The 70,068-nt window shown below is 34.3% G+C and overlaps 1 protein-coding gene and 1 pseudogene across 1 annotated transcript; one reads left to right on the top strand and one right to left on the bottom strand.

Moving 5' to 3' along the window:
• Positions 1-18,331: 18,331 nt before the first annotated feature.
• On the bottom strand, positions 18,332-18,442 carry LOC133681231 (small nucleolar RNA R71; annotated as a pseudogene).
• Positions 18,443-42,290: 23,848 nt separating this feature from the next.
• On the top strand, positions 42,291-49,631 carry LOC133677963 (homeobox-leucine zipper protein ATHB-14-like). The gene is made up of 18 exons (XM_062100111.1): positions 42,291-43,433; positions 44,928-45,087; positions 45,271-45,386; positions 45,474-45,564; positions 45,666-45,761; positions 45,845-45,958; positions 46,061-46,144; positions 46,238-46,393; positions 46,494-46,568; positions 46,653-46,759; positions 46,994-47,183; positions 47,343-47,531; positions 47,632-47,712; positions 47,830-47,964; positions 48,075-48,400; positions 48,839-48,950; positions 49,057-49,206; positions 49,326-49,631. The coding sequence occupies exons 1-18, from the start codon at positions 43,228-43,230 to the stop codon at positions 49,470-49,472; spliced, it is 2,535 nt and encodes an 844-aa protein (XP_061956095.1). The 5' UTR covers positions 42,291-43,227; the 3' UTR covers positions 49,473-49,631.
• Positions 49,632-70,068: the final 20,437 nt, after the last annotated feature.

The raw sequence follows: 70,068 nt of genomic DNA, 5'->3' as shown, positions 1-70,068 counted from the left end.
ATAGGTAATCCTAGTCTTTGTCTATCATTTTTCTAGTGCCCTATAGATGTGGCTATGCACGAAGGTCCTAAAATAATGGTCTTACCCTCAGCTAAGTTCATATCTATTTTCGGGTAAACCCTGGTTAGCATTTTAAACCTGAAACAAATTAAATACCTACACACCTAATAAAAAAGGTAGGATACATGCTCTCTTTATGTGAGATGATTTATTTTCTTCTTCTTTTCCTTTATAATAGTTTCCTATAATCTATAATTCCCACTAATAGGTCATTAAATTAGTTAGTTTGAACTTGTAAAGAAGTACAAAGTTCATCATTAGCAAGATACAAACCTTTTATTAAAGACAAATTATAAAGTGTAATAGTTTATATCTCGTACCTAAATAAAAAGATGGTATTGGCTTTTGATAAAAAAAAAAAAGAGACAAAGCTGCTATAAGTTTCTTGTTTGGTTTTGTAGGGACTTGAAATAGTTGGATTCCATTGAAAATATTTTAATGTTTCTCTATTTTTTCAACCTCCTATCAAGGCCATATTATAAAGTGTAATAGTTTATATCATGTATCTACATAAAAAAATTACTAGATTTTTACCAAAAATAGGATTGGGTTGCTATAAGTTTCTTCATTTAGTTTGGTAAAAACTTGAGATGGTTAAATGTGTTTAAAATATTTTAGCATTTTTATTCTTCACTAAGGTGTTTCTCCATTCTATCCAACCAACTAATATGTTTAGCGATGGTAAGGCTTTGCACTTTCATATGTTGAGGTTGACAAGATCATCTTAAAGTGTAAGCCACTCTTCTTTAATGTTAAAAGGAAAAAGATTATTTTCTTTATGAGTGACTTTGTTTTGGTATGGTCTCAGGTACTCCCCTGACATATCTTACACCACTTATTATTCTCGAATTAATATTAGGAATGCAATCTATGTAATTTTAAAAACAAAGTAAAAATATTGATTTTAGTTGGGATGGATTACTAAAAGAGGTCATTGACGAAATATGAGGTATTATTCTTGAAATTTTTGAGTTTTTACAGAAAAAAGATGGAGGAATTCGAAAAGGCTTTAATTTTTTTAAAACAAAATTAGATGATTTTTTATAATAAATTGGTGAATTAATTAAAAAATAATGTTGCAGTTCTAACTTAAGCATCACAATTAACATAGCCAGATCAAACTTGTTTGAAATGATTGATTGGTTGACATGTCCAACAGAAACTAGGAACATGATCAACACTTTTAGGTAAACAAAGGTTATTATCAACATTATAAATGGTTAGTTTGTTTGATCGATGCAAGCATTATATGATGGGGAATATTTCTTTATTTAGTTTAGAAATATATGAATATGAGGGGGTAATTTTATATAAAAAATATGCATCCACATATCGATTATGTAAGAACAATGATTGTTCATCACCAAATAAGAAAATTAAGGCTAAAATTGATTATTAGCAGTAAAATCAACCAATTACAAGAAGAGTCCAAATCAACCAAGCAAGTTAGAAAGCAATCGATTATAGTAACAAAAATTCATATAATTGACTAGAAAATTCAGTTATATTCAAAGCAAAAGTCATCAATGGAATACAATGATATATGTAGAATAAATTAGGATTCATGTAGTTACTAGAAAAAGGAGATGTGTAATAATTTAGAACTTAATTTGTATTAGAATTCATCATGTACTCTCTTTATCTGACATGAACAATCTGTATATGATTAGATCTAGATTCGTAAGTGAAACTCTAATATTGTAGAAATAAAAATAGGTCATCTAATTATTGGGAAAGATGACTAGCCCCACATATATAATTTATTTAAAGCTTTCTTGCAACATATCTTTCATTATCATTTTTTTTCTTTACTGTTTTATTTACAAGCTTTCCTTTACATACTAATTTATTTACTTTTCTTTTTTTCCTTTTACTTATTTTCCTAACATTTCTTAGAATAATATGTATTTTTTAAGGATTGAAATATTCAATACTTACATTCTATTTGAATTTGTGAGGTTGTTATATATCTCTACTCAAGATTTAGTTTCTAAGTTTTTTCATAAAAAAATAGAAATGAAGAACAAATAACATAATTGATCTAAAAAATATTTGATTGATCAATAAACACCCAACTATATTCACCTTATCTGAAGAAGGAAAGTGACTAAGTGTCATTTTCTTATAAAGCATTTAGTTCGTTGATCGTATCATCATACCACTTAATCAAGCAACTAGCCTGTTTTAAATTTCTTAGTCATTAAGACTAGAAAATGAGCAATTAGTGTCTTGACACTCTAGGATGAATGGCCACCACTATTGAAGGCTTTGACTTAGACATATAGCTAAGTACCAAGCCATTGATTCAAATGGATTATTGAAATGTAAAAGTAGTAGTCTTGATAGTAGGTGCAACAAATGGCTAGCCATTGAAAGGAGTAGGATCTAAACCTGAAGTAGAATACATCATATAGCTGCTAAAGTCCACCATCAAATTAAGCCCCGAGTGAGAGGTAGAGGCTAGAGTAGGGTCTAAAACCTTTAGAGTTAAAAAAAATAAAAGACCCAACCATGTTTAGATAAACCCAAGAAGGTGATAAAGAGAAATAATGCTCCTATATAATCATCAAAGATGAAAAAGATATTAGAAAAAGATATAAATTATATCTTGAAGCCCCACCTGAACAACTTAAGCTTCTGGGTTGAAATAGTTCTTTGACATCGTATCAGAGTATTGATTACGAAATGATCACAAGTTTGAATGTCATTCCTCTTATTCTAACAAATTAAAATTCAGCATAAGAAAATGGTGGACTTGTACAAGTTTAAAGCCTAAATGACTTTTACTTAACTATATAATAATATAAATCATACATTGAGATCTCACCTAAATAGGTTAAGCTTTTTTTATTGAGATGACTCTTTGAAAAGAGACTTACTTGAAGTTTAAGTTCTTGGTAATCACCAAGTAATGGATTAGGAAGTGATGTGGTAGATGCTAACACAAGTTGAGATAGTTATTTGACAAGAAACTTACCTAAAGCTCAAATGTTCGATAATCATTAAGTAAATGATTAGAAAGTGTTGTGGTAGATGTTGGCAAAGGTTGACTTACAGTCACAAGTTGTTTGTGGTAAGTAGGTTGTGAAAGGAGTAAAAGGGTTGTAATCATTGGACATGAAAAAATAGAAAAAATCACTTTACTTCTAATCAACATGTGTAAATGAGAAAATAGTTTCAAAAAAATAGAAATGCCTAGCCACATAAATCTTTCATGCAGAAATATTAAAACATTTATAATCAAAACAAGAGGTATTATAACTAGTAAGAACACATTTAGTGAATGAAAATTAATTTTATGTCTATTATATATTCATAAAAAATAAAGACAATGAAAGATTTTAAGGAAGGAATAATCTGATTTTAAATTAAATAGATACTCAAAGGGAGACTTCTTATCCAAGATTGACATAAACGTACTCTTAAAATGGTAAATAAGAGACTCAAAGGTGATGAATTCTAATTTCTTTACAATAGGTATTTGATTTTTGATAATCATTGTTGCACCCTCGCGAGAGCACGACATCATGACGACCCTTCCCGGGAGCTGGGATTGATTTCAGGGTTTTTGTTTTATGAATAAAGGAGTCGTCACCTAGTATTATAGTCACTAGGAAACCTAACTAGTCTTTCATAGATTTTAAGGCAAGGAACTGGTTGCGTAAAGGGAATGTTTTAACACCCCTAGTGCGCCCTACCTAAAGTAAGCTGCTTGGTGTTTGGTTTGCCTTATAATTGCTATGGTGTTGGTGTTCTCTAACCAGTTTTCCTGGGATAGATTTGCTATGATGAATGGACTTGGGTTCAAAGTCTAAAAGAAATAACCCTTAGTCAATATGGATCATACCTTTAAATATGTTTATAGAGTGCTAAGGAGGACTGGTGAAGATATCTTAAAATCTATGTTTGATTTGAAATAAATTTACAACCTATAAATTAAGAGATAACTAAGATAGAAAACTAAGGAGATTCAATGTGCTTAAAAGCTTATTTTTTTTCTTAGTATTTCAAGTGTTCGCAACTCGTAAATCGCAAGGAAGAGAAACAAAAAAATTAAATTAGAAATCTAAGGAAATTCAAGATGCTTTAAAAGCCCATTTTTACTTTAGTATTTCATACTTTCATGACTCATAAATCGTGAAACAAAAATTAAAATGTCCCCAATTATAATTAAGGCTTCTTTCAAGGATGTACAATTAAATTGTTCTAAATAATATTTTGGGTATAAATCTACCCTTATGTTAAAAATGAATAAGTTGTATTACCCTCAATAATATTTTAGACATTTACCTTTCATAGGTTTCTTTGTCCTTATATTATTAAAGGATAATGACTTATTATTCCAAGAAAAATATTTTGGATATTAACCACTTGAGGTTTCTTTATCCAAATATTAACAGTGAATCATAGATGAATTCCCTAAAATAAGATTTTTATATTTTTAGAATATTGGCCAACACCCTTTGGAATTTACAAACATGTTATAAAATCCAAAATGTAAGAAAATAATTTTTATGTTTAAGAAATCCATGCTGAAACACATTTTCTTTTAAACTTTGAATGCTTGTGTTTTTTTTTTAAGAGAAATGTTCAAAATATGTTAAAGCATTGGCCGTATGCAACACACAAGAAAATATTTTTTCTAGATGTGTGTGTGTGTGTCTATATATATATGCAAAATTTCATAAAAAACTGAGTATTTTAATACCAGATTTGTATTTTTACAATATAAAAATACAAACCACAAAATAAATACACGAGAACTAACAATCTCACTCCTTTTGTTTGGGCTAGGTCCAGCTCAGCCCATGTGGCTGGGCTAAACCCAGTAGGCCTAGCCGGGTCACTAGTCCAAACCAGTGACTCGGTTGGGCACTATTGCAGGTTGCATGCGTGAATTACACATGCATGCACTACACAGTGCGAAGGTAATTAATTTACCTTCGCACAACGCCAAATCTTTTAAATGCAAATGCAAAACTAAGAAAAGAGAGAAATGATTTACCTGGTCTGCTGGCGGTCTGGTTTTTAGTTCTCCATTATCTGTGTTCGTCCTGCCTTCTTCTTGTGTCCTCGACTTCTCCCTACCTTCGGGTTCCCCTGGTGCTGGTGCTTGCTGAAGATGGAGGTTTAGGGGTGACTACGTCTGAATCTTTTTCTCTTTCTCTTTGCGTTTGACTTCCTCTCTTTTCCCTGTATCTTTGTTCTTATAAAGATTTTCACAGTTGAAAAGATGAAAGAAAACTTCCCCTGTTCTCCCTTATTCTCTGTCTTTTTTTTTTTTTTTTTGTTTTTCTACTTCCTATTGCCTGCCTCTCCCCCCCTTTCTTCTCCCTCCATTAGGTCAACAGAGGAGGCATATATATAGTCTATATGTAGCTGTATTTAGGAAACAAACATTACACTAATCTAGGATGCAAATCTCGGTTGATTTACAATCAAATAAAACCAATTAGGAAACCAAAATATTCTGATTTATATTATAATGATTCTCATAATCACTTTCCTCATAAACACACCATCCCAGCCATCTGTGTTAGGGATAAAATCTCAGCCATTAGTTGATGGTGAGGTCCCCCTTTTCATGTCATTTTATTGTTGGCACAGAAGAGGCATAAAAGCTGCTGTCTTCTTTAGATTAAAGCTAGAAAAAAACGTGATTTGTAGCTCTAAAATCGGGTGAGGGAATCATGGAAACCAGAGAGAATAGTTATGCAGAGAAAAAGAAAGAATTGTAGATAGGGAGGGGTACTGTTCAAAACATAAATGAACAGTACCATGCTGCAAAGTTGTATTTCCTTATCCGGTGTGGTTGAATTCCTATCATTTTCTGATGATCCAATCCCCCTCTTCAACTTCTTAAAAACCAGCCCATTTCCTTCTAATTTCATCTTCAATTAAATCCCTTATTTTATCACTTTTCAATTCAGTCCTTGGTAAAAAATAAAATCCTTCCAACTGGCCTATAATCCCTCGAATCAGACTTGTGAACTCGGGTTAGAACCCTTCTTGCAACAAGATTTTTTACTTTCATGCTTAACCTTCAAACGAGAATATCTTGAGCTTTTGATATCAAAATCATGTCATTCAAAAACTCAAATTCATCTATACGTACATGACTATAACTTTCATGAAGGATTAAAGGTTAAATAAATTTTTTTGAAGAACAGAATTGCAAAAAAAACTTGGGCTGGAATCCTTCTCTCGGTAGGATTCTATGCTTTTACATTAGACATTCAAACATGAATATCTTTAGCTTCTACTATCGCAATCAGGCGATTCAAAAACCCAAATTCATCTACATGTACGGGACTACAACTTTCATGAAGGATTCAAAGTCAGATAAAATCATTTTGAAGAACAGAATCTGGTTGCTATCTGGTTGGTCAAAAAGGTTTTTTTGATCTGATTCGGGAACTGACAATGCCAAGCATCCTCATATGACTGAGAGTTTGTCCTAAGAAAAGCGGTTCCTAGGACCCAATAAAGGTGCGAATCAACTCTTTAACATGTCATGAATGACAACGTATAGCTGAAATAGTCGGATATTGCCCGAAATCAAGTCAGAATCAAAACCTAAGTTGGAACAAAAGTGGTATTACAACAGAATTATGACAATAGCAAAATCAGTTTTTTAGTGCAAATTCTGATGGATTTATTCAACCTTAAATACCAGATAGAAAATGAACAAATTTAACATTATGAAGACTCCTAATTAACCTAAGAAACCTCATGATTTCGGCATCAAAGAGGGAGAATAAAGAGAGCAGAAAACAGCTGAAACAAAGTTCGAAAAACACTTCTTTCTTCTCTGCTTTTGTCAATTCCTCAACAATCATGAAATAAACTCCTGCACGTGGGACCAAAAAATGTGTAACAACAATCATTACACCAATTAATTAAGACAAGTTTGATTTTAGTATCAAATTGATGTTCAATAAGTTTATAAAATTATAGAAAAATTTTAAGAACTCACATTTATATAAACATAGATAGAACTAAATAAACATACATCTTTAAAAATAATAAAATAGTGAAATTCATTTAAAAAAATCATTAGAGTGTAGCCTCATGTATGACTAAAAAAGAAATCTGAAGTAGTGTCACACATGTGAGCGCGTTATTATGGCGTCAAGATTAAGAAGTCGCCACTTAGTTATTTGGTTCAGGGTCACTAGGAGACCCGGGTAAACTGGTCTTATATGAAATTCTAGAGTAATGGATCTATTGTGGTCAGGGAAGGTACTAACACCCCTAGCACATTTTACTTGAGATAAGCTGCATTGTGTGGTTTGGATGTGGTTTAAAGGTGTAAATGGGTTCCTAACTGATAGTTTGTCTATGGCTTAGAACAAAGATTTACGCTTATGAATAAATCTGACATTTCAAATTTATTATGGGCTTGTATGCCCAGGTGAACTCTTATATGAAGAATCTATGTAGGTGCCCTAACAGGGTTCACTTGTCTTGGAAGGAAAAAGTGATTTCCACAACTTGTTTATTCTAATGAAAACAATACTCCCAATTAAAATTAGTGAATATTCAAAATAATTCTGAGAATTTGTTAGCTAATTCCTGAAACTTAAATGCTAGCCTATTGGTAGGTTCCACTTTTATACCAGAATATTGATCATTAATTTTCACGAATTAAAATTTATAGGGATATTGAAATATTGGTCAAATCCTTAATGAATTTTATAAACTTGTAAATTCCAAAAATACAAAAAAAAAAAACAAAACATTTCTAAAAAAATTCAAAAAACAATTTTCTCTCCTTCTTATAAATAAAATACAATTTGTTTTTGTAAGGATTGAGCCATATGCAATAAGCAAAATTCATTTTTTGGTTTTTTATATTATTATTATTATTTATGTAAGGTTATGTTTAGCAAAATTATTTGTCAAACACCCCATTGAACCAAAAAAATATTTAACAAAAAGTTATCCAAACAAATAAAGCTGTAAGTACTTAACCCAAAATAAAATCAAATGGGTCAACCCAAAAACACTGATTCAACCATTAACCGAGCCAAAAACCAAGGCTTGAACCAAAAACTAAACCAAAACAAAGGTTTAAACTAAAACAAAATCAAAGTTGAAAATTAACACAAAACATAAAAAAATTTCACAAACAAAAAATCAAACACTCAAATCATGAAGAACACGAAGAACATTATCAAGAACCCAACAAACATAAATTTCAATCAAAACAAGTTTTCATGCAATCAAGGGCAAAGTTTTATTTGCAATCATGCAAGGATTCATAGTCTAGCATTCATTCACTTCGTTTATCAAAGAATTAACACGATTTTGTCAAAACGAGTTTTGATTTTTTATTTAAAACCAAAACTCTAGGATTAAAGCCCTTATAAACTTTTTATTGATGTAAATAAATCTTAGATTACATACTAGTCAAGTTGCCTGAATGGTTTAGTACAAAGAATTGGACCAAAGATGATCTAAATCATAAGGCTAAGACAATATTTTTCTCAATGAAGAAACTGACCCAGCAACCTATAAATTATCAGCTTAAACTCTGAACTAGCCTCTTAGGCATCTAAAACATGTTGCATTTAATCCTCATAAATCACGTTACCAATATTAAGAATATTTGAATATAAAAAAACTAACAAATAACATCAAATCATCAATAACATGCATGAATTTTCTAAGTTAAACACTACCAAAGCTAAAAAAAACAATTATATTCATGCTATTTGGATTCAAAACTTGACATCTTTAACATCTATGTGTTAAAACATACTTGTATGAATAATGAACTTGCACTAAAAGACATCAAATTGATCAACATACTTCTAAAATCTCTAACCCACAAATAAAAACAACTTACTATTTTATTACAAAACAGAGTCAAATACTAATCAAAATACCTCATATACATTATTAACATGCTATTGGACTAAAAAGACAAAATCAAAGAAGCATCAAAACCAAGAATCATGCCTTTAGTGCAAACCTCTCCAACACATTATTGACCAAAACTAAAATAAATTATCATAACAAAAGCTTATGCAATCTAAAACATGCTTAAAACAAGAACAAGAACAAAACAAACTCTACCAAAAAACATCAGATTATTCCAACACCATAATCAAACCAAAAAAATACAAGATAAGCTCAAACATAAAAAACGGTTTAAACATTAAAAAAACATGAATAGGCAGGCCATATGGAGTCCATCTTTGAACTTTTACATGGTTATACCTTCTCCATGCTTGTTGGTTATGAAAGCTATTTTCCTTCTCTTTTCTTTTCCTTTATCCCTTTCACTATCTTTTCCTCCCAAAGCTTGTTAGACCCTCTATGTTATTCTCTTGAACTTTCACACCAGGCTCTTTTTATAATGTATTTCTCCATATTTTTTCTCTCCTTTTTTATTTATTTTCCAGGGGTATTTATAGGATTTCATAAGGATACTTGATGGATTCAAACATAGATTGATCAAAGCTTAGCCCTTTGATTAAAATAAGAGAGTTCTGGACAAATATTAACAGTTGAAAATTCTGTCTTTCAATGGTTTTGGAATGGTGGTTTTGTAACAAATTTTCCTAGACGGTTTTTTTTTGCTTGAAGACAAAGACATGCATCCCCCACCTTCTGATTTTAGAAGAAAGATTTATGACCCTTGATAAGAACCCTTGGGAATTTTTAAATGTGAACAGAAGAAAAAGTTGAGTGGCTTTGCATAAATGGGTATTTCAGTCAAGGCTGATTGAGTTGGCTAATTTCAAGGATTCATCGAAGCAACTTCGATGTAAATGTCATCAGAAACCACCTGAACTTGGTAGAAGCGAAGCATACCTTTTGATTGGATCCATTCTTGCTTAATTTGAAGGTTTGTAGCTCCAAATTCATTCATTTGAATGCCAACTCAATCAATCGAGAACCCAAAAAAGCAATGATGACTGATAAGAGAAAAGATGTTGTTGAGTTCATTGAAGAAAATAGGATGTAAACGTTTGATATGAGTAGTTGATCTTTGTAGAGGGGTTGCTTCTTAATTGAATGGTGGTAGTTATAGCCTTAAAGGTGGTCGGAGACACCATATTTATTCTCTTAAAGGTGTTTACTCAATCAGCCAAACCTGTCAAAAAGAAACCAAACAGTGACCAAACGACACATCGTCCAGGTTAAACCCTAGAAATTAGGGCTTTAATTTGGGATTTGATAAATTTCACTTCAGTCCCTATTATTTCAATTGCTTTTAATTGCACCCGTAATTGACTCCTAAACTCTTAATTTCATGCAATTTCACTCCTGTCAAACTCAATCATCATCCTCAAAGTTCAGTGCCATTTTCATCTGAGTCATTGTTTTTTAATTTGTGCACTTAAACCATTAATTAACCATCAAAATTTGAATTTTCTTCAATTTGGCCCTTGATTTGGTCAATTTTAACCCCTACAATCACGCACCTTTTTTCAGTTTGGTTTTGGATTTTGAATTTCTTTAATCAAGTCCTTAATTGCCTTTCAAACTTCAATATTCTTACAATTAAGCCCCTGATTCATCCAATTAAACCTCTTAAAAACCAATCAAGTCCCAAGACTTTAATTTATTCCATTTAACACCCAAAGTGACTTCAAAAACTAATTGTCATTGTAATTAAGTCTTCAATAAGATTAATTAAGCCTTTCAAAATTCCAATTAAGTCTTTACCTATCCAAATTTGTATTTCTTTACCTCAAATAAAAATAGTTTCACCAATGAGGCCCTTTGTCAATCAGAATAAGGTTGCTAATTTTGCCAATCTTATACATTTTGGTCCTCCAACTTTTCCACTTGTCATTTTGATTCTTCACCACCAACCTAGGCAATCTTCTAAGCTTTCTTCATGTATATCCTCTTGTATTTTAGATTTTCTTTTTCTATTTTTTTTCTTTTCTTGATTTTTCATGGTGTTAAAAGTGGATAAGATCAAGTAGCATAAGTTCTATAACTTGTGAGATCCAAAGACAATCCAAATGAGTTGTCTAATGGGTAAGAAGAATAATAAAACTAACCTCGAGATGCTAAACTTCAAACATTTTTTACTATTAGGATGACCAAGTCTTTGATGCCAAGTTTTAAGGAGAAACACAAGTAGTTAGGAGAGCTTGAAGAACACATATAGTAGATGTTTTAGTGAAAAAAATAAAGTTCATCCTTACTCCAATTGGAAAGAAGAATTTTCTTAGTTTTAAGTTCCTCAACATTAAAATAAAAATGTTATAAATCATACTTGGTAATAAATCAAGATTTATTAACCTTCGTATAAAATTATAATTCATATGACTTTGCTTGTCATGCCACAAGTCACAAGACTCAAGTAGGTAAGAAAAAGATGTATCATTACTCTTCTTCTCATCTATGGTTTTAGTGGCTATTATATTCATTTTAAAGAGGTCATCACTAAGATACCCCTCTCTTATAAACATTATTTTTTTAAGAGAGTTCAAATTTATCACTCTTGAAGATTAACTTAAAACTATTTTTACTCAACTATGATCCAAACATTAAGTTCAATTTCAATCTTGAATCACATTATTGAGGGATTTTTTTTCCAAAAGTATCTTTAAAATGACCTTCTCAACACTTAATACCTTGGAGGTTGATGAATTATCTATGTATAAATATTCACTATCCATTTCTGTATAAGTGAAGAATATCATTTTCTCGGCAAATACATTTCTTGTTGTTACCCATCAATGCTCAGGATTTTTTAAATCATGTTGACTTTGGAAACAACAATAAACATGTTCATTTCTGAAACTTTTTCAGTGAGGTGATCAACCTCGTTGATATTGACTTCACTAGTCATTTCTTTTCTTGGGTTACTTTTCTGAACCCTATTTTGGTCATTATGATTTGTTCAATTATCATCATTTTACATTTGAACTGCATCGTATATGAAAATAATATCATATGAATAATACTTTTATTATGTAAGTTCCTATAAAAGATTGGAGGGGTCATAAATGATCTCGCTTAAAACTTAATCTCTTTAGACAAAACTTCTTAGACCGTATATACTCACCACATTAACTTTTCTTATATGTAAACAATAATGTATACATGAATAGTGTTGTATATATGAAAAAATTTGACTAGATAACTTTGATGTTATTTTTAAAGAGTATAAATTTATTACTCTTTGCTGACTATGAACCTTTTCATACTGACATCTTTAGCTTTGAATTTTTTGTCTAAATCTTTCCAAAATGCAATCCATTTAGGATGTAGTTTTGTCACATGAAATCACTATGAGTCCAAGTATCCACAACTGTCATAAAAGTGGGATCAGATTCATCATTTGATTGTTTTGGCACTTCTTTAAAATTTAATTCATTAAACCTTTTGGGCTTCTTACCATTCACCATAAAATATAATGGTAGAAACCTCATTATTAAAGCAGTAGGTGCTAAAGCAATATTGGTAGGTTTCTTGCCAAACATCATAAGAGGTGATGGTAATCCTCACTACCGAAATAGAAGCAACATTGGTTAGAACAACTAATACTCGAGATGATGCCATGATCAATATAATTTTCTTTGTAAAGAAATAACCAATAATATTAATAAATAAATATTTTGGCTCCACAATAACCAAGTAATATAAAACAAAATTGTAATAAAGTAACTTTAAAAAAACTAAGCAAGATAAAAAATAAACACTTTTGTTTATTTTAGTTCAAATTAAACATGCTTTATGTCAAACTAATATGCTTAAAAAGATTGACAAAATTCATAATCATATAAACAAGTTTGCAAGTAACATGTATAAACTAAACAAAGATATAAACATGGTTTATAAAAGCCTAGTTCATAAAATTATATACCATGTAACAAATCATAGAGATTCAAATAATTGCATGAATATAGCAAACTAGATAAAATTATAAACTATAAAGATTAAAAATGAATTGCTAATTTTTTTAAACAAATAATCTTTTTAAAATATTTGTTCTAAAATAAGTTTAAGATGTATCAAAGTATATGATATTTTCTCTCTCTTAAGACTAGTTAAAACAAATAACAAGTATAAAACAACCACACATGATAGCATAAACACAAGAACATACTAAACAAAAAACACAAAAAACATGTTAAGCATAAAGTATTAAGATTGTATTGGAGGGGTCATAAAAATAATCATAGGTTAGATTGTTTAGTTTATCATAACAAAAATATAAAGATTCTAGCATATATATATACACATACATGTTATCAACACAAACAAAAAACATATATAAAGATTCTAGCATGCATACTAAACATACATCAACTTATAATTAATATCAAAATAAAGTCCTAATATGCGCACTAATTAAAAAATATATCCATGTTTAAATTAAAATAAAAAAAATGTAAATACTTGCTGGAGCACTTTAAATAATAAAGTTTTTATTGTTATCAATGATAAATTCATTATATTTAACACTTTACTACTTCTCTCTTAATGAAAAAGTTGTTTGCATTATGTCACCCAAGATTTCAACAACAACACCTTAGTTTAGATGCACTTCTAAACAAGGTATTTGAATCAAACTAGATGAACTCAATAAACTCTCAACAAAATAAACATAAGCTTTAGATTTTGGAGATATAAAAGCTTAAAAAAGAAGGGAAATACATTAAATTTAAGGTAAAGAAGAGTATGTAAAATCATACAATTCTCTTTGACTCTTCATTCACCCTCTTTTTATAGCTGATTTTGAAAGATAAAAAGTTGAAAAATTAATTATGTTATTAACCATAATTAATTTTTACATCAACAACTTTTATTAACCATCATAAATCAATAATAATACCTGAATATTATGGTCATAAAACAAATATTTTTTTAGTTTAAAAAACTTGTTCAGGTTCTGTTGAAAAAATATTGGAAAAACTATTCAGGTTATTATTTTCATGGGTTAGAAAAAATAATGGATTTTAAGAAATAGTTCTTCATAGACTGTTGTGATGTCGCGGTTGCACAAATTAATTACCTTAGCTTCAATCACAACACACAAGATAGTATAGAGCAAGCAAGGGATTGATCCCAAGAGGAAGATTTAAGTCAGATTTTTATGCTAGATGATATGCAATTTGGGGGGGTTTGGACGTTATCTAGTCTAAAGCAAAAGAAAACAGAAAATCATCAAACAAAATTTAATAAAATCAGAAAATTATCAAGAGAACAAACCTTAGTCACAAGCACACATCCACCTACAGAAATCAGAATTGATCATGAAAACGAAACATCAATTTATATTCTGAATATTTATCTCTTCTTAACATTGGTTAGTTAACGGATCCGCCGTATAACTAACCCTAACCATCAAACAACCACAGTGTCCAAACTAGTAATTTAATTCAATGGCAGCCTTAAGAACTAGATAAGTTGATTAATCAAGAAAACATAACTGTCCGCAGTCTATGTTTGATTTGATTGAATGTTCTCCCTAAGATTAATAACGTAGATCCGCCACAATTATTAAACTCAGTTGCTTCACAAGTTCATATACCACAACTCTGGTTTTGATATCAAACTTAGCAATAGATTGTCTACAATAATAACTTAGAGTCCGCTCTAGCAATTAAAATAAACAATCATAGGAAAAATAAGCATAAGAGAACAAACATATTCATCATATAAACTGAAAAAAAAAGGTAAACTAAATCTCACAGTTCTTGAAATCCGAAGGTTTCCATGTCCTTGCAACCAAGAAAAAGTGTTTAGCTTTGCATGTTTGTTGAACAACTAATCAAAAAGAAGGAAGAATGCATAATTTAGGGTTTCTTAGAGGAAGGGGGCATTTTTTTCTTCTTGGCTGGCTGCCCCCCCTTCTCTTCTCTTTTTATATCCTAGGAAACCCTAGGTCTCTATTTTACAAAATAGTCCTCCATTAAGTAGACTGTTTACATTTAAGTACTTCAATAACTATTTTCCTAAAAAAGGAGAAATAGCCTTGCATGAAATCTTCAAGCTTTGACTTAGAGGATTTAAATTGCTGAAATAAAAACTTGGATATCAGTTTAGATGCTTCAGAATGTAATTTGGACTCGTTTCTTCACGAAACCTGTTTGCTGGCAGAATTCTCATCTTTGAAAAATCATATCTCCCTCATATGAAATTTTTTTTTGCTGACATTTGGCGTGTTTATAGAAATTTGAGTCATGAATCCAAAAAAATTAAGTTTTCATCAATTGGACTTCTGTAGCTCCAGATATTCAAGTTGGAATGGCCGAAAGTCAACACTGGCAGATTGCGAGATTTGACTTTGAAGGCTGCGATTTCCATGCTCTTCCTTATTTTATTTTCTTACCTTATATGTCCAAAAAGGTATGGATGTTATCTTTTTAATTCCACTGGAATCACTTCATTTCAACCTCTAGAGCTCACGCTCTGCACAAAACATTGACTGAAGGTCAAATCTACCAATTATCTCCAATTTACTCCTTTCTGCATCTTTCATCCAAAAGTGCCTTCAAAACATAAAACAAAGAATATCAAGGTATTTTATATAAAAAACATAGGCAAAACGCTAGTTAAATGTGGGTGAAACTATTGAATAATATGGTTGCATCATAGACCAAACATAAGCTCAAATTTAAGTTGGGAAAAAAATATTTTTTTATGGCCTAAAAAGTTATTTTACAATGAACCCAACCTAGGCCCATTGTCGGGGCTAACATGTGCATATGAGTGATTAGTACTTAAAAGTGCATTCTCATTAAGGCTTTATATCATCGTATTGCACTAAAGTATCGTTAAATTCCCTAACTAAAGCATGTTTTATAATAACAAATCTAATAATATAATATATCTTTAATTTATGGTAAATGCTTGTTTTGAATGCAGGTATATCTCATAATTCAAAGGATTGATTGATGTGATTAACTATTGAAAGTGAAGAGACAAAAGGAGGACTAGGCTAGGAGAAGAGATGCTGGTTCAATTCCAAACTGGGACACCATTCGGTTATTTGATCATAACTGGAGTTGTAGAACTCGGATTTAGGTCCACTTTATATGGATGGAAAGATAAGACATAGACCTAAAACTTTCATGAAGGGTCCAAGACTCAATTCTGCCGTTTTCAAGTTCAAATCTTAGCAACAACGGAGAAGTCGGAACCTGTCCTGCAACTCAAACACTGTTCGGTTTTCAGCTCATATCTTGAGTTCTAGAAGTCCAAATGAGCTCTGGTTTTTTTTGCTGGAAAGCTGAGACAATTTCCCATAGATTTCATGAAACAAAGGGCTCAAATTCTGATGTTAGCAATGACGTTTTGGCCAGCCAACAATATCAAAAATCTGCCAACAATATCAAGAACCAGCAGCCAACAATATCAAAAATCAGCCAACAATATCAAGAACCAGCAGCCAACAATGTCAAAAACCAGCCACCAAATCAATGGTTGCCTACCAATCAATAGTTCTGAATCTTAGCCTATAAAAGGAGGCATTTGCCATGTATTTAGTCATATTATTTTTCAGATCAAAATCATCTTCTTGCTTTCTCTCTTTATATCTTTGTAATGTTCAAGTTTTCTTTCATGTTATATTAATCTCTTGTTTATGCTTTTTCATTTCCTTTCATATACTTAGTTAACTTATATCATAATCATGTTCTTATCTTGTTTATTTATGTTTTTCTTCTTCATTATGTTTAGCTAAGTTAATTATGTCAAGGTGAAAAGGTTTTACTAATGGTGTTAGAATAAGGTATAATATAAACTCAACATGGACTTTAATGTTTATATCCAAGATAAATTGTTATTAGCATGTCTTATCTTTTTATCTTACTAATTCTTAATACCTTGCTTGTTAAATGATTAATCTAGATTTATGTTGTATAACACTTGGTACATCGAATGCTTGATCCTTCATAGTTTTCGGCCGACATCGTTGTTATGATAGGAACTTGATTTGTTGTTAACATAAGCTAGCAACATGAATGCCTGATGATATTTATAAGTATGGTGTTACTTAGACAAGATAATTAATATGATCATGTTAATACTTTATAATGAGCCATTAATGATAAATCATCCGATTAGAACCTCCTTTGTGTGTGGTTTCTAGTTGAGTAATAAAAAGAGTTTATATTATATTTATTTGAAATACCATTAGTGAATCCTCTAACCTTGACATTTGTTTTTATCATTGTTTAATCCTTACATTAATCTTCCATCTCAAAGTTCACATTAATTTCTTCCTCTTCTTCTTTTTATTACTACTACTACTACTACTACTACTATTATTATTATTTACATTCTTGTTATATGTTATGTACGTTAAGTATGCTCTGTGTTTGATCAAGGATCCTGACATTGTTGGTCTTGCCTTGTTCATTCGCATCAGAAATCTGTTTATATTATATAATATATCTCTTTGATCTTTTCATAAAATCAGTATATAGGCTGGAAACCTGTGACCCGATCTTTTAGATCATTCTCAGGTATAACAACGCCACGTACTGAGTATTATTATTATTATTATTATTACTATTATTACTATTATTGTTATTGTTGTTGTTGTTGTTGTTGTTGTTGTTGTATTGTTATTTATAATTTATACAATTAACCTCTCTGTGGTTCGACCCCGGTCTTGCCGGGTTATTTATTACTTTGACACTCCTGCACTTGGGATAAGACATCAATCTTTTGGTCGTGACAAGTTTTTGGCGCCGTTGCCGGGGAGGTAAGTATTGTATAAATTTTATATTTCTTTTATATTTCTTTTGTTTTTTTTTACTTTTATTTGTTTTTCTAATTTTGTTCCTTTTCTTTTTCTTTTCTTTTGCACTTGCATGAGAGTTTGGACACGTACATTAAGTGGTAGACTTTCTAGGAAATCCTCAATTTCTTTAGAAAACATGGCCGAAGAAGATAACCAGTCAATTCATAATGAGAATAATGAGAATAATCATGTGAGAACACTTAGAGATCACATGAATCCAACAAGAACAAGTGCACCATCATGTATAGTTTTTCCTCCTGATGCTTCTCATTTTAATTTTAAGCCAGGTATTATTCAACTTTTACCCACTTTTCATGGCTTAGAATTAGAAAATCCATATTTGCATTTAAGAGAATTTGAAGAAGTTTGTAACACCTATAATGACTTAAATTGTAGCATGAACACCATCAGATTAAAGCTTTTTCCTTTTTCATTAAAAGATAAAGCTAAAACATGGCTACAAAATATTAGGTCAGGATCCATTCGTGCTTGGGATGAAATGCAACAACAATTTTTAAAGAAGTTTTTTCCGTCTCACAGAACAAACTCTTTCAAAAGACAAATCACCACTTTCACTCAAAAACCAGGAGAAACATTTTACAAGTGTTGGGATAGATATAAAGACTTGCTTAATACCTGTCCTCATCATGGTTTTGAAACATGGAGATTGGTCTCACAATTTTATGAAGGGTTAACACCTAAAGATAGGCAAATGGTGGAATTGATGTGCAATGGAACTTTTGAAGATAAAGACCCTGATGAAGCAATGGAGTACCTAGACTTGCTAGCTGAAAATGCTCAAAATTGGGACACCACAGGTACGTGTGAGGCACCAGGTAAAACTCAACCTCATACATCTAATGGAGGCATGTACAACCTTAGGGAAGATCATGACCTCCAAGCCAAATTTGCATCTTTAGCTAGAAAAGTTGAGGCACTAGAATTAAAAAAGAGTGGTCAAATAAAATCTGTTCAAGAAATTGTGTGTCAAATTTGTGAAACTAATGAACACTCAACCAATGATTGTCCAACTTTGCCTTCTTTTAAGGAATGTCTCCATGAACAAGCCAATGCTTTAAATAGTTTCCAAAGGCCAAGTCATAACCCATACTCACAAACGTACAACCCTGGTTGGAGAAATCACCCAAATTTCAGTTGGAAGAGTGGTAACAATAATGCACAAACTTCACAGCCACCATTTCAAGCACAACATAATTTTCAAAATTCTCATGGATATGCACCTCCTTATATTCCCCCTCCTAGAAGAAATCTTGAGGAAACACTGCATGCATTCATTGAAAAGCAAGAGACAATCAACACTCAAAATGCTCAAACCATGGCAGATCTAAAAGATACTCTTGCAAAGTTCACATCTGCTCTTAGTTTTCAGGAGAAAGGTAAGTTTCCATCTCAACCCCAGCAAAATCCCAAAGGGCAATACAATTCAAGTGCAAGTGGTTCTGGAAGCCAACATATGGATCAAGTCAAATCAGTCACTACTCTCCGCAGTGGTAAGGTTATTGAAAAACCCGTTCTTGAACCTTGTGAGAAAGAAGATGAGTTAGTCTCTGAGGGTAAGGAAAGGGTTGAACCTGAACACTGCAAGGAGGAGACTGATTCCCCACCAGCACTTCCATTTCCTCATGCCATGACCAAACAAAGGAAAGTCAATCACAATTCTGAAATCTTTGAAACTTTCAAACAGGTAAGGATCAATATACCTTTGTTAGATGCTATTAAACAGGTACCGTCTTATGCTAAATTTTTGAAAGATCTGTGCACTGTGAAGAGAAAACTGAATGTGAAAAAGAAAGCCTTTTTAGCCGAACAAGTAAGTGCCATTCTTCAGAATGATAATGCTTTGAAATATAAAGACCCTGGTTGTCCTACAATTTCTTGCTTTATTGGAGAACATAAAATTGATAGAGCTTTACTTGATCTTGGAGCTAGTGTGAATTTACTTCCATATTCGGTTTTTCAAAGTCTCAATCTAGGTGAGTTAAAACCTACTTCTGTAACTCTTTTACTTGCTGATAGATCTGTAAAAGTGCCTAGAGGAATAGTTGAAGATGTGTTAGTACAAGTTGATAAATTCATCTTTCCTGTGGATTTTATTGTCTTGGATACACAACCTGTTGAAGCATGGAATTCAATTCCTGTTATTTTAGGACGTCCATTTCTTGCAACTTCTAATGCATTGATTAATTGTAGGAATGGAGTGATGAAGTTATCTTTTGGAAACATGACATTGGAGATGAATGTTTTTAACATTTGCAAGCAACCTGGAGATGATAATGATTTACAGGAAGTAGATTTTATTGAAAAATTAATTTGTGATCAATTTGAAAACACTTCCAGTGAAACTGAGTTTAATGAATCTGATGATTTGCAAATGGTTTATTTTCAGGAAGAATCAAAGGCAAATAGTTGGAGACCAAAAATTAAGGAATTGCCACCACGATCAATTGAGTCCATACCTTCAAGTGTTCAACCACCAAAACCCGATTTGAAGCCATTACCATGTAATCTCAAATACTCATTTTTGGGAGAAAATGAAACTTTTCCGGTAATAATTTCTTCCAAACTTAATGTTCATCAAGAAGGTAAGTTATTACAAACTCTGAAAATGCACAAAAATGCATTAGGATGGACCATAGCTGACATAAAAGGAATTAGTCCTTTGATTTGCACACACAAGATTTATTTGGAGGAAAATGCTAAACCCTCTAGAGAAATGCAACGAAGGCTTAATCCTAATATGAAAGAAGTAGTGAGGAATGAAGTCATTAAGCTTCTAGATAATGGAATCATTTATCCTATTTCTGACAGCAAATGGGTAAGTCCTACCCAAGTTGTACCTAAAAAGTCTGGAGTTACTGTGATAACAAATGAGAAGAATGAGTTAATTCCAACTAGGACTATTACTGGTTGGCGCATGTGCATTGACTATAGAAAACTTAATTCAATGACTAGAAAAGATCATTTTCCTTTACCTTTCATGGATCAAATTCTAGAAAGAGTTGCAGGTCATGAATTTTATTGTTTTCTAGATGGCTATTCGGGTTACAACCAAATTGAAATTGCATTTGAAGATCAAGAGAAAACTACTTTCACATGTCCATTTGGTACATTTGCATACCGAAGGATGCCTTTTGGATTATGTAATGCACCAGCCACGTTTCAAAGATGCATGCTTAGCATATTCAGTGATATGGTTGAACGTTTTCTTGAGATTTTTATGGATGATTTTTCTGTTTTTGGTGATTCATTTGATGATTGTTTAACTAACTTGGAAAAGGTTTTGAACAGGTGTGAAGAGAAGAATCTTGTGCTAAATTGGGAAAAATGTCATTTTATGGTAACAAACGGCATTGTACTTGGTCATATTGTTTCATCAATAGGAATTGAGGTTGACAAATCTAAAATCGAGTTAATTGCTAACTTGCCAACACCAAAATCTGTTAAAAATGTTAGATCATTCTTAGGACATGCTGGTTTTTATAGAAGGTTCATCAAAGATTTTAGTGTAATATCTAAGCCATTGTGTAACCTTCTAACAAAGGATAATGTTTTTGAATGGACTGAACATTGTGAAGAAGCCTTTGTTAAACTTAAAAACTTGCTTACTTCTGCTCCTGTCATTCAACCTCCTGATTGGTCATTACCTTTTGAAATAATGTGTGATGCTAGTGATTATGCCGTGGGTGCTGTTTTAGGACAAAGAAAAGATAAGAAACCCTATGTGATTTACTATGCAAGTAAAACTTTAAATAGTGCTCAAATGAATTACACCACCACTGAAAAGGAATTACTTGCAGTAGTATTTGCATGTGAAAAATTCAGATCTTATCTTGTTGGCTCACCTGTTATTGTTTTTAGCGATCATGCAGCGTTGAAATATCTTCTTTCTAAGAAGGATTCTAAGGCTAGATTGGTGCGGTGGATTTTGTTACTTCAAGAATTCGATATCACAATCAAGGATAAGAAAGGCACCGAAAATGTTGTCGCGGATCATTTGTCAAGATTGACAACTGATTCGAGATCTGACATCACACCAATCAATGACTACTTTCCTGATGAATCTTTACTTTCTGTCTCTACGATGCCTTGGTTTGCTAATATAGTTAATTTTCTTGTTTCAGGACATTTGCCAGCTCATTGGAGTACCCAAGACAAAAGAAAGTTCTTGAACGAAGTGAAGAACTTTTATTGGGATGACCCTTACTTGTTCAAATATTGTCCTGATCAAATATTTCGAAGATGCATTCCCGACAATGAGGTAAGTAGTGTCATTAAATTTTGTCATTCTGAGGCATGTGGGGGTCATTTCTCATCAAGAAAGACAACTGCAAAAATCTTACAATGTGGATTTTATTGGCCCACCATGTTCAAAGACACGCATGCATTCTGCAAAACTTGTGAAAATTGTCAAAAGCTAGGATCTATTTCAAGACGTCACATGATGCCTTTAAATACTATTCTTGTTATTGAAATCTTTGACTGTTGGGGTATAGATTTTATGGGTCCATTTCCTCCATCATTTGGTTTTGTGTACATATTAGTCGCAGTAGACTATGTTTTAAAATGGATAGAGGCAATTCCAAGTCGTAACAATGATCATAAAACAATGATCAAGTTTTTGAAAGAAAATATTTTGAGTCGATTTGGAATCCCTCGGGTCATGATAAGTGATGGTGGAACACATTTCTGTAACAAGCCATTTGAGTCTTTAATGAAGAAATATGGAATCACACATAAAGTTGCCACTCCTTATCACCCTCAGACAAATGGACAAGTAGAACTTGCTAATAGGGAGATCAAACAAATATTGGAAAAAACAGTGAACCCTAATCGGAAGGACTGGTCTTTAAGACTTAATGATGCACTTTGGGCTTATCGCACTGCTTTTAAAACATCATTAGGTATATCACCTTATAGGTTAGTTTATGGAAAACCTTGTCATTTGCCTGTGGAACTTGAACACAAAGCTTATTGGGCTATTAAAGCTTTCAATTCAAACCTGGATGATGCTAGCCATCTGCGTAAGTTGCAAATAAATGAGCTTGAGGAAATAAGAAATGATGCATATGAAAATTCAAAAATTCATAAAGCAAGAATCAAAGAGTTTCATGATAAGAGAATCTTGAGAAAAACATTTGATGTTGGTCAAAAAGTTTTGCTTTATAATTCTCGACTCCATTTATTTCCTGGAAAGCTAAGATCAAGATGGAGCGGTCCATTTATTGTGAAACATGTGTATCCTTATGGGGCCTTTGATATTGAGAATCCAAAGAATGGCAATGTTTTTAAGGTAAATGGACATCGTTTGAAAGCTTACTTTGATAATTTTCCTAGTGAAATTGAATCCATTGGTTTGAATGATGCTGTATATAAAGGTTGATTATATTGTTTTTCTCACATTGTTTTTGTGTTTCTTTTTTGTGTGACTCTTGTTTTGCTAGTCTTTCTCCAACCCCGGTCAAATGGCGGATAACGGTACTCCGTGACTCTTAAGTCGGTTCTTTCAGTTTCCCATGATAACTGATATCTGTGTATATATTTGTTCAATTTCTTATTCCTTCTCTTTTCTTTGCATCTCTCCTCCACTTCTCTTTTGAAAAATGGACACCACTCTTGAAAAATTGAAAAAGTATTTTCCTGCCCTACCTCAGAATGCGATCACAAAAATTTATCGTGCTAGGTGTGAAAGATTGAGGTTGTTAATGAACCATGGAATTCCTGAAGATATTCGTTGGTTGATTGAAGCAAAGGTCCGATTATTAGGTGAGTCTTCCAATACTTTTATTTCATACATGCCTGGAACAGGTAAAAGCACTTTTGCAAAGAAACGTCGTGCAAAACGACTGAAAGTCTGTCACCGATGTGCCAGATGGACTTGTAATGCAAAATGTCGTTCTTTAGGAATGGTATCTATAAACCGTGAAGATAAAATACAATTCATTAAGGATGGCCTGAGTAAGGAGTCTTTAGATAATCTTCTATTAACTCTTGAGACGCATCCTAGTGGAGATGTGCATCGTGCAATTCATGATTTATGGCCTCATTTTCATAAAGAACATGATCGACTTAGTCTTGGGAATCTGACTAAAAAAGACCCTGTTTGTCAGTTTTTAAGAAAACTGGATGGGAAGCCTATCCCCGACCCATAGAGGGCGTTTAAGCCGTTCTTGGACGTAAAACCAAGGGAAGATGTGAGCCACAATCACAGCTGTTTGTACATACACATGTTTTTTTTTTAAAAAAAAAAAAAAAAAAACAAAGAGAGAGAGAGAGAGAGTAAGACTCCAGCTAGCCTACATATAGGTGGTATGATTGCATTTTCAATTTCTCATCTATAAAATCTTCTCTTCCTTCCCATCATTTCTACTCTACCCATTCATTTAATAGATATAGAAGTGTGTAGAAATGGCCAGTTCCTCTGTTCCTCCAATAAAAAATATTTGTGTTTTTTGTGGATCCAGTCCTGGGAAAGAAAAAGAGTTTTTAGAATCAGCAAATCATCTTGGTCGGGTACTAGCTGAGAGAAAGATTCATTTAGTATATGGGGGAGGCAGCCTTGGGTTAATGGGGAGTGTTTCAATAGCTGCATTTTTAGGAGGCAGTCAAGTTTTGGGGGTCATCCCCAAAGCTTTAGCCGAAGGGGACATCATTGGAAAAACAGTCGGAGAGGAACTACAGGTCTCCACAATGTCTGAACGACTATCTGTAATGTTTAACCATGCTGACGCCTTTATTGCTTTACCAGGTGGTCTGGGAACTTTAGAAGAGATATTTCATATTTCATCTTGGGCTCAGCTGAACATTCACCAGAAACCTATAGGTTTGCTAAATGTTAATGGTTTTTATAATACTTTACTGTCTTTTCTTGATCATGCTGTGGAACAACAATTTCTAACATTTTCAGCGCGACAAATCCTCATCTCTGCTGCTACTGTTGAACAATTGATTGATGAACTTCAATCTTTCATCCCTGTAGTTGATTCCTCTATGAGTCGACTTAATTGGTCAATCACGGAACGCCGTAAAAAGCTTAGATTGGATTTGAGCCTTAGTTTGTGACAACTTGTGTCTTTGGTTTTATTAATGGTATAATATTTGTGTTTTGTTGTTTATTATATTTGTTTAAGTGTGTTTCAGGTTTGTCAGTAGTCGCTGTTTCAGGTGATGTCTTCTATACTCTATCTTTCTACCTTAAAACATTGAGGACAATGTCTCGTTTTGGTTGGGGGGAGAGGGTAGTAGTTGATATTAAAAAAATAAAATTAAATAACTATGTTTTCTATTGTTACAACCATTTGCAAACCTGTTGTTACTAGGATGGCAGAGTAAAGGATGAACTTTAGTGACTCTTGAGACGCATCTTAGTAAACATTCTTAACAAGGTCTATTATACTACTTCTTGAAATATTCAGATTTACAAACTCTCGCATTGTTATCACTTAATTCTGCTCATATACTCATTTAACAAGTATTCTTAAACCTTCATTTTCACACACACACTTTAACATATGATTATGGGTTGCATATTGGATTATTACATTATTTATGTTCTTTTGTTAAAGGTAACAACTAAGGGAAAGGGATAATATATAATATGAAAAAAAAAACAAAAAAAAAAACAAAAAAAAAACAAACAAATAAATAAAAGTAGATAAGTTTGGTTTCGTAGCCTCCTTGACTTAAGCAATTAAGCCCGAAGGGGTGTTTTAACACCTAGTACCCTAAAGTCAACTGACTTGGGAGCTATTGGCCCAGTGCTTGTTACATGGGTTAAGGAGAAAAGCTTAAGGGAATCAAACATTGCACTATCTACGTGTTAGTATCTGCAACCCGAGTTACTAAGCTCGTAGGGGTGTCTCAACACCTGATGCCCTAAGACCAACTGGTCTGGGAGTCATTAGCTAAAAGCTCGTTACATGGGTTCAAGATACATTGTATTATAAATTCTTGCTTTCAAAAAAAAAAAAAAAAAAAAAAAAAAAGAGATAATAATCCCAACCTAAGGAAGTTAACCTTAAACATTGGAACAAAATTTTGTTTTCTTCCATGAAAAGCTCCATAGCTATGTTTTGATTTACTGAGCACAAAAGGAAGGTTTATTAATATCTTGTTTAAGAAGTATGAAGCAGATATATAAATTTAACGAGAGTTTGTTTATTTGGATAGATTAATGGAAGTTAAATGATGAATACCTTGCTTTGTGGAACTTGCAAATTGTTTTTGTATTTTAACGCTTTGATTACTAGGGACTAGTAATAAGCTGGTTGGGGGGTGTGATTAGTACTTAAAAGTGCATTCTCATTAAGGCTTTATATCATCGTATTGCACTAAAGTATCGTTAAATTCCCTAACTAAAGCATGTTTTATAATAACAAATCTAATAATATAATATATCTTTAATTTATGGTAAATGCTTGTTTTGAATGCAGGTATATCTCATAATTCAAAGGATTGATTGATGTGATTAACTATTGAAAGTGAAGAGACAAAAGGAGGACTAGGCTAGGAGAAGAGATGCTGGTTCAATTCCAAACTGGGACACCATTCGGTTATTTGATCATAACTGGAGTTGTAGAACTCGGATTTAGGTCCACTTTATATGGATGGAAAGATAAGACATAGACCTAAAACTTTCATGAAGGGTCCAAGACTCAATTCTGCCGTTTTCAAGTTCAAATCTTAGCAACAACGGAGAAGTCGGAACCTGTCCTGCAACTCAAACACTGTTCGGTTTTCAGCTCATATCTTGAGTTCTAGAAGTCCAAATGAGCTCTGGTTTTTTTTTCTGGAAAGCTGAGACAATTTCCCATAGATTTCATGAAACAAAGGGCTCAAATTCTGATGTTAGCAATGACGTTTTGGCCAGCCAACAATATCAAAAATCTGCCAACAATATCAAGAACCAGCAGCCAACAATATCAAAAATCAGCCAACAATATCAAGAACCAGCAGCCAACAATGTCAAAAACCAGCCACCAAATCAATGGTTGCCTACCAATCAATAGTTCTGAATCTTAGCCTATAAAAGGAGGCATTTGCCATGTATTTAGTCATATTATTTTTCAGATCAAAATCATCTTCTTGCTTTCTCTCTTTATATCTTTGTAATGTTCAAGTTTTCTTTCATGTTATATTAATCTCTTGTTTATGCTTTTTCATTTCCTTTCATATACTTAGTTAACTTATATCATAATCATGTTCTTATCTTGTTTATTTATGTTTTTCTTCTTCATTATGTTTAGCTAAGTTAATTATGTCAAGGTGAAAAGGTTTTACTAATGGTGTTAGAATAAGGTATAATATAAACTCAACATGGACTTTAATGTTTATATCCAAGATAAATTGTTATTAGCATGTCTTATCTTTTTATCTTACTAATTCTTAATACCTTGCTTGTTAAATGATTAATCTAGATTTATGTTGTATAACACTTGGTACATCGAATGCTTGATCCTTCATAGTTTTCGGCCGACATCGTTGTTATGATAGGAACTTGATTTGTTGTTAACATAAGCTAGCAACATGAATGCCTGATGATATTTATAAGTATGGTGTTACTTAGACAAGATAATTAATATGATCATGTTAATACTTTATAATGAGCCATTAATGATAAATCATCCGATTAGAACCTCCTTTGTGTGTGGTTTCTAGTTGAGTAATAAAAAGAGTTTATATTATATTTATTTGAAATACCATTAGTGAATCCTCTAACCTTGACATTTGTTTTTATCATTGTTTAATCCTTACATTAATCTTCCATCTCAAAGTTCACATTAATTTCTTCCTCTTCTTCTTTTTATTACTACTACTACTACTACTACTACTATTATTATTATTTACATTCTTGTTATATGTTATGTACGTTAAGTATGCTCTGTGTTTGATCAAGGATCCTGACATTGTTGGTCTTGCCTTGTTCATTCGCATCAGAAATCTGTTTATATTATATAATATATCTCTTTGATCTTTTCATAAAATCAGTATATAGGCTGGAAACCTGTGACCCGATCTTTTAGATCATTCTCAGGTATAACAACGCCACGTACTGAGTATTATTATTATTATTATTATTACTATTATTACTATTATTGTTATTGTTGTTGTTGTTGTTGTTGTTGTTGTTGTATTGTTATTTATAATTTATACAATTAACCTCTCTGTGGTTCGACCCCGGTCTTGCCGGGTTATTTATTACTTTGACACTCCTGCACTTGGGATAAGACATCAATCTTTTGGTCGTGACAATGAGCTTAAGTTTAAAGTCCACTTTACTTAGGATCTCTCCCCTCTAAAAGCTTTGGTGTCATTTATGCTCAATTTTAACTTTTCAACTTTCCAATTTATAAATATCAATAAAGTTTTGTTTCTTTTCTATGTGAGACAAAAGCTTTTAGAGAGTTTTGGGTTTCACCAAAACATGTTAACTAAGGGTTCTTTGAGATTAATTTTTTATTCACCTATAATTTATTTAAATCATATTAGTGTTTAATGTTAAAGAGATTTTGCTAGAGGCTAAACTCCAACAAAGTTCTACCAAAAAATAAGTGGACCTCACTTTTAATTTGGCCTTAAATTTGTTTATTAATCATGTTTTAACACAATTTTCCAACATATATCTCTATGGTCCTTAAAATTGTATAATAAAAAGATTTATTTTTAATTCATTTACAAGTCAATTCATTTAAATGTATCAACAATAACCATTAAGCACACAAAATGAACATAACTGGAATTTTTTATGAGTTTGAATTTAATGAATTGGCCATTAGCTTTTAGGAGAATGAAAGGAAATCCTGCTTGGGAAACAAGGATATAAAAAATTATTTTCTTGAAATGTTAGTTGCTTTAATGACAATTTTATTTTATGTTTTTATTAGTTTCGTTTATTGGTACAAGTAACATGTAAATATATGTGATGAGGTTTCAAAGTCTAAGATGTTTACGAATAAGATTTATGTGTTGGACAATCGATTAATCTCTTAGTTTAAACAATCTGATACTGATATGTAAATACAATAGTTTTTCCTGGACCCGATGGGTGCTTGGTGTACGCCTAACACCCAAAATTAATTGGGTCCATGTGTTATATTTGGTTTTGAGCCTATTAAATTTAGGTTTATTTGTATACCCCCAAGTCTTTATGATATTGATACACAAAGACGTGTAAAAATACTCGATTATCATGATAAGTTCATCAAATTTTCTTTATTAAGAAGAATGATGGAACCCCTAGAATTATTTGTCAAAGAGCCCATGTGTAGGTATGCACCATGTTTGAAGAAAAAATCTAAGTATATAGAGGGGAACCATGGAGGAAACCATACTTAGAAAAAATCTCTTTGAGGGTTAAGTGAGATATAAAAGACTCTATATGTAGAAAATCTTTTTAAGAGATTAAGGGAAACTTATGGAGAAAAAAACCTATACTTGGAAGAATTTTTAAGTGGCTGAGAGGAAACCATAGAGAATGAGCCTATACTTAGAAATTTTTTTAAAAGGCCGAGGGGAACCTGTAGAATGTGAGCCTATACTTAGAAAAATTTATAAAAAGCCAAGGTCAACCCGTAAAGGGTGAGCCTATACTTAGAAAAACTTATAAGAGGTTGAAGGAACTCGTGAAGGGTTTTTCCTTGTAATAGCGTGAGGCTCATGGTTTCCTAGCCAATGGTGTAGGGTTTAAGATCTCACTTTTATAGAAAGATCTTATCAAAGAGTGGGAGGCTATAGTGATGGCATGGAGAATCAGGAGCCCCCCCTCTAGAGAGTGGTCAAATTAGAGTGGAGGAGATGTGTGACCTTCCTAGTTTTTTCATGGGGCGTGAGATCCCCCTATTAGAGAGTGATTATACATGAGGGTGGGAGATCTAAGATCATCTTTGGAGATAGTTTGAGGACTGAGAGCTTCACAAGAGAGTCGTGCTAATCCAAGACTATACTAGAGAATATAAGATATAAGATTAATTCTTGATGAATTGGTGAGAGGCCCTTAGTTATCATCTGAAGAATGTGTCACTCTAAGATTGCACTGGAGAATAGAGGATCAGAGGTCAACTCTTAGTGAATTGGTAAGAGGCCCTTAGACATTGTCACACCCGACATCGCGACGGCCTTAAAAATAAAAATTCATGGAAAGAATGGATTTCTGGCATCCTATTCTTTGATGGTGAATGGTCTTTGTTTAAGGAGTCGCCACCTAATATTACGGTTACTAGGAACCCTAACTGGTCAACAAAGATTCTATGGTCCAAGACTGGTTACGTAAAAGGGAAGATATTATCACCCCTTAAACGTCCTGCCTAAGGTAGGCTGCATTGCTTATCTTTGTCATTAATTGCTAACATTTTTTATTGGTTTCTACTATGATTGTTTGTGTGTAATATTCCTGACTCTAGCGCCAGTGAAGATTCAATTACGGATATTTCCAACTCTGGCATTGGTAAATATTACGTAGGTATCAAAATAAATAAATTTAACTCATCATTTTTTTTTAATTCCTGACTCTGGCGTCAGTGAATAAACAAATAAAATCAATTTATTTTTTATGCATACGCATTATTTTTATTTTTATATAGCTAAATAAAAACAAAACAAAACAAAATAAAATAAATTTACATTAGTATTTTTTATTCCTGACTCTAGCGTCAGTAAATATACCAAATAAATTTATTTTATTTTATCTTATGTTATTTTTTTTGCATGCACATTTTTATTTTTATATAACTAAATAAAATACAATGAAATAAATTTGAATTGGTATTTTTATTCTGACTCTGGCGTCAATGAATAAATAAAAAAATGAAATTTTTTTTTACATACACAATTTTTATTATATCTTTTTTATCTTTTTATTTTTTTATTTTTTGGCTGGGCTGGATTTATATATTGGTGGCTGGGCTGAGCTCAGCCCCACAGGGGCTAGGCTAGGCCCAGCCAGCCCGACCTGGTCCAAGCCAATGACCGGCTGGGCAAACGGTTGATGCACGCGTGAAGCACTTTCACGCGTGCATCAACAGTGCGAAGGTAATTTAATTACCTTCGCACTGTTCAAATACAATTTGAACACAGAAGAGCAAAAACAAATGGAAACGGACGCATCTATTTCTGGAGATTGTGAAGAAGGCTACAACGATGGTGGGGTTCGACTGCTTTCCATTTCTGGTGATGGTGAAGAAGGCTGCAATACTAGTATGGGTTCGAATGCTTTCTGTTTCTGGCTATGGTGAGGAAGGCTGCAACGCCGGTGTGGGTTCGACTGCTTTCTGTCAATAACTGATGGTTCAATGATTAATTGTTTTCTTGCAGGGATGAAAACAGGGCTGATCTGTGACTCCCTTCTGCCTTTCTCTCCTTTTTTGTGTATATATTTTTTGGTTTATGCCCTGTTTTTTTTTTTACTCTGTTTTGGGTTGATGTTTCTGTTCTTGACTCTGTATTTTTTTTGGGTTGTGTTTTGTTTGCTCTGTTTTTCTGGGTTGATTGCTCTATTTTTTTGGGTTGATCCTCCCTCGGTGTTTTTTTTTCTCTGTCTCCCTCGGTGTTTTTTTCTCCTCCTCCTCTCGGGGTCGCCTTTTCTCAGCCTTTATAAAGCCAACGACAGCCTTGGTGGTGGTAACAGCTGGCCTCCTAAATGCTTCGTAACCGACGCCTTCAATGAAGAAAACATTCGTGTTGGCTGCCAACGGACGAAACGTCTCTGCCTTTAATGGCAGAGCCGTTGCAGAGTATAGAGATGGTGAACAATCATTGCAAAACAACCATGTTTCCTGGTTCTAAAGGCTGCGAACTTAGTCCTTGTAATTCTTATAATTTTGCAATCAAACCCCTGGTTAAAATGTAATTGGATCTTTGCATTGCCGCGCCATTTTCAAGCTGGTCCTTGAATTTTAATTTTTGCAATTTGAACCCCAATTAAACCCCGAACTTTGATATTTCTTCAATTAAGTCCCTGATTGGATTAATTAAATTAATTTCAAGCTTAATTAAGTCTCAAAACTTATCAATTATCCAATTAAACCCTTGATTGGAATAATTAAATTAATTCCAAGCTTAATTAAGTCTCAAAACTTATCAATTGTCTAATTAAACCCTTGATTGGATTAATTAAATTAATTTCAAAAATTTAATTAAATCCTTAAACTTCCAATCATGTTGCCCTACCTATACAAGGGTCCAAAACAATTACTGAGAGACCCTCATGTGGTCATCCTAGAAAAATCCCAAGGAAGTGTTAGGCTTAGAGCACTTGCTTAAGCCTATGGAGATGCTGGGATGCATACCCAATAAGGTGTTGGTTGTGCTCTCAGTACCAAAAAATAATTGGGTCCAGGAATATGGTGTTACGCCTGGACCTAATTAATGGATACTGGGCGTGTGCCCAACACTTAAAATTAATTTAATTGGATCTAGGCGTTATGTTTGGATCTAATGATAAGTACTTGCATGTCCAAATCTAAAATTAATTGGATTCAGGTGTAATGCCTGGACCCAATTAATTTAGATAATTATCTTGGTCCGTTTTACTTGACGGAAATTTTTAAACTTATTAAATTTAAATATATCAATATGATATTTTTAAGAAAAGATCCCGAACACTGAAATATAATATTATTAGATGTTCTTATAATTGTAGAGTGAATGACAAAATGAGCATTTTTATTTATGAAAACCTTCTGCAAGATATTTTGCATCTGAATTATGTTCGCACATGGAAGATATGGATAAGTTCCATAAAAGTTGAACTCTTGGGCTGATCCATCACTAATTAATGATGTATTAATTAGATAATCATAAACTTTTGGCCAAATGTTTTGCTCCAAAGGTCAGCATTTTCCAATGGTACCTTAATTTAATTATAATATCATAAAAATATTAAATTTATTACTGGAAATTCGGCAGAATTTTTTTTTTTAATCATCACACCCTATTGTGATGGTACAGGGAAAATTGAACTGAAGTCAATAAAGTGGGTTTTACTCACTATTGACCAGTGTGAATGATAATATGGAGTCATGGGTCATTCAAACAAATAAATATATAGTCCATGGCATGATATCTTGTCAATTATCTCTCCATCAAAAAGACGTGGAAATGGAATCTCAAAATTCAACGTATCACTGTTACCTTCTTTTGTTTTACATTATCTGATCGTCATATTTTCCACCACTGAATCATTTCGATTCTTGCCATTAAGTTCCCAACACTGCCTCTGTATTTGTCTTTTTTAGGGCCCTGCATGATCCTTTTCACCTTATCTGGAGATCTGGGTTGTTGGCTGATGGACTAGGAGGACCTTATTAGCTAGGAGCTTCCGTGAGCTTAATGGCTTTTGTGCATATTCTCATTGTCAATGATACTAAACTTTAGACCCACATGCATGCATGACTACATCTCTATAGATGTACACACAGATGAGAAATCACACTAGCCAGATATATTCCTGCCGCCGAGAGACACGGGAATATTGTGTGTATACGGTGGCTCAAACCGCATATCATCAGATTTAGTCACCAAGAACTCGTTCTCTCTTCTTGTCCAGGTAAGGTGTATTCTATTTAGGAAAATGATTCTTTGGCAGGGCAATAGTGCAAAGGAATTCAGTACTGTAAAATATTCTTATCTAATTTCACATAAACGTATCGTTTGTAGAAAATTTATTGATAATTTGTTGTTATGTATTATCATTTTATATAGTTTTATATATATGGCATTATTTTTTATTATTAAAATAGATGTCCGGGCCAGCTTGCATGTCATGGACTCTGAAATTAATGATCATGTAAGCTTTTAGTGACTTTAAGTTTTGTGAGACTCGAAATGATAATTTTTAGAATGTAAACTTAAAATCTAATCAGTTAAATTGTATCTCTTAAAATTAATTTTATACGATATTTTATTGGACTGGTGCATGGATATCATTTTCCCCCATTATTTACTAATGAGTATATATCCTTATATTTACTATGATAAAAATCTTCGAAGTTAACTCTATGACTAGTTGTCATTGATCTAATATGGAATAACAAGATGGAAGTCAATATATATTCTATATATTATAATAATACTAAATAATTCTAATAGCATTAAGAGTCTACCACATGATACTTTCCCTTTTCTTCTTTATCAAATATATGTAATTTGGTTTCTATAATTAACAAACAATGATCTGAAATAACTCTAGTATTCTAAGAGCACTCATCATTTCATATTTCATCTACTTAAACTACATTAAGTATACTAATTAACAATCATAATAAAATTGATATGAAAAATAGAAATAATATATGAAAATCAAAACAAGAACTATATCGACTTTAATATGTTATATTAATTAGTAAATTTGATTTAAGTTATGTGTATGCAAAATGGAATGGTGAGTGTTCTTGAAATACAAAGTGATTTTCTATGACATCTCGTCCAGGAGCATTACAATCCGTCCGTCCGATAGCATCACAAACACATCGGCCTAGCTAGTGACAATTCCAGGGGTGGGTTCAGGAAAAGAACTTGAAAAAGAAAACTAAAATATATATCCCGACACTCAAAAATAAATAAATAAGGTAAAATAAAAAAAAGGAGAATTCTTGGTCTTGCGTGCATTTTCACTCCATTGTTCTTTACTGCTACTAGATTGTCTCGTCCGTATCAATTCCCATTCCATCACAAAGCACAAACGTATATCACATAATTTGCTGTCGCAGTTGCCCTTCTTATGTTCACTTATATACTTTCCTCCGGTGGCTAAGCCTGAATTAATAATTTTATTTCTAGATCATGTAAAAGATAAAATATTGTTTTTTTTTCTTGAACATTAAAATATAGTATTTTACAATGAAAAGCTGAAGGGGTAATTGAGAGTTGTGACCCTATTGGTATGGGAAATGTGACGACGATATGGAAAGGAAGAAAACCAGATGCGAAGTGCTAACGCCGAAAATGATGATTATACGCACAAGAGTTTTCGGAATAGGGTTTTCTCTCTGCATAGTGTTATACGTTGACAGGGACATTATTTTCCATTGGTGCAAGGAAAACAGAAAAAGAATCAAAGGGAGGAGCAAAAATTAACCGCTAAAGGGTAGACAATATATACTTAATTAGGTGATATGGACAAACCATTACAAGCCGAAATGCAAACACAAAATTAATTGCTGGAGTGAAATTCGTTATAAACTGCAAAACAAAGCTATGATGGAGTATTGAAAACTTTTAATGATCAGGTGCATTTTGTATTGCATTCACCACCTGCATATATACCTTTTGGACAAACACAAAGATGCTTCTATATATATTTATCTCCATATAGTGACATGATCAGAAAAGGAGAAATATTAATGCATGGTGATGTTGCTGTCATGTCGAGAGATGATTGATGCCATTAAAGCTAACCCTTAATTTGTTCATTCTCACTCAATCCTGATCGATGAAACCTTTCCCTTCCCTTTTCCTTTCCTTTCCAAAGGTTTTGACAAATAAAATTCATATACTTTAATATCACTCCTAATCATGGCATGTATTATATATTGCGCTATAATTAGTAGCAAAGATAACAAGATTTGCCCTCACATGAGCAGCCCATCAAGCTGGGATTCTTGTGCTCTATCCATGTCTAATGCCTTTACACCTCTTATCATGCATGGACCCCCAGCACCACTTCAAACAAACGAGAGAGAGAGAGAGGTGTAAAATGGAAGCAAAGCAAAGGCACACAATTCTAGGGTGAGAAATGTGCATGGTGGGGTCAAATTTTGTGGAGTCTAAACACTCTTTTGGTGCATGACAAAGTATGGGGCCGCCTCTATTCCACCCAATAGCAATTGGGTCCCTCATACGGGGCTGGATGGAGACTACCACCTTTGTAAATTTTGCAAAATCACGCAATGAGACATAGGAAACATGCCTCAGTGGACATACCCCATTGGTGGGGTTTTACTGTCACAAACCTCTTATTTTGTGTGCCCGTCTCTTCGAAAAGGAGAGGTAAAGGTAAAAAATAAAACGAGAAGCAAAGAGCCTCATTATCATATAAATAGCAAGGGAGACAAGAAGACACCAAGTGAGTCTGTGTAGCCATTGACTCTTTCCTTGAGAGCCCCCCATCATAAGCCATTAATTATATATGTGTAGTATGTTTTTGTGTGTGTGAGAGAGAAAGAGAAGCAGTATAAAGAGAGGTGGATGATGGTGAGAAAAGTATTTGACTTGTAGATTTCACAAGGTTGACATTTGCTATAAAGTGTTTTGTATCTTTACAAAGCATCCAAAGCTTAAAACATGCACTCTTTCAAAGCTGGCTCTGTCTCCAGCTCTCCTTTTCTCTCTTTCTCTCTCAATCTCTTGGATTCTTATGAATGAAGGGAAGAAGCTAGGTGGGAAACACTCTCAAATTGTCACCAAAAGGGACGGTTGGTTGGTGCTGGTCGACCTTAACCACAAAGTGAACTTTAGGGTTTAAAAAGCTACGTTTCTGATGAGATTTGAATTTGGGTTAACCTGGTTTTATTGGGGCTGGGGGGTTTATATGTGCTGTGCATGCATGCATGGTAACAAGAATTCAAATTAATTGTGCTTTAGCCATGGAAATATATTATTGATGATCTTAATCGGCTCACATGTAACATGCCTTGAAACCCTAATATACAAACAATTGCCACTTGGCACGTAGAGGTCAAAAGGCATCAAGCATGCACAAAGTTGAGTTCATGATGACACTGCACATGATTTATATCCAAAAGCATCGATTTATATAGATTACTTGGAATTTTAACTTTGACTACCTAGCCATACATATTATATGCTATAGAAGGGATCATACACATAAAGAAATGGGATATCAATGGCCATTCTTGCTTCTATCTCTAAAGATGAAGCTATCGATCTAGCTCGACAGGCAGAACAGCACTAACTTGCTGCTCTCTTTTGCTTGCCATTTCTTCAATTTTAATCACTGGTTCTTATTGGCTCGAGCTTCTTTAGATTTATTTCTACCAAATGTAGGTGCTACGTGGTATCATTACTAAAACCAGTGAATAAACTCATCAACCACTCTTTGCCAAAACGAAAAGAATTAAAAAAAATAAAGAATATAACAATTACAATAATAAATAACAAAACAAAAACAAAAACAAAAAAAAATGGTTTATTTTAAATCTATGTTATTTCTCTAATTTCATCATTCAATATTTAGTTTATTGTTTATTGAGATTCATAATTTATTGTGATTTGATTTTTATATGGTTATCTCAGTTTTATGACCCGTGTTGCAGGTTTCACTAGTTAACTGGTTGACTTGATTTTTTTTTATTTTTTTTAATTGGTATTTTTTTTCAATTTCATCATTCAATATTGAATTGATTAAGAATTAAATTTCATGATTTTATTTTGGTTTGCTTTCTATGAGGTTATCTTGGTCTTATGACTCGGGTTGCAGGTTTTGAGGGTTAATTCAGTTGACTCAAGTTTTTTTTATCTTCTTTTTTTTCAATTGGCATTTTTTTTCATTTTTATCTATAAACATTGGGTTGATTAAGAATTAGACTTCATGAATTATTCCAGTTTGCTTTCAATGAGATTATCTCGATCTCATTACCTGAGTCGCGAGTTTAATAAGTTAACTCAGGTAGACTCAAGTTATTTTATTATGCCCTGTTTTTATATTGATTTTTTTCATTTTTTCATTCAATAATGAGTATATTCAAGTCGCGAGTTTGATAAGTTAACACAGGTTGACTTGAGTTTATTTTTTCTCTTTACTTTCTATGAAGTTATCCTAGTGACTCAAATCAGGGGTTTGGTGCCAAATTATTTTTTCTGTTTACTTTTAATGAGGTTATCTCGGTGACTTGGATTGACTTAAGTCATTTTTGTTTATTTTCTATAAGGTTATCCCAAACTCATGACCCAAGTCACACGTTTAACAGGTTAACTTATGTTATTTTTTTTTGTTTTTTAATATTTTCTCAATTTCATTCTTTAACACTAAGTTAATTGGGAATTGAGCTCTATAATTTGTTTTGATTTGCTTTATATAGGATTATCATGGTCTCATGATCTGAACCACGGATTTGGCAGGTTAATCTAGGTTGACTAAGCCGATCCAATATGCTTTCAATTCAATATTGTTTTTTTTTTAATATTGTCTTGAACTTTTGTGAGTAAAAGATGTTTTTACTAGTTGTCCGGGTTGTTTTTAAACCTATTAAGTTGTTCGTGTCATATCATGTCAACCTCTGCATGGTTTAAAAAGTTTTTCTACTAGGAAAATGTTAGCAACGTTTGGATGTTTCTTTTTATGTTAAAATTTTTTTTTATCTAACTTATAACGTAACACGAGCCAACTATCTAGTAATAATTAATATCCCACAGTGTAACATTTATTTTATAAAATATAATTAAAACATGTTTTCCTTATCACTAAATCACCATAATTCTGTTAAATAGTATGTGATGACTTATATAATAGTTTTTTTTGTTTTTTTTGTTTTTTTTTTCCATTATATATATAATGAAACTACATTTTTGCCTTTGGGTAGAAAAAAAGAAAGCCTTAGGGTAAGGGTATTTTGATTTTTTCCACTGGCCATTGGCCATTGAAAGATTGTTGGAGGTATGTTAGTTTTTTTTCAATTTTTTAGTATAGTAATAATACACTTTTACCCTCAAGATCAACAAAATTTAAAGTTGTTGACCAAAGTTTTTTTTTACTTTTTATATGCTTTTAAACAGTAAAAATACTTCTTTACTCCCAGGATCATTGTTGTTAAAATCGTGAGTTCACTTGTAAAATCATATGATTTTACGAGTCAACATGTATCTAACGTGCAAAATCAGACTAAAATCTCGAAACCAGTAAAATCGGACTTAACTTGTGCAAAATCGATAAAATCGATAAACTCAGTAAACTTAGTCCGATTTTATGAGTTTACTAATTTTGTGATGTGAACCAAGTTAGGTTCAAATTTGGCCTTTAAATGTTTAAAGACCAGTTTTGCGAGATTGAACATATCTTTCAAATCGTATATTGGATAAAGCTAAAATTTTACAGGAAAATATTAGACATATGAAAATATATTGTGGTTAATTTTTAGGTTAAATGAAGTTTGGAAACATAATAGTTCAGATGGTCAAAGTTAGTAGACGAATCTTGTTAAATTTGTCAAACTAGACCTTTGTGTACTATTTGAGATATATCTGGAGCTACCAGTGGAATTTTGCCGCAATTAAAGTTGGGCTGGAAACTAGACATTTAAAGGTTTCTAACCATATATTGTAGGCTTAGTAATTCATCCAGATGAGAGAGAATAACATGTTTGAAATCAGGACTCAAATATGTCAAGAATATGCGAAAATTAGATATTCAGGCTACATGAAGGAATTTTAACATTAAGACTTTTTTATTATTATATTTTATTTATTTATTTATTTATTTTTAAATAATTATTTTTAATTTGAATTTTTTCTAGCACATTAGACATTGTTAAGGGGTTTATTTTATTATTGAATTTATGTTAATTAATTACTAGTTTAGACTCATTGCCTTATAACCCAAAAGGGATCCATTAGAACTTATTGTGATGAGAACAATCAAGTTGTCACAATTTTCATATGTACTTTTTACCATTCAGTGATTCTTCTGTATTAAGAAGTTTTGTTTTGAGACTTTTTATTTCTTCATGTCATTAATTTATTGTTTCATATTATTTATCTCTCTCATTTTATTTAGATCACTCATTAATTATAATATTGTTGACTCACTTTATCATATTTTAATATAATTAATTAAAAATATTACTTATGATTTTACAATTCAAGTTTACAATCCAAGTTTCTATTGTATTTTTTGTTTTGTGTCAAAAAAACGTTTTTGACAACCTTACTTAGGATAAAAAAAATGTTGGGCTGTAGGCTTAGGGTATTTTTTCCCTTTCTTCACACACACACACACATATATATATATAATGAAAATACGTTATTGACCTTAGAAAAGAAAAAAACAAGGTTTGCATTCGGGGGTACTTTTGTACTTTCACACAAGTTTTTTTTAATAATTACTAGGTTCATGGGGGTGTTTTGGTATTTTTCATATTGAATTTTTATTTTTTTATTCAAGAAAGCTGTCAGAACGTGTTCATTACGCGCCAACGAAAGGGTGGCATTGGCACCATTAATTTGGGCGATATGTATGATGTCATTCAGTGGCCAAATATGATATTTTATCGTGTCTTTAGAGGTACCACAATGTTCTTTTTCTCACATTGTGACATATGATGGTTTATGATGGTCAGATTATCGCTAGTGGTCATTTCTTTTTTTTCCCCTTCTTTTCTCTATCCAGCCAGATGAAGTGAACAATTGTCCTATTTGTTTTTTATTTTTCAGTTTCAGTCCTTATCCTTTTAATTTTTTATTTTGTTCTTATTCTTTTTATAAAGTTTTGTTTGTTTTCAATGTAGGCCTTCAATTATAATTTTTCATATGTTTTTTTTTTCATTTTGGCCTTTATTCTTTTGATTTTTAATTTATTGCCTTAGCCATTTTGTTAAATTTTTATTGGCTTTCAATTTCATCCTTTAATCAAATTTATATTGTTTTATTTTTTTAATTTGACCCTCATTTTTTTGATTTGTTTCTTCTTTTGTTAAAGCTAGTTTTCAGTTCAATTTAACCCTTAAATTGAAAGTTTTTGTTTGCCCTCTATTTTTTTTATATTTTTACACTTATTCTTTTAATTAATTTTTTTTCTCAGATTCTTTTGTGTAATTGAATTTTTTTTCTTGATTTTATCTTTTCACATTTGATTTTTTGGGGATTTAATCTCACTTTTTTTTTATTTGTAGTGCTTTCGATTTAATGACTCAAGTCACGAGTTTGAAAAGTTAATATCACTTAACATCTTTTTTTTTTGCTTATTTTCTTTTATGATCTTATCATTCTGCATAAGTTTTTTTTTAATATTATTTTTGTGATTATCTTCGATTTATTTTCTATATGTTTATAATAGTTTCATGATCTAGGTCATGAGTTTAGCATGCTTTTTTTGAATATAAGTTTTTTTTTTAAAAAATTCCTTTGTCTATGTTTGCTTTTTGAAGATATTATTCTAATTCATCTATATTTTCTTTTGTTTTATACCAAAGAAATTAATTTTTCAAAATAAAGAATATTCATTTTTAAATAATAGTTCTTATATGTTCGGCCTTGCATGATTTCTTTTTTAGGGTGTTAGTTTATTCAATCAGTTTTATTTTGTGTCTATTTTTATTATCTTTTATTAATTGAAATAAACAAGTTCAATTAACACAATCGGGTAAATATCTCATTTTATGTGATTGAATATCTTGATCTACATTCATCTCTCAATGTTTTTAATTTCTATTTTGGTTATTATTAATGACCATTTTCCGTTTATTTACATAGATTGTTATCAATTTCTTTAATTATATTCTTGCACAGGCTTTTCGATTTATTCTTTGAATTTTTTTATGCAAAAAAACACATCGAGATAGCCTGCATAGCCGATATTTTTTTGGAAAAGAAAAAATTACATCCCGCGGCAAAGCGCGAGTTAAATAGTTTTAATTTCTATGAAATAATTAGAATCTTTTCTTGTTAAAAATCTATAATTATTGAATAAATTAAAAATACCATAATACTTTTATGAGTACTTATTTACTCTCTCTATTTTTTTTTTATCATTAACTTATTTACAAATTAACTAGCTTGTTGCAATTACCATTTAGAAATTTCTTTCAAATCATTTAGAGCATATTTAAGATTATAGTAGCGGTAACAGTTCAAAATGTTTTTTACTTAAAATATATCAAAATAAAGTTTTTTTTAAAATTTATTTTTGATATCAGCACATCAAAATGATCTAAAAACATAAAAAAAATTATTTTAAATAAACAAAATTAAAATTTTTAAGAACGCGGTGCCCAAACACACCCTTAATGTCATTCTTACAATTATAATATAAACTTATTTCATTTCTAGTCTTATTTCATCACCCTTAATTTTACAATTCCATCACTTCGTTCGTTTTGTTGAGTAAAAATAACGCATGACTTCTCTCTTCCATGCATGCAATAAGGATAAGCTTAATTTCTTATCGCAACCCTCCTCCTATCATTTATCAATAGAAAAGGGCCATCTCCAAAAATCGTATATCAAAGAAAATTATCTGGCTGCTGGGCCTCAGCCACATTTGCTGGCAAGGGTTAGCCGAGTTCACCGCCACCTTTTCCTCTCAATCCATGAACCAGACGGGTCAAAACCCACCCAGCTTGCATGCCCATATACACCACTAAAGTCCAAGCACTCTCTCTCTCTCTCTCTCCCTCCCTCCATGCCTCCCATGCAAGAAGATTGATTACCCACAATCTTCACATCCATACATGCATAGATAAAAGTGGACAGATGCTCCATACACGCATGCAATGCATCATAACCCATAAAATGCACCGCTGCTGAGGCAAGCAGCCAGCTAACAGCCTGCACAGAACAACAACAACAACACTATTCAGTACTGAATAGTGTAGATTCTCGATGTCTTTTGATGATTTGTAGATTCTCGATGCCTTGGCCTAGAGCCATGGACAGGGAAAAGAGAGAGAATTAAAACAAGAGCACAGCATAACCCCATTTTAGTTTTTTGCTTTCTCAATCGTTGAATAAAAAAAAAAACCCTCTCTGCAGTATCTGTGTGCCTCTCAGAAGAAGGCATGACCAACTAAGATTTTCCTCTTTTGCCTAGTAAAATATACGGAGGAGTATAATAGTAGGAGTAGGGTAGCAGTAGTGGTAATCAATAAAATCCGGCTTGACCTGCCATTTCTCTTGCCATTTCTCCTGTGCTTGTCTCTCTCCTTGCTTTCTCTATCATATCATATAAACAAAAGCACAAAATCCCTCTCTCTCTCTTCTTCAATTCAATTCAAAGCCCCGGCCCCCGGGTTGTTTTGTTTTGATTTTTATTTTTAACAACAGCAAAAACCGAAGTAAAGAATCTCGAGATTGGCGTCTAAGATAAAAGGTCCACAACAGCTTCCTCCCCTTACCCCCTCTATCTCCTGCTCTACTGCTACTGCTATTACACTTTGGTTTCTGAAAGATACAGTAGTTACTAAGAGAGCAAACGAAACCAATCCACAATACTTTCTTTGTGTCTGATGAACGAGAGAGGTGGCTCTCTTGGAGGAGAGAGCCTGCCTGTGGAAACCAACACTAACACGACTACTACTTCCACCACCAACATTGAAGAAGACACACAAGAACCAAACCAAATACTCTCCCTTTTTCATTAAGGGGACAAAAAAAGATACCCCCCTTTCCTTTAATTTGTTGTTGTTGTTAACCATTTCAAAACAGCACCTGGGTGGTCGGTGTTGGTTTTCTTTTATTAGGTGTTTTTGTTGATTTTTATGGCGCTTTCTATACACAGTAAGGACAAGCACATGGATTCAAGTAAGTATGTGAGGTATACACCTGAGCAAGTTGAGGCATTGGAGAGGGTGTATACAGAATGTCCTAAGCCTAGTTCTTTGAGAAGACAACAACTTATTAGAGAGTGTCCTATTCTCTCTAACATTGAGCCCAAACAGATCAAAGTCTGGTTTCAAAACCGCAGGTACATTAATTCATTAAGAACAAAGCTACAGAACCTCAAATCTCTCTCACACTGTTTGCTTGTTTGTTTGGATCAAATTTGGAGATCTGTGGTTTGTTTCATTTGGATCCAAATGAGTGTGTTTTTCTTCTGCGTTGCTTTTTTTTCCTGTTTCAGATTTTAGCCTGGTAATGAGGAATGGGATATGGGTTTGATACCTCATCAAGGCTTTATAAATTGCATTTTTCTTTTGGCTTGTTGATTGTTGTTTACTGCTCAAATAAGTTTGATGTCTTTTTCATGAGAAATTTAATTATGGCATTAATGGTTTATTAGGAGAAAAATGGAAGGGGAAAAGGGTATGGTTCATTTGTTCTTTGTTTCGTATGCTAACTTTGTTATCGTTGTTTAAAAATAATCAGCATGGTTGTGAGGCGCGTATTGGGGCTTTTCCTAGAAACTGTGGACTTGTTTTGGGTTTGTTCTTCCTTTGTCTTCTAACTTTTTGAAGCTGGAAAGTATAGCACAAGAATAAAAGATCAGTATTTTTGTTAATATTTTCTCAACTTTTCTTTTCTTACATAATTGTTTTCAAATATTTTTTGTTGATGTGTTTGGATAGATCACGTTTTAAAGGTCTTGCCTTTCTTCTGAATTGGTAATAAATTCTTCTTTTGTTTCGTTACTTTTTTAGAAAATAGCCTTTTGTTTTTGTCTTGGCTTTCAAGGAGATTAATGATCACAAGCAACATTCTTTGAGTAAAGTAATTGTTATTTGTTTATTGATTCTTCCTTGGAAAGGCCTTTTTTTTGTTCGTCATAATCTCACTATCGCTCAGTTTGAATGGATTACGAGGAGTTTACTCGACATTCATCGTGGCTTTGAAATTGAATGGATGGTAATGACAGCTAAAAAATATGCTTTTGATGACGTCTTTCCTGGTGCTTTATCGTCCCCCCCCCCCCCCTCTCTGTTCCTTTGCAGTAGAGAGATTAAGAAGCGCATCTATGTTGACAGGGCATAACTTTTTTTTCGCGTAGTAGTGTCTTTCTTCAGCAACGTAATAAGCTAGGAGGCGGTTTGCTAAAAAACAAAAGAGATAGTGTGCCAAGCTTCAGATCATTGGTGTTTCTCTTTCTACTTTTCTGTTATGCAACTAAAATGCATGTTTTAACACAGCAGTTTCATGATGAAGATATAAGTCATTTTTCTTGGATTGTCATGACAATATAATTGTGAAAGCTCAGGGACAATTCTGAAGGTTTTTGGAATTTTTTGGATGCTGGCTTTTGCGTTTAAATGTTTGACATGAAATTTGCATTTTGACTTTATAATCTTTCCTATGTGCTTTCTAATTTGGCATGACCATTATTTTGAGATTTGCGTCATTGTTGTTATGCTAATATGTTTCCGAATTTTATTTTTTGCAAATTTCTGCATTCTTTTGGTGACCATGTTTGAGAAGTGTGCTGTTTAAGTTAGTGGCTTGGGTTTTTGATTGTTCTATTTTGTAGATGTCGTGAAAAACAGAGAAAGGAAGCTTCTCGTCTCCAGACAGTGAATAGAAAGCTGACTGCCATGAACAAGCTGTTGATGGAAGAGAATGACCGTTTGCAGAAGCAAGTCTCCCATTTGGTTTATGAAAATGGGTTCATGCGCCAACAAATTCAGACCGTAAGATAACCTGCATTTTTCTATTAATTATGGTGAATTAGTTACCTGCTTCAGTGGTCTTTCCTGACATAGATCATTACCTAAATTTTGTCTGTTTTCTCTGAGATAGCTTTTGTAAGAAATCATCAAGTTTTTATTCATGTACATGTTGCAATAAGCTTTTATTTGGTGGATTCTACACAGGCTTCGGCAACGACCACAGACAATAGCTGTGAGTCTGTGGTCATGAGTGGTCAGCACCAACAACAGCAAAACCCAACACCTCAGCAACCCCAAAGGGATGCTAACAACCCAGCTGGGTAAGTTATTACATTTTCTTTGAGTCAATGTGATCAAGAGACTGTTTCTCTTTGGCTTAACTGCATTTTGAACTTTACTTGTGTTAGTCTTCTTGCAATAGCTGAGGAGACCCTGGCAGAGTTCCTTTCCAAGGCTACTGGAACTGCTGTCGACTGGGTCCAGATGATTGGTATGAAGGTAACACCCATTGAACTTTTTGTCATTCTTATGTACTGTGTTATTTTTTGTGTACTTTAATTCTTATTGTGTGGTAAATCTAACTTCCTATGACAATGTAGCCTGGTCCGGATTCTATTGGAATTGTTGCTGTTTCCCGCAACTGTAGTGGGGTAGCAGCACGAGCCTGCGGCCTTGTGAGCCTAGAGCCCACAAAGGTACATATCTATCTAAATAATTTAAATTATATGGGCTTTTTTTTTTCCCCATTTTATAGCATTTGATGAATGTGTCTGTTTAGGTTGCTGAAATCCTCAAAGATCGTCCATCTTGGTTTCGCGACTGCCGTTGCCTTGACATATTGAGTGTGATTCCTACAGGAAGTGGAGGAACAATTGAGCTGATATACATGCAGGTTTGTATATTTGTATGTTATGTATTAGGCCTTGCCTTAGCCTCTTTTTGGGCCTGACATCTGAATTAATTGTTGTATTAATCTATTCATTGTGTTCATCAGACTTACGCACCAACAACATTGGCTGCAGCACGTGACTTTTGGACACTAAGATATACTACAACCTTGGAAGATGGAAGTCTTGTTGTGAGTCTTAGTGGTTTTGTTTTTCTCTTTATTTTCTTTCTTAATTTCAGGTCTTTATGATATAAAGCATTCACTTTTCTCAATTTTGTGCAGATATGTGAGAGGTCATTGACTTCTTCTACTGGTGGCCCAACAGGACCTCCTCCTTCAAGCTTCATAAGAGCTGAAATGCTTCCCAGTGGCTATCTAATTCGACCATGTGAGGGCAGTGGCTCCATCATTCACATTGTTGATCATGTTGATTTAGATGTAAGAATATGATCTATTTCAAGTTTCCAAGTTTTACCAGAATTGATATTTGATTTATTCACTTTATGCATCAATTTGAAATATCTGTTTGTTATGCTAGGTTTGGAGTGTTCCTGAAGTTCTGAGGCCACTTTATGAATCATCCAAAATTCTTGCTCAGAAAATGACCATGGCGGTAATACCATCATCATGACTATGACCTTCTTTCTTTGATTCAGTGAAATATGTTTCATGTTGGTTTTGTAATTTGATTCTTCAGGCCTTGCGGCACATAAGACAAATTGCTCAAGAGACTAGCGGGGAAATTCAGTATGGAGGGGGCCGCCAGCCTGCTGTTCTAAGGACATTTAGTCAGAGGCTCTGCAGGTAAAGATATCCCAGCATAACACTTGGTTACTGGGGCAGTGCCATTCTGTTGAATTGCAACCCCCACGATCCCACCAAGTCAGCATATTTAAGCTACCACTTAAAATATCTTTCTTAGCTGCTGCTCTGCCTGGTCTTGCTTGTTTTAGAGCATAAGAACCTGCAATGGGTTGTAATCTTTGTGCTCTCAATAGTATTGTTTCTTTGTTAACTAGTTTGTGGTTTGGATTTCAGGGGGTTCAATGATGCCGTGAATGGGTTCACAGATGATGGTTGGTCACTTCTGGGCAGTGATGGTGGGGATGATGTGACCATTGTCATAAATTCATCTCCAAATAAATTTCTAGGATCTCAATACAATGCATCTATGTTTCCTACATTTGGAGGAGGTGTGCTGTGTGCGAAGGCATCGATGTTGCTGCAGGTAATCTCTAGAAATCAGATTATTTGGTGGTGATTGCTTTTTTCTGATCTGCTCTAATACTGTGCCAGAAACTCTGCTTCCCCTTGCACATCTTTTCAGCTTATCAATAATAAATGTTGTGTTACCTTAATAAATTGGTGACTGTACATTTCTCTGCAGAATGTTCCTCCTGCTTTGCTTGTTCGTTTTTTGAGAGAACATCGTTCTGAGTGGGCTGACTACGGGGTTGATGCCTACTCTGCTGCATGTCTTAAAGCAAGTCCTTATGCAGTTCCTTGTGCCAGACCTGGTGGCTTCCCTAGTAGCCAGGTCATTTTACCTCTTGCGCATACCATGGAGCATGAGGAGGTAAGTGTTTTGAGTGTATTTATTTGCCTATGGTTTCCTTTTTGTTACGTCATAACAGTTGATGTACCATGTGATAATGTTGCTTTTTCTTGATTGGTAGTTCTTGGAGGTAGTTCGGCTGGAGGGTCATGCATTCTCCCCAGAAGATGTAGCATTGGCTCGGGATATGTACTTGTTGCAGGTTGGTTTACCTCTGCTTTTGAGTGGAAACTGAAACTTGTTTTTTATTTCTTTCCTATTTTTAATGGGGATCTTTGTCCGGAATAATTGATTACATTTTTCAAATCTAATTTGGCAGCTATGCAGTGGAGTTGATGAAAATGCTGTTGGTGCTTGTGCTCAGCTTGTCTTTGCGCCTATTGATGAATCCTTTGCTGATGATGCACCATTACTGTCATCTGGATTTCGTGTCATACCTTTGGATCCTAAAACAGTTGGGTGACCTCTACCATCAATCTGCCATAATCATGACTCAAAAACTCTTGGATGTTGTTTTTGTTATGTTTTCATTTCTATAACTTGTTTTGGTTTCTTGTATCACAGGATGCACCTGCTACGACTCGCACTTTAGATTTAGCCTCTACACTTGAAGTAGGACCTGGTGGGACACGTCCAGCTAGTGAGGCTGACACCAACAGTTATAACCTTAGGTCAGTCCTGACAATCGCGTTCCAATTTTCATTTGAGAACCACATGCGAGACAATGTGGCTGCTATGGCTCGCCAATACGTTCGTGGTGTTGTGGGGTCTGTTCAGAGGGTTGCAATGGCAATTGCTCCTTCCAGGCTCAGCTCCAATGTGGGGCCAAAGACCCTTCCTGGCTCTCCTGAGGCTCTTACTCTGGCACAATGGATATGCCGAAGCTACAGGTATCCAATATTATCTTTTTATTCATTTAAATATGGCAAGTTTTCCAGCTTTAAAATAGCAAAATCAAAATCAATAGTGAAATTGGTGTAGTTTTAGTCGATGTCTACTGAAATAGCTTGTTATTGTCCTTGTCTCTAGAATTTTCAAATTAATAATAATTGGTGACAATATAATGAATCACTTCTGAAGTTGTTTTGTCGTTGCAATGGATAATTGAGGTACAGAAGCCAAATAATTTAATGGTGTATTTTGAATAAAAATGGTTTAGTGCCTGGAAGGCATAGAACTCTCAGTGCACTGGATCAGAGTGTTTGTAACTGCTGCATGGTCTGCAGTTTGTTTCTTCTTTAAATTTACCGGGTCTTGTTACTCATTGGTTTTTAATTTTTCTCAATTTCACCACTGATCTATTTATAATAATCCTGTTTATATTGAAGGATCCATACTGGAGGAGAACTATTTCGGGTTGACTCCCAAGCTGGCGATGCTTTGCTGAAGCAGCTGTGGCACCATTCAGATGCAATTATGTGCTGCTCCTTGAAAACAAATGTAACCACCACTCATTTATTCTGTCCATTGATCAACTAGAGGGAAAGAACTTCAGGTTCTGGCCAGGATCTTAGCATTAACATGATTGGATTAAAAACAATTGCAGGCATCTCCAGTTTTCACTTTTGCAAACCAGGCCGGACTTGATATGCTTGAAACTACTCTTGTGGCCCTTCAAGATATTATGCTTGACAAGATCCTTGATGAAGCAGGACGGAAGATTCTCTGCTCTGAGTTCTCTAAGATAACGCAACAGGTGAATATCTCTATACCTGGAACTGAGTAATTGAGTTCCATTTGTGTTCTGCTTTTACCTGGAACCGAGCATCACATGAAAACTGTTTTAACGTGTCGTCATGCTATTATACATTTCAGGGATTTGCTTATCTGCCAGCCGGAATATGTGTATCCAGCATGGGGAGGCCAGTCTCCTACGAGCAGGCGGTTGCATGGAAAGTTCTCAATGATGATGATTCCAACCACTGCCTGGCCTTCATGTTCATGAACTGGTCCTTTGTGTAATGGCTGAGAAAGATGTTTAGGGACCTTGGCTATCTATTGAATAGTTACTATCTATTTAAGTTATAATTCCCTTCTTGTTAGTCTCCCAAGACCCCCATGACTATATGTGGAATATTGGAATGTAAGTGAAAGGCAGAATATCATGAATGCTTTTGTCTATATGTGATGCTGATGTGCTCTTGTCCTTATCAAATCTGAATATCATTGTCTTGGTAAATCTGGTGAAAATTTCAATTAAAATGGATGCCAATGTTGGGAGTGTGTAGGGCAACACGGAAGGGACCACCTTCTAGTAGGGTAGTTGGATTGAATTTTCAATCGAAGTGGTGGATAAATTTTGCTGTTTTTCGTTTATTGAATGCCCTCTGGGTCAATCCACATCACAAATCATGCTGCTGGTAGTGTTCCTAGTAGGGCATGATGCTGTCTTCGTTTCTTTTGTCAAATGTGGCGTCAAGTAGTCAATTTTCCGGGGACATACTTGAGTAACTAGGACTTGAAAGGTTCGTAGCCATGTAGATACAGGTTCTGAAAGTCTCTTAAACCTGTGAGCTACTGTCGTTTCCATGCTTGATAGATGTCACGTAAAATACGAGTTTGTAACATGCTATTGTGGTATTAGTTATTTTTTATTTGAAAATAGATGGTAATACTATTTCTTTTAATTTTAATATTAGTAAGTTAAAACAGTTTGAAAATATAATAAATAATTAATTTGAAATAAATAAATAAAAATTTAAGTTTTTTTAATAAACGTATTTGAAATTCAAAAACAGACTGCTGAAAGGTGGTGAATATATCTGAAGAAAACTTACATGTAATACATGAAATATTGGATATACGTTGATAATAAACTTTTCCAGGTTTAATATTGTTTTGCTTTTGTAAGTTCTAAACCCCGTAACCTCTCACAGGAAAAAAGATAATGTCATTTAAGTACGAACTTCACGGTTTCTGATGGCTTGGTACCTTGAAATTGCTAGTGGCTGTTGCTGGAGCACACACTGCTTGCAACCTGTGTCAGCAAAATTACAGCTCTGTTCAAGAACTAATCAGTAGCCATAAATAAATGGGATAGGGACGAAAGATCAAAGCAAGATGACAGCTGAGAGATCAAATCAAGATACCAAATATTTATCGAGAAGAGCTATTGGCGAGTGATGATTCAAATTCAACAATCCAAAAGGAGCGAGCTAGCTAGGTAGCTAGCTAGCATTACGTTCTTAGGGGCTGATCTCCTTTGGGCAGCCAAATCTTGTCAGCTGTTATGTTAGGACAAAAAACAAAGAGAGACACAGCAAAATCGTATGAAGAAGAGTATCCACAGGAGTAGAAAGCAAATAAACTGATGACAAAACAGCTATGCAGCTACTAGTTCGCAGAGGGCGAATAAAAAGAACGAGCTTCTTCTGCCCTGCAATTTACCACCTAGCTACGTACTAGACGATGGGATCTTGAAGCGAATCTATATTCTTTCAGAGGATCACATTAATGAACACAAACAAATCACTTTTTAACTATTTTTTGCCCTCCTCTCTTCCCTCTTCTATGCTTGCTTGAATGCAGTGCATGTTGTTTTGCATTTGTTATTATCGGGCATGAAATTTTATGATGGAAAAATTAATCCCACTTCTTTTCATTAAATGTGAAAATCTCATTAATCAAGTTTTTACTGTTATATTGAAGTTTTTATTGGAGGCTTTTTTTAAAAAACTAACGTTGGATTAAAAAAAATGATAAATTAAATAACCCAGAAAAAACTCAGAAAAATATCCTAAGTTCATAAATTAAGCATAACTAATATGCAATGAGGTACGAAAAACCAATAATTAAAATTTTAACATTTAACATATATACAACTTTCTTCTTCAATGTTAATTGTTCATCAAATCCCTCTTCAAACACTAGGTTTAGAGAGGTTGTTAACTTGAAAATATCTTATTTAAGTGTTGAATAAAAGTGTTATATAGTCTCTTTATTTATTTAAATTTATTATGATATCATAAAGTACTTGAAAAGACCTGACAGGAAATGAAATCTTATATCTGGACTTTTTAACAGATAAAATATTTATTTGACCTATAAAAGGTCTATTGAGCTAGAGTTGTAACAGGAACGAACATCCAACTTTCAAGACATTATTAAAAACTTCTATAACAATTGTTATAATATTGTCATAATGGTGGTCCTTATCATACAAAAGTGCTCATTTTCCTTTCGGTTTAGATTTTAGTCATTCTTTGATTCATGAATCCTTCTCAATTATTTAATCATACAATGTATTGAATTTTTTATTTGATATATTTGCGTTTTAAAAGAACTTTTAAAAATTTTAAATTTTTATTTTATTTTTTTAATTTTAAATTAATATTTTTTTTAGTGTTTTCAAATCATTTTGATATGCCGATATAAAAAATAATTTTTAAAAAATAAAAAAATATTATTTTGATATATTTCAAAGTAAAAGACATTTTAAAAAATAATTGCAACCACATTCTCAAACACCCCCTATTAATATGACCACCTATAATATAATCATTGAATTGAATATAATTTAATAACGATTTTTAGTTTTAATTGGTTTCTTCTTTAACCAAATAAAAACCTAAAGGAAATATCTTATTGTTCGCATCAAAACAAACTATAATAAACAACTTTATAATAAACATCTTGTATAAGTTGGTGTCATCAACACGTATGAGCGGTTTATAATATCTCCAACCCTTAATTTTGGCTTTAAATTTATAAAAACCTCTCTCAAATATTATTGTAACATCATCAAAATATCCTTTATGATCCTACCTACTACATAATTATACCATGATTTGATTCTTGAAGAACCAACAACAATGTAGGTAGAATGTCATATGACTCCTTGTGTAAACCAAAAAGCCACTTGAGAACCTTTTATTTTCCTTTTCATTCCTTGTAATATGAGACTATAAACCTATGTTATGTACTTATTTCTATTCGAATGGAAACAATATTTACATTTATATCAATTATCATAATTGTAGAAACCACTTATGTAAATAAAGTTGAATCAAACCGACGACGGTATTCTTTAGCAGATGTATTGGTATATGCTTGAGAACTAGTCAATTTTGAGATTCAAACAAATTCAAAATCTTATGGTATCCTCTCCACATAAGTACCATTTACATTTCTATGTATTCACACATTATAGTTGTATAAGTTGCAATCGAACGTTAAAAATCGCATTCCATTAAATTTTCAATGTTCCACCGCTCAAATACATTAATTAAAACAAACTTTGTTCTTAAAAGTTTTTGAACTTCTAACTCAACAATTACATCCAAATTCTTATGACTTAGATACCAATCATTGAATATCATTTTATTTGTTATACTACCATCCTAGAGCCTAGAAATAAAAGGTCTCATTAACCTATCATCATTTGATATCTCAACCAAACCCAAATTAACATTACCCTCATCTTACTTTAGTGTCTCAACTATATTAATTAAATCAAATTTTATTTTGAAAGTTTATCTAACCTTTAATTTAATAATTATTTCTAAATTCATATGACCACTCATTAATACCATTTTAAAATTTAGAAATAGAAGGTTCCATTAACCTATCTTCATATGGTGTCTCAACCAAACCTAAATTAATACAAACCTCATCTTCTTTGTCATTATTGGTATAAGCATGGTTATACATACTTGGATTCTCTCTTTCTACAATTTCATATATCAATGTTAAGGTAACCACACCACTAACTGATATAGACTACATAGCAAACCGTGATGCTTATATACTTGTTTGAGTATATGTTAGGACCCAAGTATACTTTATACTAGAGAATAAATGTACTCATTTAGGTTAACTATCTAAGTATAAATCAATATATCTTGTGGGAATTTTGGATGGAAAACCTAACCATAGACTTCAAATTCATGTCACAAGAAATCAACATAGCAATATAATGAAGTGGATGTTTCCTAACAAGCATCCTCCAAGTAATATCAACTTCAACATCATTATAATTCCACTTAGTTCCTTCATAACAGGTTTAAGTTTAGTTGGCAACATGTCTAAACTAGAACTCAAAATGACATTGTTTCCTCCCTTGTAAGCAATTATACTATTTAAATGATTAACACTAATATCACCGTAATGATATAATAATTTCATATTAGAAGACATATTTTATAAAACAATGAAAACTATTTTGATTAGTTATCATAAATTCTCACTAGTTCAATAAAAATTATAGGATCAATTTAATTCATACATAATTGCTTCAATTAGACAAAATTCCCCAATTATCTCAATTAGTCCTAAAATTCAATGTAAAACCCTAATTGATACAAGTCAACATAAGTGCTTAATTATGTCATCAAGTAGTAACCAAAGCATAACAAGTCAACATTGGTTTGCTTATGACAAATAAAGAAGAAGAAAAAAGTTTTTTTAAAATTAATAAAAATACATAGTTGGGTAAATTTTTTAGGAGAATTATATAGGTTGGAAAAATATTTGGGAAATAACATATACACATCTTGAACACAACCATGCTTCTGAATATCAATTTTGTATACAACCACTATTTTGGTTGTTTAGTCATGTTTCAAAAAGCATGTTTTTTGCAAATTAATTAACTTTAATAAAACTCAACTCAAAATCTTATGAAGATCTAATTGTTAAAAGATAAGATTCAAGATATAATGGTTGAGAAAGAAAGAGAATATAAGGTGATGTAGCAGCTGAGAGAAATGAGAGAAGAAAAAAATGGAAAGAAATGGTGGATCATCAGGGACACACCAAGGACCCATTTTTGACACATTCAGTACCATTAAAAAGATCTCGATGAGATGATTCTAACGACACCTTGAAAAACCACAAAACGAGGTTGTGGTTAACCCTAAATTAACTTTGAACAAAACCCTTAACCATTATTTGGTGGTTTTTCAATGTGTGACTAGAATCGTCTCGTTGAGATTTTTCTAACATTACTGAGTGTGTCAAAAATGGAGGCTCGGTGTGTTAGTGATGACCCTTTTTTTTCTTTTCTTTTTTTCTCTCATGGCATACCAGCTTTTTTCACACCATTGAATTATTGGATTTTTTTAAAATTTTATATTGATTTTTTTTTCATGTAAATTAATTTAAAGAAGATATGAATTTTGAAACAACCAAAAATAGTTTTTATATTTAAACTATGGTATTTTTTAAATATTTTTTTAACGTGTACTATTTTTCCAATTACAAAAGAACCCGGAAGGAAGCAGAAAATTATAGAGGCCTCCATGGATGAAAATTGAAAACCACTATTTTAAAAGGGACCACAACAAAGGATGGATTGTTATTTTTGTTGGTACAGATCAGTGTTGTGGGTCAATGCTACGAAGAATCTAGGAACCCCACAGCTTGCTACATATGTCAGGCCTACTACTTACTGATTGTAAAATCTTAGTCGGGGGAAGAGAGGTGAAGCCATGCTAAATATGCTGAACCCATCTAGGGTTAAATAAAATAAAATAAAATCAAACAAGCTAATCTCCTTCCAATTCCTTAAAATTATTTTTCCTTTTACCCTATAGTATTTTTAGGAAATGCTCGTTTTATGTTTTTATTTTCACTTCATTACCTTTTTAAATTAAAGAATAAAAGGGATGTCTGGTGTCATTTATAGATTTGTATTTTACAAAATCAATATAAAAAATAGAAAGAAATGATCGATTGTCAAAGTTTTTGGAAGTAAGAACAAAATGGTACTCACCTGATCAGCTTCGTGTACGTGATTTCTGGCATTTCAGATTTTATTCTTTCAAGAATCATGATGTTCTTCTACCACATGAATTACACTTTGAATTTATAAATTTGAAGTGTTTTTTACAACTAATGAGGTCACTTATTAATTATATCAAAAGGGATTAATTACACAGTTTAGTTAGTGAAATCAGCTTCTTTTTTTGGTGCATAAAATCACAGTCTTAATTAAACTAAAAGGGCAGGGCACTGGATGGGTCCAACTCATGCTAAAAGCCCCAGCACTTTCTGACCAATTAGACGATGGTACACTCCTTTTCTTGGCAACCGTTCCATCTTAGACTAGGAAAAATCTAGTGAAAAAGGGGCCACCTGCGCTGCTTGCACGCTCTATAGCTCCCATGTACACAGTACACATATGAATGTATCGTGTATGTTGTAACCCATTTTTGGGTCCCCACAAAAATAAAAATTAAAAAAAAAAATTTAAAAAGAAAAAACCAAAATAGTGTAGACATCGTTCCTCTCTCTCTCCCCGCATGCTGCTGCAAAAACCCAAAACCCTATGACTAGAAGACAGCGCAGGCGTGCCCTGCAAAGCCAGGCCCTGCAAAGCCACGCCTATTGGAGACCTCACCCGATGTTCATGCGCGACAGAGCCCGCTCCACTGGTATAGGCTCACAATTAATTAAAGAGGGGGGAGGAGAGTTTTTTTGGGGAGAAGAGAGTTTTTTGGAAAAGGGGGAGAGTTTTTTTGAAAAGGGGGGGGGGGAAGAGTTTTTGAAAAGGGGAGAGAGGGCTGGAAAACAGGAGGAGGGGAAAGTTTTGAACAAAAAAAAAATGGCAGAGAAAGGAGAAAAGGGGAAGAGATAAACAGTAACACCACCCCCATCAACGCCCGATTCTCCCCTACGGTTCAGCAACTTCTTTATGACCAGCCAAAACCGTGAGCCATAAACAGTGTCAGGAGCTTGGCTTCACATTCCAAACAGACGGCTTTTCTCTGAGTCCTACACCAGTACGCAGCCATCTCCAGCTTCAGCAGCAGCGTCATTTTCAACTCCGGCAGCCACCGCTGACTCGCAGCCCCTCAATCACTAGGAGTGGTTACTAGCTGCAGCAGCAATCCAGGATGGCAACCAGTCTCGTCCCTGCTAGCAGCTGATCCCAGTCATCTATATCTCTTCCCAGTCGCCAGTAGTAGCTTTGCTTTCTTCTCTGCACTGGGAGCAGGAACCAGCAGGGGAGCGGTCATCACCAGTTGCAATTCCTCAGCCACTTTGAGCAGTAATAAGCAAGAACAACACAATAGCCGTATCCTTCCTCCCTAAAGCAACACAGCAGCAGCCCACGGGAAAACAGAGAAGGAGCAAAAACAGAAACAGAGGGAAGAACGTCATCCAGCTCATCATTTTCTTCATCCCAACAGCCACGCCAAGAACTGTTGAGAGAGGAATACCGAAGAGAAGAACAGGAAGGAAACGGAGAAGGGAGGAGAACATGAAAAATAAAAAGGAACGGAGGGAGACATGAAGGGGAATTGGGCAGCGTAGGAAGAAAGAAACAGAGAGTTGGGAAACCTTTTGAAAAAAAAAAACAAAAAAAGAGAGATAGACAGGGGAAGAACGTAAGGAAGCAGAGGAGATTATTGATACACAGTGAGGGAGTAACCGGGGAAGAAGAGGAAGCTGACTGAACGGAAGCAGAGGACACGACGAAGAGATATCGCAGCATCACCGTCGTCGTCATCTTCTCAAAAAACCAGCAGCCACACCAGGAGGAAGAGCAGCTGCAGCAACACCACCAACCGCACCAGCAGCTGCACTAGAGAGGAGGAAGAGCAGCCGCAGCGACACCACCAACCGCACCAGCTCATCATCTCTTTCGGTCTTTGCTTTCATTTTTTTTTCACATATAACATTTGCAGAACAGGGAAGAAGAGCAGAAAACCAAGGAGAGAGAGTGACAAAGACGTAGAGTAAAGGAAAAAACAGGAAAACCGACGCCAATACAGGACAGGAGGAAAAGATTGGAAACAGACGAACGCAAACAGCTTCTTCGTCTCCAGGTTTGTTCTCTTCACCTTCTGTGTGCATTTGTTTTCTTTGTATTTGCACTGTTCAAGTGAAGTTTAATTCACTTGAACAGTAACGGGGTCTCTTTGCATGCATTTCACCTTGTGTGCACTGTTCAAGTGAATTAATTCACTTGAACAGTAACCCGCCAGCTTTGATTGAATTGTAACCTCCCGCACTGTGTAATCTTTTGCTTTGTGTTTGCACTGTTCAAGTGAAATTTAATTCGCTTGAACAGTAACGTGGTCTTGCATGCAGTTTGCTTTGTTAATGTGAGAAAACAATAATTACCCGGTTACTGCGCATGTGCACAGTAACTGTAAAATTATTTAACATGTCACTGTGCAGAGGAACAGTAACCCATCATGTGGTTTTGGGCTGGGCTGAGTCCAGCCCTGTAGAAAGTTGGCCCATTTTATGTTGGGCTGATTTCGGCCCAGTCTCTTTGTGGGCTGTGGGCCGGGTCTGGCCTGTTCGAAAAATTTTCTTTAAAAAAATTATTTAGATATGTGATTTTCTGAAAGTTTATTGATGCATTGTTTATCAATATCTGCTTGTATTTTTTATATGGTAAAGACACAAGTCCGGTATGAAAATACCCGGTTTTCGTCGAGACATCAAAAAAATATAAAATGAAAAATGTTTTGTTTTCCTGCATACGGCCAATACCCTAACATTGTTTTTATGTTTTTTTTTATATAAAAAACAAATATTTGAAGCTTTGAAAATGTTTTTTCGCATGGATTTCTTAAACACAACAAAAATCATTTTTCTTGCATTTCTGGATTTTACAACATGTTTGTAAAACTCCAAAAGGTATTGGCCAATATTCAAAAAAATATAAAAATCTTATTTTGAGGAAATTCATATATTATTCACCGCTAATGTTTGGATAAAGAAATCCTTAAAGGACGAATATCCAAAATATTATTGGGAATAATTTGTTATTATTCACTGTTAATATTTGGATAAAGAAACCCGGAGTGGTAAATATCCAAAATAATTTTCTAGGAATAATACATCCGCACAAATCCTTGAAAGAAGCCTTGATTATAATCGAGGACATTTCAATTTTTTTTACTCCACGGTTTAGAGCCGTGAGAGTATAAAACACTAAGATAAAAAAATAGATTTTTAAGGCACCCTAGATTTCATTCATCAGAGTAGACTTATCCTAGGAAACTGATGGGAGTAGAGAACATCAACACTATAACAATTATAAGGCAAATCAAACACCAAGCAGCTTACCTTAGGTAGGGCGTACTAGGGGTGCTAAAACCTTCCCTTTACGCAACCAGTCCCTTGCCTTAGAATCTCTGAAAGACCAGTTAGGTTTCCTAGTGACCATAATACTAGGTGGCGACTCCCTTTTTCACAACAGAAAGACCCCAACAATCAATCCCCGCAAACGAAGGATGGGTCGCCGCGACGTCGAGCTCTCGGGAGGGTGCGACAGGATGGCGACTCCACTGGGGACCCTTGGACTAAGCTTGGTAATTGTTTTTTTTGTTTGTTTTGTTATGCCATGTGTTGTTGTTTTTTTACTATGAATGATACTTTGTTTAAAAGCTTTTAGCATGCATCTTTACATCCTATCATGCATGGTATATCAAATATGGATATAGATTTTATTGCACCCTTTCATGCATCACTTATATTATTACTATCTTGTCGAGAGCACACACATTAAACTTTAAGTTAGGTGGGGGACTAGCAGCTTGCCTTATGACTTGAGTCAAGGTTTAAGTTTGTGTAAACCCCAACTCTTTGTTGAGTGTTTAGACTGATAGTGATTGGTACATGTGCCATCCCACTATCTGCTGAACCCCCATATTGTCTTTATGAGGGCGATCACTGGGACAACAAGAGACCCTTTTTTAGAAACCAAGTAGTAAACCTACCCTATGTCTCACGTAAAGGAACTAGAACCTATCCTTAAGGTTGTATGCTCCATAATATCTTTTGCATCAAAACAAGTCTAAACCTAAGGCATTTTGAATCCCAGGACTTGTGAATGAAATGGCCACCATTGCTAAATTTTCCATCATAGAATATGGGAAAAATTTTGAAATGTCACAATTGACTGAAGGAGACTGCTTTAGAAGCGATGCTAAGAAACTGTCACCAATTAAGAATCTGAATTGCATTATGAATGAGGTGAACTAGTTAACGACTCACTTTCAGAATGTGGATAAGGATGCATTTTTAGTAGATACGAACGTTTGATGGAAATTGCAAGGGTAGGAGTTTTAAGCCCAGCTGTGCGAACCACAGTTCATTTTTGGGATCCAGACTACCGGTGTTTTTCTTTTGGAAGCATTGACCTATGTCCCACTATGAAGGAATATAGGATGTTGATTGAGTTTCCAAACAATTTGTATAGGATTTATTTTCCTTTGAGATCTGACAAGATCATCCCTGAATTGTCAAAACTGCTTAGAATCTCAAACTTGGAAAAAGTTTTGGGAAAGAATGATACCAGTCTGAAATGGAGGATGCTAGAAATTGAGCTGGAAAAGAAGTCAGGATCAGAACAAGAGAGATTGATTGCCTTGGGCATTTTTGGCCTTATGTTGTTCCCAAGCCAAACGGGTGCAATGATTTTGAAGGTCGCTGCTGCTTATGTAGAGTATGAGAGTACACAAATCAATCCAGTGGCTGTCAATTTAACTAAAACCATCTTGACACTTAACCATTGTAGGAAGACCGGAAAAGAAGCAATGAGATGTTGCATGCAGTTGTTATATATCTAGATGGTTAGCCACATCGAAACAAAAAAAGCATGTCTTCAATAATTTTTGGTGGTTCACCCAAAGACCCCTGAAGTTGGTAAAAGAAGAAGAATGGGAAGATCTAGACAACCAGGGTTGGATTGACAAATTAGAAGGTTTGCCTAATAGTGATTTCAAGTGGAGAGCCCCGTGGGTAACGGCAATGAAAGTCCTCATGAGTTGTGGACAGAAACGTTGGGCGCCTTTGGTAGGGATCACAGGTTATGCTCTTGCCCTTGTGGTAAGGCAACTTGGGGGCATGCAGTTTGTTCCAAGGATTATGGGAATTGCTTAATTCTTTGGTTTGTTCAAAGATCCCATCGCATAAGAAGTTGTAGAGATCATCACACAAGATTGGAAGCATCTGGTTTTGGTTGAGATAGAAGGTTTAAAGGATCCAAGTGCAAGTGAAGGATATGCAAGATCGAGAGACTTAGCTGCTTCAGCCATGCCTTATGTAGGAGTCAAATCTCCCCAAATTATAGAAGAGCTTATCAAGAGAAAAAGGGACAATAATGAAGAGGAGTTGAGAAGACAAGGCAATGTTGGAAGAAATGATTGCTGGAAGAAGATAAAAGAAGAGCATTTCTAGATGAACAAACATAATCTAGAGACGCAAAGCTTGAATTACAGCTAAGTGAAGAGAAGATTGCTAGGGAAGAAGTGAGAAGGAGCTAGAAGGGATGAGTTTGGATTGGATGCAAAGTTGCTTTGAACTTGAAGCAATGGAGGTTGACTTTAAAGATTGCCAAGGAAGCACAAAATATACCTAAGAAAAATTTGCACAAGTTCAATTCCAACTGATGGATAGGATTGGGAAGTATGAGGATTTGAACAAGAAATATATGAAGTTGGAAAACCATTCGACAAAGATTTGTAAAGGAAGAGAGTAAAAGGAAAGGTTTTAAGGCTACTGAAGCAGAATTGACGGTTAAGAAAAATGAGATAAAAGTTATGAGAATAACTTGACAAGGAACGCGAAAAGGTGGAAGTATTTGGACAATAAGCTAGCAGCAATGAAAAACACAAGGATCAAATCAATGCCAACAACACTGCTTTGAACAGAACCAATATGTTGCTCATGGAAAAGATGACCAAGACGGATGAGCAAATGGACGAAGTTGCTGCACATACTCGGATTATTAGATTGAGAACCGATGTTTTTCTAGGGAGGATGGAGAATCGCGACTTTGCCTTTTTTACCTTTGGCTAGAGAGTTTGTGGAGGAAAGGTAATAAACTTATCAAGTATTAATGAAAAGGGCGTTGACCCATCTTCTTATGCAAAATCTGTCTCTTGGTGAACATGATTCAAGTAAATGACTTGAAAGGCAGCACTCCTAGCAATGTGACAAGAGAACCTATGTTTATAAGGGGGTGGCTGTTATTCGTTCACAAGAAGGCTACATCCATACCCAATATACAAAGCATTCTTATGACAATCATGTATTATGTCATGCATTTTCTTATACATCTATGCACGCATAAGACCTAGAAACATAGATCCCCTTTCTAGAATCCACAACACTCGATTAAAGAAAAGGATGGAAAATGAAGAAAGGTTACACCCAAAAGCTCAGTACCAAAGAAAGCTTGATGGAGTTTGGAATGATGTTGCACACCTAATCGGTTTGCTCAAGCAAATGTTTTGAGACTTTTTTTCCTTTAATGAGATCATGCATTTTCAAAGGTTCATCTTGATGTTTTTACACATCACTTTCCGTTTTCAAATCGGATCTTTCAAAACAAACATCTACACTTTACACTGAGAATAAATGGCCAAACTTAAGAAAACATAGTAGCTATAGAAGAGGAAGAAGTGGATGAAAATAGGACAACATGAACAAGCTTGGAAACCCGCTAGAGAGGAACTTGAAACCATAGATGCGGGCAATAAAAAAATAAGAGAAAAATTGAAGATATGGACCATGATCACTCCTAAAGAAAGGAAAGAGTTGATTGTATTACTCCGAGATTATGAAGATTTCTTTACCTGGACCTATGAGGATATGCCTGGTTTGGATACTGATATCGTAATACATAGGGTACCATTGGTAGAAGGATGCAAGCCGTTTAAGCAAAAGTTGAGGAGAACTCATCCGGAGGTTTTAATCAAAGTGAATGCAAAAAAAAAAAAAAACAATCGAACACCGGTTTTCTAGAGGTAGTCAAATATCCACAATGGGTGTCCAACATAGTGGTATTACACAAAAAGGAAGATAAAATCAAGGTTTGTCTACCACGCATAGAGATGTTAGTTGACAATGCAGCATATAACTCCACATATTTTGATGGATTTCCGGGCTACAATCAGATAAAAATGGCGTAAGATGATAAGAAAAAGACAACACCATTGGGAACCTTTGTTACAAGGTCATGCCATTTGGATTAAAGAATGTTAGGGCCACCTGCCAAAGGGCCATGGTAACTCTATTTCACGACATGATGCACAAGGAGGTTGAAGTATACATGGATAACATGATTGCTAAACCTAGAGAAGGAGAGAATCATGTCCAAATATTAAAGGAATTGTCTTGAAAGATCAAAGAAGTATAAGTTGAGGCTTAACCACATAAGGTGTTCATTCGAGGTGAAATCTGGAAAGTTATTGGGATTTATGATGAGTGACGAAGGGATAGAAATGGATCCTGGTTAAGTAAAGGCTATTCAATCTATGCCACCTCCCAAGAATGAGAAGGATGTAAGGAGGTTCTTGGGAAGGTTGAATTACATTGCTCGATTGATATCCCAATTAACCATGACTTATGACCCCATCTTCAACTGTTAAGGAAGAAGAATCTTGGAATGTGGAATAAGAGTGTGAAGAAGCTTTCGAGAAAATTAAGCAGTACCTACTAAATCCACCCCTATCTATCAAACCAATTTGCAAAATGGCAAGTTATACTAGCTGAATACAACATAGTATATATGATAAGGAAAGCCATGAATGTCATTGCCGATCACTTAGCTGACCATGCTAGAGAAGATTATGAGTTATTAAAATTTGATTTTCCTGATGAAGATGTGCTTTCAGTTGAGGAAGGGAAATTAGATTGGTGGACTATGTACTTTGATGGTGATGTAAACGTATATGGTAACAGAGCTGGGGCAATGATAATCTCTCCTAATAAAAAGTAGTATTCGGTTTTAGTTAAGTTGCAGTTTGGTTGCAATAACAACATAGGAGTATGAAGCTTGCATTCTCATTTTAGAGGTGGCATTGAAGCTGAATATTAGAAAAATAAATGTGTATGGGTGCAATAACAACAATATCCGATTTTGATTATTTGCCAAGTGAAAGGAAAAAGGCAAACCAAGGACGAGAAGTTGGGACCTTACCAAGAATACCTGTCTAAATTGGCTAGAGAAGTTGAGGAGATAAATTTCACCCATTTAGGAATGGAAGGAAAACATTTTGCTGATGCTTTGGTCACATTAACTTCTATGGCTAGAATAGACTTTGGGCACAAGGTACAACCGGTACACATTGATATCAGAAATAACCAAGCTCATGGTTGCTTAGTTGAGAGGGAAATAGATGGAAACCTTTGGTACTATGATATCAAGAATTTCATCCAAAAAACCAGACATATCCCATGGGGGCATCCAAAGTCAACAAGAAGACTTTGAGAATGTTGGCAATGGATTTCAATCTTGATGGGAAAACTTTGTATAAGAAATCATATGACAGAACTTTGTTGAGATGTTTGGATGACGTAGAGGCAAAAAGTGGTGAAGAAATTTATTGAGAGAGATTTGATTTGTCAGTATGGCCCATCAGAAAAAGATTATAATTGATAATGCCTAGAAATTCAATTGGCAAGATGATAATAGAACTCTGCGCTAAATGGAAAATCATGCATCCCAATTCCTCGCCATGTAGGCCAAAGATGAATGGTGCGGTAGAAGCTACTAACAAGAATGTCAAGAAGATTATTTAGAAGATGGTAGTCACGTACAAGTGTTGGCATGAAATGTTGCCATTGGCCCTTTACGCATACCGCACCGCAATCTGAACCTCAATAGGAGCCACCCCATATACATTGGTATATGGAATGGAGGCGATGATGCCTTTAGAAGTGGAAAACCCCTTATTAAGAGTTTTGGTAGATTCTAAGTTTAGAAGAGGTGGAATGGGTAAAAGTTAGATATGAATAGTTGAATATGATCAGTGAAAAGAGATTAGCTGCAATCTATCATCATCAAAGATGACCTAATCATATGATAAGAAGGTCCGACCTCGAGGATTCTATGAAGGAGATTTTAGACTGAATATAGCCTTTACCAGAAGAGGATCAAAGTAAAAGGGCGCCAAACAAGGAGGGCCCTTACTTGTTAAAGAAAACATTCTCGAAAGGAGCTTTATTTGTTATCTAGAATGGATGGAGAAGATCTAGTTAAATCTGTGAAGGCTGACTCTATAAAGAAATACTATGCTTCCCGATCAATAAAAAAGGTTCAGCCATGAATTCTCTTTGTAAAGAACCTTTTTTCATAAAACGTATGATCTCATAGCATTTGAAATCTTTTACTTAAAAGAACTGTTTTAATGCATGACTAAGGAGATGACTCCATTAATTGGAGAGAATCAAACCAAATCAAAACTTGACATGTTTTTGCACACCACACTGGGGGCAAAGAGCGCACGAAGTGTACATAGGGGCCCAAAGTTAACCAAAACCCAAAAAGGGTATCATCATAAAAACTTCTGAAAAAGCATCTTTTATGGGAATTACTAATTGCATTGAAAGTTTCAGTTTTCATGAACAAAACCAAATCTTTTGAGTTTTCCTTTTAAAATAATAATAAAAGACAATACTCAATGGAGCAAGAAAGGGCCCCGGAAGGAACCAAAGATCTCTTCACCAAGAGGATAGGAAGTGTAGCGCGTGGAATATATTCTGGTTCAAAAAGGACAGGACATGCAAATAAATGGAAACAGGAGCTCACAGACGGCTACAATGGAAAGGGGGGCCTATGTTTCCAAAATAGGTAACAAAAGCATGCATACTATACTGTCATAAACATTAACCTGGCAGGAAAGGTGGCGAAAACCAAACTAGTTCCAAGTGTTTGGGAACCACTGAGATACAGAATCTAAGGTCAACAGAACTACGGAGGAGATTGGTGAGCTAGCACTGCTTCAAAAGCATGGAGTTTTTCTAAAAATATCAAAACGGGCAGGTCACCCGACATTGAGACCACTTTTTAGAAAAAGCGTGGGGTTTTTCTAAAAATCTTACAACGGGCAGGTCACCCGATATTGAGACCATTCCTTAGAAAAACGTGGAGTTTTCTAAAGAATTTTAAGATGGGCAGGTCACCCGATATTGAGACCATTCCTTATAAAAGCGTGGAGTTTTCTGAAGAATTTTAAGAGGGGCCGGTTACCTAATATTGAAACCGTTTCTTAGAAAAGCGTGGAGTTTTCTAAGAATTTTAAGATGGGCCGGTCACCTGATATTGAGACCATTTCTTAGAAAAGCGTGGAGTTTTCTAAGAATCTTAAGATGGGCAGGTCACCCGATATTGAGACCATTTCTTAGAAAAGCGTGGAGTTTTCTAAGAATTTTAAGAGGGGCCGGTTACCTGATATTGAAACAATTTCTTAGAAAAGCGTGGAGTTTTCTAAGAATTTTAAGATGGGGCGGTCACCTGATATTGAGACCATTTCTTAGAAAAGCATGGAGTTTTCTAAGAATCTTACAATGGGCAGGTCACCCGATATTGAGACCATTCCTTAGAAAAGCGTGGAGTTTTCTAAAGAATTTTAAGAGGGGCCGGTTACCTGATATTGAAACCGTTTCTTAGAAAAGCGTGGAGTTTTCTAAGAATTTTAAGATGGGCCGGTCACCTGATATTGAGACCGTTTCTTAGAAAAGCGTGGAATTTTCTAAGAATCTTAAGATGGGCAGGTCACCCGATATTGAGACCATTCCTTAGAAAAGCGTGGAGTTTTCTAGGAATTTTAAGAGGTCGCCAGAAGGGATCTCATCTTTCAGCTTTGGTTAAAGGGAATCGCCAGAGAGGATTCCAGGTTGACCGAGCTGCAAGATAGTTTTTTTTGGGTTTTGGTTAAAGTAGATCGCTAGAAGGGATCTCAGGTTAACCCAACCGCAACACAGATATCAGCTTTGGCTAAGGGAAATCGCCAGATGGGATTTCAGGTTGGCCAAGCTGCAAATATAATTTTTTTGGTTAAAAGAGATTACCGGAAGGGATCTCAGAATGGAATACCAAGTTAAATTAATCGAAGTTAGAAGTCAGAGGATCGCCAGATTGGGATCTCAAGATGACAAAGTTTTGATCGTTGTTTCGGGTTGAAGGGGAATAGCCATAAAGACAAAGATTCAGATCGATCAATCTTCGACAATATCAGTTTCAGAAGTTCAGTTTTGTTTATCTTTATAAAACTTACTGCGCAGAACCCTTGCTGCTCCGTAAGCATTATAAAGAGGGGGCATCTGTTGTAACCCATTTTTGGGTCCCCACAAAAATAAAAATTAAAAAAAAAATTAAAAAAGAAAAAACCAAAATAGTGTAGACATCGTTCCTCTCTCTCTCCCCGCATGCTGCTGCAAAAACTCAAAACCCCATGACTAGAAGACACCGCAGGCGTGCCCTGCAAAGCCAGGCCCTGCAAAGCCACGCCTATTGGAGACCTCACCCGATGTTCATGCGCGACAGAGCCCGCTCCACTGGTATAGGCTCACAATTAATTAAAGAGGGGGGAGGAGAGTTTTTTTGGGGAGAAGAGAGTTTTTTGGAAAAGGGGGAGAGTTTTTTTGAAAAGGAGGGGGAAGAGGTTTTGAAAAGGGGAGAGAGGGCTGGAAAACAGGAGGAGGGGAAAGTTTTGAAGAAAAAAAAATGGCAGAGAAAGGAGAAGAGGGGAAGAGATAAACAGTAACACCACCCCCATCAACGCTCGATTCTCCCCTACGGTTCAACAACTTCTTTATGACCAGCCATCTCCAGCTTCAGCAGCAGCGTCATTTTCAACTCCGGCAGCCACCGCTGACTCGCAGCCCCTCAATCACCAGGAGTGGTTACTAGCTGCAGCAGCAATCCAGGATGGCAACCAGTCTCGTCCCTGCCAGCAGCTGATCCCAGTCATCTATATCTCTTCCCAGTCGCCAGTAGTAGCTTTGCTTTCTTCTCTGCACTGGGAGCAGGAACCAGCAGGGGAGCGGTCATCACCAGTTGCAATTCCTCAGCCACTTTGAGCAGTAATAAGCAAGAACAACACAATAGCCGTATCCTTCCTCCCTAAAGCAACACAGCAGCAGCCCACGGGAAAACAGAGAAGGAGCAAAAACAGAAACAGAGGGAAGAACGTCATCCAGCTCATCATTTTCTTCATCCCAACAGCCACGCCAAGAACTGTTGAGAGAGGAATACCGAAGAGAAGAACAGGAAGGAAACGGAGAAGGGAGGAGAACATGAAAAATAAAAAGGAACGGAGGGAGACATGAAGGGGAATTGGGCAGCGTAGGAAGAAAGAAACAGAGAGTTGGGAAACCTTTTGAAAAAAAAAAACAAAAAAAGAGAGATAGACAGGGGAAGAACGTAAGGAAGCAGAGGAGATTATTGATACACAGTGAGGGAGTAACCGGGGAAGAAGAGGAAGCTGACTGAACGGAAGCAGAGGACACGACGAAGAGATATCGCAGCATCACCGTCGTCGTCATCTTCTCAAAAAACCAGCAGCCACACCAGGAGGAAGAGCAGCTGCAGCAACACCACCAACCGCACCAGCAGCTGCACTAGAGAGGAGGAAGAGCAGCCGCAGCGACACCACCAACCGCACCAGCTCATCATCTCTTTCGGTCTTTGCTTTCATTTTTTTTCACATATAACATTTGCAGAACAGGGAAGAAGAGCAGAAAACCAAGGAGAGAGAGTGACAAAGACGTAGAGTAAAGGAAAAAACAGGAAAACCGACGCCAATACAGGACAAGAGGAAAAGATTGGAAACAGACGAACGCAAACAGCTTCTTCGTCTCCAGGTTTGTTCTCTTCACCTTCTGTGTGCATTTGTTTTCTTTGTATTTGCACTGTTCAAGTGAAGTTTAATTCACTTGAACAGTAACGGGGTCTCTTTGCATGCATTTCACCTTGTGTGCACTGTTCAAGTGAATTAATTCACTTGAACAGTAACCCGCCAGCTTTGATTGAATTGTAACCTCCCGCACTGTGTAATCTTTTGCTTTGTGTTTGCACTGTTCAAGTGAAATTTAATTCGCTTGAACAGTAACGTGGTCTTGCATGCAGTTTGCTTTGTTAATGTGAGAAAACAATAATTACCCGGTTACTGCGCATGTGCACAGTAACTGTAAAATTATTTAACATGTCACTGTGCAGAGGAACAGTAACCCATCATGTGGTTTTGGGCTGGGCTGAGTCCAGCCCTGTAGAAAGTTGGCCCATTTTATGTTGGGCTGATTTCGGCCCAGTCTCTTTGTGGGCTGTGGGCCGGGTCTGGCCTGTTCGAAAAATTTTCTTTAAAAAAATTATTTAGATATGTGATTTTCTGAAATTTTATTGATGCATTGTTTATCAATATCTGCTTGTATTTTTTATATGGTAAAGACACAAGTCCGGTATGAAAATACCCGGTTTTCGTCGAGACATCAAAAAAATATAAAATGAAAAATGTTTTGTTTTCCTGCATACGGCCAATACCCTAACATTGTTTTTATGTTTTTTTTTATATAAAAAACAAATATTTGAAGCTTTGAAAATGTGTTTTCGCATGGATTTCTTAAACACAACAAAAATCATTTTTCTTGCATTTCTGGATTTTACAACATGTTTGTAAAACTCCAAAGGGTATTGGCCAATATTCAAAAAAATATAAAAATCTTATTTTGGGGAAATTCATCTATTATTCACCGCTAATGTTTGGATAAAGAAATCCTTAAAGGACGAATATCCAAAATATTATTGGGAATAATTTGTTATTATTCACTGTTAATATTTGGATAAAGAAACCCAGAGTGGTAAATATCCAAAATAATTTTCTAGGAATAATACATCCGCACAAATCCTTGAAAGAAGCCTTGATTATAATCGAGGACATTTTAATTGTTTTTACGCCACGGTTTAGAGCCGTGAGAGTATAAAACACTAAGATAAAAAAATAGATTTTTAAGGCACCCTAGATTTCATTCATCAGAGCAGACTTATCCTAGGAAACTGATGGGATTAGAGAACATCAACACTATAACAATTATAAGGCAAATCAAACACCAAGCAGCTTACCTTAGGTAGGGCGTACTAGGGGTGCTAAAACCTTCCCTTTACGCAACCAGTCCCTTGCCTTAGAATCTCTGAAAGACCAGTTAGGTTTCCTAGTGACCATAATACTAGGTGGCGACTTCCTTTTTCACAACAGAAAGACCCCAACAATCAATCCCCGCAAACGAAGGATGGGTCGCCGCGACGTCGAGCTCTCGGGAGGGTGCGACAGTGTATGTTATATATGTGTGTGTACTGACCATCGTACACATTCATGCATGCTATGATGATTATATTGATGATGGAGAAGATGTATATGGAGAGGTATGAGCGATAAGGGCCATATCAAGGATCTATGTAGGGTGAGGCTAAGAAACATAGGGGCACGCAGGAGCAGAACTTTTGCCCTTTTCAGCGTTTGAAATTCGAGGCATTTTAAAGGTGAGTGCGAAAGGCATTGTATTTTCGAGGCTCATGCTTTCTTGGCCTCTCTGTCTTTCTGAAATGGTAGACTTGATGTTTTTTTTTTCTTTTTTTGTGGTGGTATGCTTGCCATTTTCTTTTATTTAGAAGGAGAAAATATTGAATCTTGGTGGATTTCGAAAGAAAATTAAAAGAAGTAGTGGTACTGTTCCAGCGTGGGGGAGAGACCATATCTCTTTTAGGTTTCCTTTCCGCTTTTGTCGATTGTAGTATCCTTTCATGCTTACACTTTACTCTCTTTCTTTTATTTTTTCCAAGATTCAGTGGTGAGCGTGCTTTTAAATCCTTTTC

The sequence above is a fragment of the Populus nigra genome, chromosome 1 (genome assembly GCF_951802175.1).
Source record: "Populus nigra chromosome 1, ddPopNigr1.1, whole genome shotgun sequence".
NCBI classification, from domain to species: Eukaryota; Viridiplantae; Streptophyta; class Magnoliopsida; order Malpighiales; family Salicaceae; genus Populus; species Populus nigra.
The sequence above is the reverse complement of the archived record's forward strand: the minus strand, read 5'-3'. Positions and strand labels throughout refer to the sequence as shown.

What these genes read in the sequence shown, in the direction of transcription:
- LOC133677963 (XM_062100111.1), top strand. Translation starts at nt 43,228, where the DNA reads ATGGCGCTTTCTATACACAGTAAGGACAAGCACATGGATTCAAGTAAG. An exon ending in AGGCATCGATGTTGCTGCAG is followed by an intron (nt 47,184 to 47,342) that starts GTAATCTCTAGA and finishes ATTTCTCTGCAG; the next exon opens with AATGTTCCTCCTGCTTTGCT. An exon ending in TACCTTTGGATCCTAAAACA is followed by an intron (nt 47,965 to 48,074) that starts GTTGGGTGACCT and finishes CTTGTATCACAG; the next exon opens with GATGCACCTGCTACGACTCG.